Source organism: Bufo gargarizans, chromosome 8 (assembly GCF_014858855.1).
Source record: "Bufo gargarizans isolate SCDJY-AF-19 chromosome 8, ASM1485885v1, whole genome shotgun sequence".
Taxonomy (NCBI): Eukaryota; Metazoa; Chordata; class Amphibia; order Anura; family Bufonidae; genus Bufo; species Bufo gargarizans.
The window spans coordinates 194710327-194780279 of NC_058087.1; the positions used below are offsets into that span (position 1 = coordinate 194710327).

At 44.5% G+C, this 69953-nt stretch overlaps 2 protein-coding genes across 10 annotated transcripts; both read left to right on the forward strand.

Moving 5' to 3' along the window:
* Positions 1 to 1409: 1409 nt before the first annotated feature.
* On the forward strand, positions 1410 to 21494 carry LOC122945592 (sulfotransferase family cytosolic 1B member 1-like). 5 transcript variants are annotated; one of them, XM_044304688.1, is made up of 8 exons: positions 1410 to 1568; positions 19388 to 19547; positions 19630 to 19758; positions 19955 to 20052; positions 20142 to 20268; positions 20342 to 20436; positions 20673 to 20853; positions 21106 to 21494. In XM_044304688.1, the coding sequence occupies exons 2-8, from the start codon at positions 19406 to 19408 to the stop codon at positions 21216 to 21218; spliced, it is 885 nt and encodes a 294-aa protein (XP_044160623.1). In that variant the 5' UTR covers positions 1410 to 1568; positions 19388 to 19405; the 3' UTR covers positions 21219 to 21494. The 5 variants fall into 5 exon arrangements, with proteins under 5 accessions (XP_044160623.1, XP_044160627.1, XP_044160625.1 ...); XM_044304692.1 differs by having other exon boundaries at positions 19391 to 19547; XM_044304690.1 differs by lacking the exon at positions 1410 to 1568 and adding an exon at positions 18840 to 18879.
* A 15285-nt stretch (positions 21495 to 36779) lies between these two features.
* On the forward strand, positions 36780 to 60158 carry LOC122945591 (sulfotransferase family cytosolic 1B member 1-like). Of its 5 annotated transcripts, none has more exons than XM_044304685.1 (8): positions 36780 to 37581; positions 49773 to 49932; positions 50015 to 50143; positions 58443 to 58540; positions 58631 to 58757; positions 58825 to 58919; positions 59446 to 59626; positions 59871 to 60158. In XM_044304685.1, the coding sequence occupies exons 2-8, from the start codon at positions 49791 to 49793 to the stop codon at positions 59981 to 59983; spliced, it is 885 nt and encodes a 294-aa protein (XP_044160620.1). In that variant the 5' UTR covers positions 36780 to 37581; positions 49773 to 49790; the 3' UTR covers positions 59984 to 60158. The 5 variants fall into 5 exon arrangements, with proteins under 5 accessions (XP_044160620.1, XP_044160619.1, XP_044160621.1 ...); XM_044304684.1 differs by having other exon boundaries at positions 36781 to 37581; positions 49776 to 49932; XM_044304686.1 differs by lacking the exon at positions 36780 to 37581 and adding an exon at positions 40880 to 40991 and having other exon boundaries at positions 49776 to 49932.
* The last annotated feature ends 9795 nt before the right edge of the window (positions 60159 to 69953 follow it).

Sequence of the window (69953 nt, forward strand, 5' to 3'; positions counted from 1 at the left end):
CTTTGCGTACGTCGCGCACGGGGACGTCACACGGAGGCACTGCAACGCTAGGGTGAGCCAAACCCCGGTCTCCTTCCTGAACTGCAGAGCGGCGCCCACTTCCAGCCCTGAGCCCAGCTGCCCAGAGCACTGATCCTGAGCCGCTGGAGTCTTCAGAACTGGAAGTATTTACAGTAATTCACTGTAAGCTATAGTATATATATATTACTTGTTTTATGTGAGTAAGCGTGCTGAGTGGTTGGAGAAGGGGGGGTGTTGTGTGTTGTGGTGGAGGGCGTGATTGCCTGCTAAGATGTGGGAAGGCAGGATCCAGGGGGCCCAAGTAAATTCTTGCCCAGGGTTCAATCAATATTAAAGACGGCCCTGCTATGACATTGCTGCCCCCTACAGCTGTACTAGAAAATGACTTATGGCAAACACAACTGACTAGGCAGGAAAGAAAAGTCAAACAGAATGACTCCTCTAGCCCCGAACATATCTATCTAGGCAATCTACATGGCCAGGAATGCAAAAGACGTGGCAGTGTCATACTATCACTTCAATAGGATGGCGCTTGTGTAAGCCGTGTACCGGGGTGGGCTCCCCAGGATACAACCAAGTCACGAACGAGGAAAGCAACTCCAACACCAGCTTTTGCCAAAACAGACTCTTACTAACACCAGATAATAAACACAACCACAAATGCTGAGAACATAAAATAAATTTACATACACTCATCCCAAAAGCTGACACCTCTGTGTTGCTTCAGTGTGACCTCATCAGGCTGCAGATGTTCAAATCTCTTATATTCTTTCTTAAGTTGATTTTTAATAAAGTGTTTTTTTCCCCTCTCACTGGATACTGTGTCACTATAGAACCCAGGGTGGCTAGAGACCCACCTACCCACCAGGCAGAGAAGGGAAGTGCTATGAGACTCAACCTTAGGGATTTCCCCTGGATATGATAGGTAAAGCCCAGGAGAGGCTACAGACCGTGTTCTGTGCAGTAGCACGCAGCCTGTCACAGGCAGTGTCAAACTCCAGTCCACTGCACAGATCGGGAAGGATGATTGATTGGAAGCATTCTAACTTCATCTATAGGAATACATAGGTTTGTGCAAATTTGTGGTTGTGACCCAGAGTAATCCCGGATTACTGCCATACAACAGTTCAGACACAATGTCAGGATTTGAACGCAGTAACTCCTGCATCCCAGGCAGTGGTTCTTCTCACTGAGCTACTGGTATTTCTGGACAGCTCCTTTCCAGAATCTGATGGATTGTTTCTTGCTCCTTGATATTCTTGCCTAATTAGCTCCACCCATGGACTTCCTATTTAAGCCAGGCCTTGCTGCTTCCTCATTGCCAGATTGTGTGTCCTGCCTTTAGGCCATACTGCTCCTGAGCGTCCTGCAAACTGTTCTTATCTGTTCCCTGACTACGCCTCTGCCTCGCACCTATCACAATCACCTGTGTATCAACCTTGGACTATTACTCGACTACCTTGCTTCACTAAACTCCAGTCATTCGAATTGTCAGAGCCACTGGACTCCTTCCTTGTTTTCCAGACCTTGACGATTCCACATATCAGGTGAGAATAATCTGGATCAATATGGAGTCTGCTGTCTCTATCTGAACTACAGGAATTTGGCAAGTAATTTTCTCAACTATAAACTCTGGTACACGGCCAAAAAAAAGATTACCAAATTGCAAAGTCACTGTGTACATACATCACTTATCCTGTTCTGATCCTGAGTTACAACCTGTATTATACCCCAGAGCTGCACTCAATATTCTGCTGGTGCAGTCACTGTGTACATACATCACTCATCCTGTACTGATCCTGAGTTACATCCTGTATTATACTCCAGAGCTGCACTCAATATTCTGCTGGTGCAGTCACTGTGTACATACATTACTTATCCTGTACTGATCCTGGGTTACATCCTGTATTATACTCCAGAGCTGCACTCACTATTCTGCTGGTGCAGTCACTGTGTACATACATTACTTATCCTGTACTGATCCCGAGTTACATCCTATATTATACTCCAGAGCAGCACTCATTATTCTGCTGGTGCAGTCACTGTGTACATACATCACTTATCCTGTTCTGATCCTGAGTTACAACCTGTATTATACCCCAGAGCTGCACTCAATATTCTGCTGGTGCAGTCACTGTGTACATACATCACTTATCCTGTTCTGATCCTGAGTTACATCCTGTATTATACTCCAGAGCTGCACTCACTGTTCTGCTGGTGCAGTCACTGTGTACATACATTACTTATCCTGTACTGATCCTGAGTAACATCCTGTATTATACTCCAGAGCTGCACTCACTATTCTGCTGGTGCAGTCACTGTGTACATACATTACTTATCCTGTACTGATCCTGAGTTACATCCTGTATTATACTCCAGAGCTGCACTCACTATTCTGCTGGTGCAGTCACTGTGTACATACATTACTTATCCAGTACTGATCCTGAGTTACATCCTGTATTATACCCCAGAGCTGCACTCACTATTCTGCTGGTGCAGTCACTGTGTACATACATTACTTATCCTGTACTGATCCTGAGTTACATCCTGTATTATACCCCAGAGCTGCACTCACTATTCTGCTGGTGCAGTCACTGTGTACATACATTACTTATCCAGTACTGATCCTGAGTTACATCCTGTATTATACCCCAGAGCTGCACTCACTATTCTGCTGGTGGAGTCACTGTGTACATACATTACTTATCCTGTACTGATCCTGAGTTACATCCTGTATTATACCCCAGAGCTGCACTCACTATTCTGCTGGTGCAGTCACTGTGCACATACATTACTTATCCAGTACTGATCCTGAGTTACATCCTGTATTATACTCCAGAGCTGCACTCACTATTCTGCTGGTGCAGTCACTGTGCACATACATTACTTATCCTGTACTGATCCTGAGTTACATCCTGTATTATACCCCAGAGCTGCACTCACTATTCTGCTGGTGCAGTCACTGTGTACATACATTACTTATCCAGTACTGATCCTGAGTTACATCCTGTATTATACCCCAGAGCTGCACTCACTATTCTGCTGGTGCAGTCACTGTGTACATACATTACTTATCCTGTACTGATCCTGAGTTACATCCTGTATTATACCCCAGAGCTGCACTCACTATTCTGCTGGTGCAGTCACTGTGTACATACATTACTTATCCAGTACTGATCCTGAGTTACATCCTGTATTATACCCCAGAGCTGCACTCACTATTCTGCTGGTGCAGTCACTGTGTACATACATTACTTATCCAGTACTGATCCTGAGTTACATCCTGTATTATACCCCAGAGCTGCACTCACTATTCTGCTGGTGCAGTCACTGTGTACATACATTACTTATCCAGTACTGATCCTGAGTTACATCCTGTATTATACCCCAGAGCTGCACTCACTATTCTGCTGGTGGAGTCACTGTGTACATACATTACTTATCCTGTACTGATCCTGAGTTACATCCTGTATTATACCCCAGAGCTGCACTCACTATTCTGCTGGTGCAGTCACTGTGTACATACATTACTTATCCAGTACTGATCCTGAGTTACATCCTGTATTATACTCCAGAGCTGCACTCACTATTCTGCTGGTGCAGTCACTGTGTACATACATTACTTTTGCACAATAAAAACCCTTTTCATAAAGAATTTTTATTTTTTTGCATCGCCGCATCCCAAGACCCATTACTTTTTTATCTTTCTTTCTACGGAGCTGTGTGAGGGCTTGCTTTTTGTGGAGTGACTTTTAGTTTTCATTGGTATATTTTTTTTTAAGAGTACATAACACTTTTTTGATTGCTTTTTTTTTTTTTTTTTTTTTCCTCTTTATAATGTTCACCGTATGGGATAAATCACGATAATTGTGTAGTGTGGGTTGTCACGGATGCGGTGATACCAAATATGTGGAGATTTTATTTTTGCAATTTTTCCATCGAAAAGCATTTTTGTGTATTTTTAAATAGGAATTGTTTTAATATATTTCTTTTAAAACTATTTAATATTAGCCAATTTTTCGATCGCTTCTAAAATACATTGCACTATTTCTATAGTGCACGGATCAGCAACCTCCCGCACTCCAGCTGTTCTAAAACTACAACTCCCAGATTCCTCATTTCACTTCTGTGGGAGTTAGAAGAACAGAGTAAGTGTGCATGCTGGGAGTTGTAGTTTCACAGCAGTTGGAGTGCCGAAGGTTGCTGATCCCTGCTATAGTGCAACATATTTTAATGCCAGTGCTATACTGACATTCACCAGCAGGCTGCTCCAGAGAAGTGCAGCCTGCTGGGAAACACTGGAGGCAGGTCTGGGGCCTGCGCTCGGCCCTTGCCTGCCTGCTCTGACAGCTGGTTTTTCCACATCTACCATTATCGCTCTGGTGCACGCTGCCCGGGAGAGGAGGTCACTCCACTATAATGATACGGAAAAGAATCCCAGCAGTAGTGTCTTGATGCAAATAAGGTATTTTTACCTGTTGATGAAGGCACATCGCCGAAACGCGTCCTGGTTATAGGACTATTTCCATTTATGGAATAAAAAATACCTTATTTGCATCAAGACATGACTGCTGGGATTCTTTTCCTGCTCTGACAATGGCACCCCCACAATCTAATTTGTGGGATGCCAATGAGAGACAGAGGGCGTATGTCTCCTCTGTAACCACTTAAATGCGACGAGCCACAGCGTGTTACGGATTACACTGCCTGGATTATTGCTCCTGCACTAATAATGGCTCCTATAGTGGCCCCAGTAGTGTGTATGTAGCCATAGGCAGTGAGTAAGGCTTGGGTGGCCCTGTGGGGCATCGGTCCACCAGGGAAATTCCCTGTAGGGCCAAAGTCCGCCCCTGATGAAATCCCAGTTGACTCGGAGAACGTATGTCACAACTGATCAGAAGAAGGTGAAACCTATGGGTATTGGATTTTAGACCTGCCTATTCTTACCACCCAGCAGCCTGACGGATCCGTCCTAACGCTAGCCCACCTTGCCACCGGAAATCCTGCCACAGCAGGGCAAACAAGCCGAGAGGTGGCCGGACAAAAACCGCAGCATGCTGTAGGTTTTTATCCAGCTGCTTCTCGTCATGTTTGCCATGCTGTGGAGTGAATGTGGCCAAGGCGGACTTCCGGCGGCACGGTGGGCTAACGTTAGGACGGATCAGGCAGGGTATTCCCTGCTGGACCCTGCTCATGCAAGTGTAAAAGTAGCCTTAGCGCTGGGTGATGACAAGATATTAGCACCACGGTCTCATTTTATCGTTCCAATCCACATCTGCACTAAAACTGCTGTGGTAGACTCTGGTGGAAACATCATGGACATAAGCTTCACTCATGAAAATAATACTGCAGTGTTAACAGAGTCGGAAGCTGTAGACATGGAGACAGTTGACGGATCACCGCTATAATCTGGGTCTGTCACTCATGAGACTTTGAAACTGCACAGTCTCATCAATCATGAAATTCTTCATTTTTCATTGATCGCTTCCCCAACGTTCTCAGTGATTTGGGGTATTCCTCGGCGGTCTACTCACAAGTCATCCACAGACTGGGAAACACACTGTACACAGCTTTATTCTAAATTGTTTGCCTAAACCTGTTTCTTCATTGTCTGAGATCTCCTCAATCTCTGAACTTTCCACTAAAGACTTGCTACCCCGGGGGTCTGGCCTAATTGTCATGGAGTGAGGACGCTTCTAGCATCGGCTCCTCCATCATCCTCTGTTTATCCTAGTGTCTCTGTCTATCAGCAGCGCGGCACACTTATACATGCCGTTGCCTCACATTGGAAGGAATTTGTAAGTACTAGGACCAAACTAGAGGAAGAATTAGCTAACAAAGAAAACGTTTATACTCAGAATCCTTGCCTTGAGACTAGAGGGGATTGGGAAGAGGCTCAGAGGAGATATCAACTTCATCTTCTAGATTATACTCAGAAGAAGCTATTGTATCAGAAACAAGTGGTGTTCTCGGAAGGGGATGAAAATGGGAGGGCCTTGGCTTATTTAGCGAAAACAGAAAATCCCCAGACAGTGGTTACTCTTATTACTAATGCGGAGGGAATTCAGTTTTGCCAACCAGAGGATATTTGTACTCAATTTGCGTGTTATTATTCTGACCTATATACCTCTAAGTCGCCTTACACAGCTAGTGATATCCAGGAGTTTCTTAAGAAGGTCCAGATTACTCCTCTTTCCCGCTCAGAGTTATTTTCTGGATGCTCCCATTGAAGTCAGGGGGGGAAGTCAGGGCAACAATAGAAAGCATGATGGTGGGGAAGTCTCCTGGACCGGATGGTTTCCCGGTAGAATGGTACAAGGCAGACATGGACAAACAAAGTGTGCGGTTGATGAAACTCCTTAACTACGCCTTTGAGTCCAATAGTTTGCCCCCCTAATTCTTGGAGGTGACTATTGTGGTAATCCACAAACCAGGGAAACCTCCGGACCAGTGCAGCTCCTATAGACCAATGTCTCTTTTGAATGTTGATGCGAAAATCCTAGCTAAACTTCTCGCTAGATGCCTCAGGGATGTAATCTTGTCAGTGATTAATCCTGATCAATCTGGGTTTATGCCGGGTAAGACCACTGACATTAATCTTAGAAGATTATTTTCCAACTTACAGGTCTCGCATGATAACGCGGGTTCCCGGACGATTGCTTCCTTTGATAATGAGAAGGCATTCGACTCGGTTAAATGGAATTTTATGTGGGAGACACTGCTCTATCTGGGCTTCCTCCAATCCTTCATAAAGTGGGTACAATTACTATACCAGGCCCCTACGGCACGGGTTAGAGTTAATGGGTATCTGTCGCGCCCCTTTGTCCTTTATAGAGGTACTAGACAGGGGTTTCCCTTATCGCCAATGTTGTTCGCCCTGGTTATGGAGCCTCTCACCCAATTAGTTAATGGATCGGGTCTAATTGAGGGATGGTCTATAGCGGGAATACGGGAAAAGATCTCGCTTCACGCCGATGACCTACTGGTACATCTAGCTGATACTGGGCCTTTTTTGGAGGCTCTATTAGGTACCATAGATGGCTTTGGGAAATACTCGGGCCTTAGGGTTAACTAGAGTAAATCTAGTCTCTGCTTAATAGACTAAATGGACCCCCAAGATATAACACCCTTGTCTCGTTTGAGAGTAGTTGAATGTTTTGTCTATTTGGGGATCAGGATACACAGAGATCACAGGCAGTTTTATAGGCTTAATATAGTGCCCACCATGAAGTATATTACACGTAAACTGGAAGCTTGGGAAAATCTGACACTGACATTAATAGGTAGAGCGAATATGATAAAAATGTCAGTTACCGAAACTTCTATATCTTTACAGAGCAGCTCCTATGAAGATCCCTCCCCCCCCCCCCCATATCCACTTTGACACCCTAGATAAGATTCTTTCCCCTTTTTTGGGGTAAAAACCAGGCCCCTCGCATTGCTAGAAAATCTTTGAAAGCCTTATATAATTATGGAGGTTTGAGATTACCAGATATGCATTTGTACTACATTGCGGCCCAATTAGTGTATGCCTCTTGGTGGATTAGGGCGGATGCCAATAATCCTGCAGTGGTATGAGAGGCAGCTCTGGTGGGTTCCTATGAGGCATTGGCCAACCTGTTGTATCGGGAGGGAGTGGCCTCAGCCTTGCATTACACTGAAGCGGACTGCAGTGGCGATTGCTTGGAAGCAGTTTGTGGTGACATACGCTGCGGGTGAGAGGAGTGATACTTGGTCCCTGTATATACCATTGTGGCGCAACAGACAGTTGCAAGAATTGTTCCATCTTTCTGATTATGACTTTTGGCCCCAAAAGGGTGTGAAGTACCTTACTCAATTATATGTGGATGGGATCTTCTGTTCATTTGAGAGCCTTCGTAGGGAATACAATTTGCCCCATACGTGTTTTTATCGGTACCTCCAGCTGAGACACGCCTGTGAGGCCCAATTCAAATCCCTATCATTGTGTTTGAAATGTGGCCCAATTGAATCTGTGGTTAGGTTGAAACAACCATATAAACCTATCTCATCATTCTATGTTGAAATTATGAAAATGCAAGAATCGCCGCTCTGTCGCTCCTTTGAGCGTTGGAAGGTTCTCACCTCGAGGAACTGAGCTCTGTCTGGAAGAACACGGTAATAAGTGCTCGTGACCAGCTCATTCAACTTAAGTGGGTACATGGGGTTTATCTCATTCCAGTGCGTCTGCATCATATGCGTAAGCTCCCAGACCCTTCTTGTTCTAGATGTGGTGAGCAGAGAGGATCTTTATATCACATGGTATGGACTTGTCCTGTTGTGCGGAGGTAGTGGAGTGGGATTTTTTTTTTTTTTTTTTTATCTCCTCGAAGTTGGGGCTTCCGGGGATACTTTTCTCCTATACTTTGTCTGTTGGGTTTGGTGGCAGAAATTGTTCCTACCAAATATGGAAGAAGGTTGCTCAGTTTACTCATGTTCTATGGAAGGAAATTTATCCTTTTGAATTGGAAACCTCCAAAGAACCCTACTCTTGGTTCCTGGATCCAACTGATAAATGCTGATCTACAGATGTACAAACTCACTTATGCAGCGAGGGGAACGCCCGATAGATTCGTTCAGATTTGGGGCATATGGTTAAGTGCGCAGGGCACTATCTTATGGTATGTGTAGGGATCTGGGACTCCAGGATGAATGTGTGTGAATGGTTGTCTGGTCTTGTGCTAGTAAACGCGACATGATGTATTTGTTTTTGTATCCCTTTGGGATTGAAGTTTTGTAAAAAAAAATATATTTTCTTTTTTATGCTTCTATAAATACACTATAAAAAATAAATAAAATAAATAAACTTGCTCCCCCCCCCCCATCATACAGAAAATTTCAAGATGTCTGTGATGAGGAGAACTCAGATGAGCTACCACTAAATCCTACATATTGGCCAACAGAGCTGTTACCTGGTGCTAAAATACCATTCGGTAGTAGCTGCTCTATCTCAACCAGAACAGAAGGCCTTAAAGGAATATCTGGATAAGAATTTAGAAAGGCTTCATTTGGCCATCTAAATCTCCATAAAAAAAGTTTGCATAATGGCTGTACTTCTTTGTACAATCATAATTGCGAGGGAATGGGTCTTTTTGGACTACCCTAAAGTATTTTTTAGCTTATTCTCCTTCAGCTTCCCAGCTAGATGCATTTCTCTCAGAAGCAGGGAACATCTCCCTTCTGTGGAATCTGCCAGAACTGTACTGTTGTGATGTTCCACTATGTTTGGCTCTGGTGCTCACAGAACAGACCACAGGTGGAGGAGGCTCATGTGATCTTCAGTGGCAGTGCAGAAGCAGTTATTTTATCAGGCTCAGGCTCACCCCCACTTCCTATGAACCACCTTCTGTCTCTCTGTTGCTACGGATGGATCTTGCCTGTCAACAGGCAGTAAACTGCAAATAAGGTGGAAGTGAGACCCTTAGTGGCCATGACTTTACAGCTTTATTGTCAGGTGGATGCAGGCACATTTTATTTAAATGAAGTGATTTTATAAAGTTGCTGTTTACACCTTTTCTCTATTAAATGAAATGGTGTGACAGTACAGGGACTCTTTAAGCTTGAGAAATGTGAATTAGAGCAGGCAAACACCCAATGTCTTGGGTGTATCATTTTACCAAAAGATGAAATGGATCCTAGTGAAATCAAGGCTGTTGTTGATTGGCCAATTCCCAAAAATGAAAAAGTTCAAAGATTCATTGGTTTTGCTAACTTCTATAGAAGATTTATCAGAAAATTTTCTACGGTCATTGTGCCAATTACACAACTCACAAAGAAAGCAGTGCACATTGGTTGGACATAAGAGGCTGAGGATGGTTTCATGAAATTACAGCCTCTTTACTTTAGCACGCATATTAATTCATCCAAATCCAGACTTGCCATTTACTGTCAAGGTTGATTAATCGGATTCAGCTATAGGGGCTGTTCTGTCCCAGAAGTTTGGAAACAAGATGTTGTTGCACCCTTGTGTTAGTTTATCTGAAAGAAACAATATTGGGAATAAAGAACTGCTAGCAGTCAAATGTGCATTTTGTGTGGAGACATCTTTTGGAGGAAACTGCTAATCCTGTAACTGTGCTTACTGATCAGAGAATTCTGGAGTTTATCCATGGGACCTGAAGACTATCTTCTAGACAAGTTAGATAGTTTATTCTCTCAATTTAATTTTGTGATTACTCACAGACCTAGATAAAAAAAAATTGTAAAGCTGATGCTTTATCCAGGATGTTCTCAGAGCCTACACAAAAAGAAAGTGAAAGCACAATCTTACCTGAAAATAACTTTGTAGGGTTTACCCATTCAAAGGAGTTCCTGAGTCTACTTCCATATGGATATAAGAATGACTCTTTGCTCAGCCATTCTCCAATAAATGTCAATCTCTCCTTCAAAAAAAGGATTCTGGACAAAACTGCATCAATTTTACCCACCAGAAACAGCAAGACCTACTGTTTTGGGATTAATCCATAATTCTAAGTTGGCTGGACACTTAGGCATCAACAAAAACTCAAGAACTTCTATCCCTTTCCATTTGGTCAAGCTTTAAGAAAGATGTCTAAAAATGTTTCTTCATGTTTAATTTGTGCTCAAAATAAAACTTCTCCTTCAGGTTTGCTGCAGCCGCTTTCCATTCCCTCACCCCTGGGGCTCAAATGAATGCTCACCATCCCGGCTATGGTAAACCTTCTCACAAGGATGACCCATTTCATTCCAACCAAGGTGGAACAAACTGATGTATGAATTTATGAACTATTCAGAATGCATTGAATCTCTGACAATGTGGTTTGAGATTGAGGCGTACAACTTGCTTATAAATTCTAGAAAAGCTTTTGCTTTGCTCTGGGATAGGAATATAGGAATATATGTGTCATCTGATTTTCATCCTCAATCAAATGGACAAACTTAAAGAACTAGGCAAACACCTGAACAGTACCTTCGGTGCTTCTTACGTTATCTTCAGGATGACTGGACTGATCTACCCACAGCTCAGTTTGTATATAATAACTCTGTGCATAGCTGAACATTACAAAGTCCCTTTTTTATGCTAATGAAGGCCTTCGTCCAATCTTCATCCCAGATTTACAAATTTTGACCACACTTCCAGCAGTGACTGAACGTTTTGACAGAATTAAAGAAGGTCCAAGAAAAGACTGTTGAGAATTTGCATGATGCTCCAACACAATTCCAATAGGATGCTGACAATCATCGAAAAGCAAACACTGTTTCTCATTCAGGGAACAAAGTGTGGCTTTCTACAAAGAATCTAAAGCTGCAAGTACCTTGTCCAAAACTAGGCTAGAGATATATTTGGGCCATTTCATATTTTTGCTCAAATTAATGAAGTCACTTTTTGATCAAAACTTCCTGAATCTAAGAAGGCCCATCCTGTTTTCCATTGTTCTCTCTTGAAACCATATAACAAAAATAATTTTTCCAGGCTACAAATTGTCCCCACCACAACCAGTAAATGTGCAGAGTGAAGACAAATCTGTTGAGAAGATCTTAGAGTCCAGAATTAATCACATTAAGCTAAAATACTTAATCAAGTGGAAGGGGTATGGCTATGAAGAAATTAGTGGGAATCAGAAGAAAATGTTAATGCTCCTAGACTTGCCAAAGAATTTTATTGATATCCTGACAAGCCAGCCTCTATGATGCTCAGAGGTCATCCTGGAAGAAGGCAGTACTGTGAGGATTTGAACCCAGAAACTCCTGTAGCTCTTCTCACATGATTCTGAACACCTCCTTACCTGAATCTGAGTACTATGTGAAATATCTTCCCTCGGTTAGTTAGTACCACTAATTAGAGGAAATGACCAGAGAACCTCTACAAGTCTCATACATTATTCTGATCGGCGGTCAATGGAGGTACTGCATGCTGACACTTCATACAGCAATGAACTCTTTGTTTTCTTCTTTTTTTTTTTCAACCGACAAATCTACTTCACATTGAATTCTGAGAAAAGCACATACTTGGAATATTTATTGTGGATTATGTCCAGAATCTTAGAGATTTTGGATGTGGTCTCCAGGTCACAATGACTTTTTGTCAAACTGCTCTCAGATGTTTCTTATGTACTGTTGGCAGCCAATGCCGGTCCACTATTATTATTTTTTTATTATTGGATATTATCACTCTTGTACATAGGAGGCAGTATTATAGTAGTTATAGTCTTGTAATGGACAGTGGATGTGGACCCAGTGTGCAAACTAACCAGTTTGACTATGGATTAAACCTAAGGGTGTTGTCCTGGCAGTTTCCTAATATTCACCCTTAACTCCTGTATACGGATGTAGACTTCTCTGCAGAGAACTAACTAGGCCACTACTTCCTGGAAGCACCAAGGGACTAGGCAAAAGACATAATCTGAATCTAGTCCTTAGTCTGAGTACATGAATAATTCAGAAGCCATTTCAAAGTCAGCATTGGAGGTAGTGGGAGAAGAGATCACACCTTTTCTGGTTACTAGAGATTAGAAAACCCAAAGCTCAGGCCATGAGGTGAAATCACAGACCAGCTAACTAGGAAGGTTGATCACCACCTTAGCCGCTGGAGAGGGGACAAAGATTAACTCTTGCACTGAAAGGAAGTTCACTGAGCATTAGTCCCAATACACACAGGGAGACTGCAGCCTGGGATAGCAGGACAGTGGTGAACACAGGTTGGCAGCCTCATTGTAGTTATATTTGTATACATAAAGGACATTATTGAAATATTTCAGGGAAAGTGTCAAGGTGCAATTGCAAGATCTGCTGCACCCCCAGAATATCTTATTACTGTACTTAATAGGTTCACGAGGTGGTAACCAGTTACGCACAATTTCACATGAAAATAATCTGATTACAACATAAGATACTGCACACCGAGGTTGGGGGAAAAATACCAAAACTGATCTGATTAGTTAGGCTTGATTGACTTAGTGTAAGATACTCTCCTGTTCCGCGATCCATTGAGGCCCCCAGGGGTCCTCGTGGGGCTCAGCCTGCGGGGGACCCCATTGAAATAGCGGGACAGGTCACGCATGTGCCTGGGGGATCTTCGGTTCCGACTCCTTCACGGGCAGACGCGGTAGTGCGTCTGCATGGTCGCCGGAGGGGAAGACCGCCGGGGTCTCGGAGGCAGATTGACCGGACTGGTGGCGGCACGCAGCAGCCGGTCCTGTCTCCGGTATCACCTGCGGGTTCCGTTCTGGCATCTGTGCTGACGCGATCGTGTATTTATGCTAGGCTGCTCGAGCGTCCGCGTGCACGCTCGAAGGTTTGCAAAAAGATACGCAGCCGAACATACGCGCATCTTATTTGCTAAGCCGGCCGCTGATGGGGAAAATACCAGTACGTAAATTCTAGTAGATTAGAGGGCAGGCATGGGTTAAGTGACTAAAGACCAGCCTAGGCTGCACAAGTGTCAGGGATTAGGATCATTATATGACCTATGAGGAATAGACACATGGCACTTTGTGATTGGCTAGTAGGTACTTAAAAGGTGATCTCCCTGGCTGGTCAGTGCCCACTGTTTTGACAACCCGGGTGTATGTTGCGGTTCATATTTTCCCAGACTTACCTGTGCATGACCTCTGCCTTCCTCGATTTATTTCTAGAGACTGCCTCTGGATATCTCATCTTTGCTGAACAGTTTCTCGTGTATGAGATCGGACCCTGGAAATCCTGACGTCTCATCCCTAGGTACCACGTTACACTGGCTAATACTGTGCATATGAACTTTGGCCTAGTCACTGGCTGTCCCCTTGGTGTTTCCCTGCACAGGTTATTATTTGCGTTGGTTACCTGTATATGCCTACTGGTTTGGACTGTACTGACGTTTAATAAATCCACTATTGTTTAACCTCTGTCTGGTTGCTTGGGGTTCTGCACCATTACAGAACAGTGGGCCCAACCTCCGGCTACCATGGATCGTATCCAGCAGCAACTTGTAGAATTGACCGGAGCAGCCAATCTCTTGGTTCAACAGAGGATGAACATCTCTGCTGTGAATCTCAATAAGATCCATGCACAACTGGCAACAGTCAGGGACAAGCTTAAACTCCTCCTTCAGGGAGTTCAGCAGAACAGGTAATTTTGAAGAAAGGTCTCTGATTCAAATTGGATCCATGTTAAAACTGCTTCTTTATTGGAACATCATGTAGACATGACAGACTGCCACTTAGTACAACAGAATTCAGCAGAACACCCAGTGGAACCCAAGATACCTCTACCTGAGTTTTATTTCAGGAAATAGGCAGGAGTTTCTCAACTTCCGTGATTCCTGCCGCTTATATTTTGAACTGCGCCCTACATCTTCGGGTAATACGAAGCAGAAAATCGTCGGTTATGTCTCTTGAGGAAGGACCCGCAACACTGGGCCTTTAACCTCTCGGCGGGAGATCCCGCATTTGGCTCAGTAGAGGCCTTCTTTCATGCCATGAGTGTATTGTATGATGACCCGGACTGCACTCATACTGCTGAGACCCAGCTAGAACACCTCCAACAAGGACGACGCCCAGCGGAAGAATTTGCTACAGAATTCCGTTGCTGGGCCACTTTTACCAACTGGGGGGGTGCCGCTCTCCGGCATCGGTTCAGGTTGGGACTCTGTCAGAGACTTGCTATTATCTCTACCATCCCCACCATCACTAGATGTGGCAATCCAGCAAGCAATCGACGCTGATCGTCGAATTCGGGAACGTCGTCTGGAGCGGGCTTCTTGCCTCGTATCATCCAGCCCATCTCCAAGACCCACGTAACCGAATGAGGAACCCATGGAACTGGGGTCCTCTCGTCTTACCCCTACTGAGAGGGCTCGTCGTCAAAACGAGGATCTTTGTCTATATTGTGGAGGAGTTGGTCACCAGCTAAAGAAATGCCCATTAGTCCTGCCAGGAAACGACAAAGAATCCACTAGGTACTCTGCTGCCTCGTCTTAAAAGAAGTCTGCTTCTCATACTCATTTCTATTGAGTGGCAAGGGAGGGACCATCTAATTTTCGCCCTACTCTACTTGGGAGCTGCCGGAAATTTTAACGACTCTTCCTTGGTGCGACAGCTACAGATTCCAGTCTTCAAGCCGGAAGCAGCCATTTCCGTCACTGCTGTGGACGGGTCTCCCCTTCAAGAAGGCCGGACGTTGTGGATAACATCCAGGTTGCAGGTAAAGGTGGGGGCTGGTCATCGGGAGGTCTTAAACCTTTTAACCCTGGACATGCCATCCACTCCTGTGATTTTGTGTCTCCCCTGGCTGAGACTTCATAATCCAGAAGTGGACTAGCACTCTGGATGAATTTGCAAGTGGAGTTCTGATTGCTTCACTAAGTGCTTTTGTCCGGTGTTGCCACTTGCATTCACGGAAGTGCTAAATGCGTTACCCAAACATTATCACCACTTCCAGGAAGTGTTCAGCCCATAGGGGGCTGATGTGTTACCTCCTCATAGGCCATATGATTGTCCTATTGATTTGTTGCCAGGTACAATGCCACCCAGAGGACATATGTATAATCTCACTGGCCCTGAGATTCAGGCCCAGCAGGATTATATAAAAAAGAACCTCGATAAGAGTTTCATTTGACCGTCCACTTCTCCACCAGGAGCAGGATTTTTCTTCGTGGGGAAGAAAGACGGCGGATTGAGACCCTGTATCGATTTCCGTGCCCTTAATCGAATTACGGTGAAGAATCAGAACCCTCTTCCACTTATTGAGGACTTGTTCTCTCAGGTGGCAGGCGCTCGAGTCTTCACCAAACATGATTTGCGGGGTGCATACAATTTTGTACACATTCGTAAGGGCGACGAATGGAAGACTGCATTTAACACCAGGGACGGGCATTACTAGTATCTCGTAATGCCTTTCGGTCTCTGTAATGCCCACGCGGTCTTCCAGGAGTTCATCAATGATGTCCTCCTGGATTTCTTGGTAGATTCATGGTCGTTTATTTAGACAATATACTAATCTACTCATCGGACCCGCAGACTCACCGGGATCATGTGTGTCAGGTTTTCCAGAAGCTGAGGGAGAATAGCCTATACGCCAAACTCAAGAAGTGGCTGTTTGAGGTGAGAGAATTGCCCTTCCTAGGGTATATTGTCTCTGAACGCGGATTGGCAATGGATCCATCCAATCTCTCAGCTGTTCTGGATTGGCCTCAGTCTAAGGACCTGAAGGGATTACAGCGTTTCTTAGGTTTCGCCAACTTCTACCGCAAAATTATTAAGAACTTTTCTGCAGTGGTAGTGACTCTCACGAACCTCACTAAGAAGGGGGCGAACCCTTCTAAGTGGACGAGAAAGCCTGGCGAAGCCTTTGAGACGCTGAAGCAGGCAGCTCATCCAGACACTTCTCAACCTTTTGTCCTCGGGGTTGGCGCCTCTGAGGTTGGTGTGGGGGCGGTTCTCTCTCAGTATTCTGGAAATCCTGAGAGGTTTTATTCTTGTGCAATTATGACATCGGCAATAGAGAGCTTCTGGGAGTTAAGTTGGTCTTTCAAGAGTGAAGACATTGGCTAGAGGGTGCAGAACATCCCATTACGGTTTACACCGACCACAAAAACCTCAAATACATCGAAGGTGCCAAAAGGTTAAATTCTCGTCAAGCTCGCTGGGCATTATTTTTCACTCGCTTTAATTTCTTGTTAACTTACAAACCGGGACCCCAAAAATGTCAAAGCAGATGCTCTCTCCCGTTGTTTCCCAGAAACCATTTTGGTACATGACTCTGAGCCTGAGCCCATTATTCCTGCGAGGTGCTTCGTAGCCGCTTTGAACACCCCAGGTATAATGGAAGACTTGTCTTCTCTTCTGCCTTTACAGGTGGAAAGCCCTCCTAACAAACCCGAAGGTCGACTGCTCGTGCCTTTAAATTTCAGGCTGAGTCATACAACAGTTACATGAGTCTAAGTTGTCCGGGCATGTGGGGATAAAAGACAATGTCCCTTTTGTAAATGCCATGTCTGGTGGCCTAAGATGTTTCTTTGATATCAAAGCCTACATTCAGGCATGTAGTATTTGTGCTCAGTGTAAATCGGCTCGGTCCGCCCCCTCTGGTACTTTGCCTCCGCTGCCTATTCCTTCGGCCCCATGGACCCATGTGTCTATGGACTTCATAACAGATCTGCCTAGGTCTTCCAGTTGTATGGTAATTTGGGTAGTGGTGGACCGTTTTAGTATGATGGCCCATTTTATACCACTCCCCGGATTGCCATCGGCTGGAGAGCTGGCAGATCTGTTTGTGAAGCATGTCTTCCAATTACACGGGGCGCCGGAGGATATTGTTTCAGATAGAGGAGTCCAGTTTATCTCCCGGTTCTGGCATTCTTTCTGCTCCCGTTTGGGGATTGGGCTGTCATTTTCATCTGGCTTTCACCCAGAGACCAACGGGCAGATGGAGAGAACGAACCAGACTCTGGAACAATATCTCCGGTGTTTCATGTCAGACTGCCAGGAGGAATGGGCAGCTCACCTCCCCTTTGCAGAGGTGGCTTATAATAACTCCAAACATGCCTCTACAAAGATGTCTCTGTTCAGGTGCGTGGGGGGCAACGACCCAAGACTCTCCTCTCTGGCAGGGGCCTCCACTGACTCACCGGTGGTGGACCAATGGTTCCAGGATAAACAACAAAATTACTACTTCTCCCTTAATTATATTGATAGTGTGGGTTTGTATGTATTTATGCAGAGTGTATTTGTGTATAATAAATATATATATACACACACACACACACACACACACACACACCTAAAGAATTATTAGGAACACCATACTAATACGGTGTTGGACCCCCTTTTGCCTTCAGCACTGCCTTAATTCTACGTGGCATTGATTCAACAAGGTGCTGATAGCATTCTTTAGAAATGTTGGCCCATATTGAAAGGATAGCATCTTGCAGTTGATGGAGATTTGAGGGATGCACATCCAGGGCACGAAGCTCACGTTCCACCACATCCCAAAGATGCTCTATTGGGTTGAGATCTGGTGACTGTGGGGGCCATTTTAGTACAGTGAACTCATTGTCATGTTCAAGAAACCAATTTGAAATGATTTGAGCTTTGTGACATGGTGCATTATCCTGCTGGAAGTAGCCATCAGAGGATGGGTACATGGTGGTCATGAAGGGATGGACATGGTCAGGAACAATGTTCAGGTAGCCCATGGCATTTAAACGATGGCCAATTGGCACTAAGGGGCCTAAACTGTGCCCAGAATACATCCCCCACACCATTACACCACCACCAGCCTGCACAGTGGTAACAAGGCATGATGGATACATGTTCTCATTCTGTTTACGCCAAATTCGGACTCTACCATTTGAATGTCTCAACAGAAATCGAGACTCATCAGACCAGGCAACATTTTTCCAGTCTTCAACGGTCCAATTTTGGTGAGCTCGTGCAAATTGTAGCCTCTTTTTCCTATTTGTAGTGGAGATGAGTGGTACCCGGTGGGGTCTTCTGCTGTTGTAGCCCATCCGCCTCAAGGACCTCGGGTGTAACGAGTGGTTATTTCAGTCAACGTTGCTCTATCAGCTTGAATCAGTCGGCCCATTCTCCTCTGACCTCTAGCATCAACAAGGCATTTTCGCCCACAGGACTGCCGCATACTGGAGGTTTTTCCCTTTTCACACCATTCTTTGTAAACCCTAGAAATGGTTGTGCGTGAAAATCCCAGTAACTGAGCAGATTGTGAAATACTCAGACCGGCCCGTCTGGCACCAACAAACATGCACGCTCAAAATTGCTTAAATCGCCTTTCTTTCCCATTCTGACATTCAGTTTGGAGTTCAGGAGATTGTCTTGACCAGGACCACAACCCTACATGCATTGAAGCAACTGCCATTAGGTGTTCCTAATAATTCTTTAGGTGAGTGTGTATATGTGTGTGTGTATATATATATTAGGGTGCACACCCTAATGCAATAGGCTGCGCAGGCCTATGTGCAGAATCATTGTAGAAATAGGTTTTACATGCAGCAACTCAACACTGTTTCATCAACGCAGGATTTTTATCAAAGTAAAATCTGCATTTATGAATTTTATTTTATTTATCCACCGGCCATGGATTAGTATTTCTCCTAGAGAAATCTGATAACTTGCTGTGAATAACTGTGCACAGTTAATGCCTGAGAGGGCGGCAGGGAGAGGGAGGAGGCGTTGTTTTCTGGCTTGAATAAATAGTTTGGTAAAAGGGAGGAATGCAAAGTGCTGGCTACAGTGTGGGAAAGCGTCTGGTGACTGACAAAGCATAGCATATAGGCCTGCAAGACCTGCCACATAAAAAATGTAAGGGAATTGTCTAGAGGCTGCTGTAATATAGACTTTGGCTTGAGGAACTGCATATTCCCTTTCAACTCTCTTTCTATTCTTTCCAGAAGATCACATTAGACATTATGGAGTCAGAATGGCGTCGGAAGGATTGGGTTAAGATCCGCGGTGTCCCAATGATCTGCGCTTGTTCTTCAAACTGGGAGAGGATTGATGAATTCCAGGCCAGAGAAAATGACATTGTTATCGCCACCTACCCCAAATCAGGTCAGTCATGAATCAGGCCAGCTCTCTGACCTGCAGAGCGGCAGGGTAAGAAGTGGACATCTTACTTGACTGTCTCTTTAAGGTACAACATGGATGAGCGAGATTGTGGATGCCGTCCTGAATGACGCGGACACAGAGAAGAGCCGGAGAGATAACATCTTTAACAAGGTTCCAATGCTGGAGTTCTGGGTGCCCGGTGCAATACCCCCAGGTATCTGAAAATTAATATTAACCCTATACCCCCTTTTTAGATGTAATGGCTCCTGTAATTAATTGCACTTAACCATAATTTAAGTATGATAATAATACTGCCCCTATGGAGTAGAATATATTGACTATACATTTTCCCCAGGGACAGTAGTTAATTCGATCTTCCTTGTAGTAAATGTTGGTTTATTATCTTCCAGGATCTGAGGTTCTGGACTCTCTACCTTCTCCTAGAGTGGTAAAAACCCATCTACCAGTCTCACTCTTTCCCAAGTCATTTTGGGAAAAGAACTGTAAGGTACGGGGTGCTCCTCATTCTTCTCTCTCACACTGCAATCATTTGGGTATAATCCATTTGGCAACTTTCTTTGCTTTGTGTCTTATCAGATTATCTATGTAGCGAGGAATCCTAAAGACGTGGTCGTGTCATTTTATCATTTTGATAAAATGAACCAACTACATCCGGAGCCGGGGACCTGGGAGGAATACTTGGAGAAGTTCATTCAAGGAAACAGTGAGGAATAGTTACTTATTCTTTCTGTTGTCATTTTATGGATTGATGTTGACATGTTTTCGGTTTGTTCCAGTGGGATTTGGGCCATGGGGAGCTCACGTCAAAGAGTTTTGGGCCTTAAGACAAGAAAGAAACATCCTTTATGTGTTCTATGAAGATATGTTGGAGGTAAGTCTCCTCCTCCTAGAATTTCTTGAAGAGCTTGGGCAGGATGACAACTGAGTACTTACCATACTGAGCTCCTACCAAGCCTCTAGTATCCTCAGTTTTCCTCTGTCCGGTAGGTGGTGATCGGTCGTACCTCCAGCAATTCTCCAGCATAGCGGGCAGCATGGTAGTTGAGGTATCTTAATGTGCTGTCTAATCTGTTGAGCTGAATATTTATCCTCCTTTTCTCTATACAGGACCCAAAGAGGGAGATTCAGAAAGTATTAAAGTTTCTGGGGAAAGATCTTTCAGACGATGTCATAGAGACGATTTGTCTACAAACCTCCTTCAAGGCCATGAAAGAGAACCCAACAACAAACTACACCGCCATCCCATCTACTATTATGGACCAAACAGTCTCTCCGTTTATGAGGAAAGGTAGAACACTGCCACCTGGCTGCCACAAGATCAACTGCACTATTATTGACTACTTTTTATGAATAAGATCAGATTTTCAATGCAGTGATATTGGGAAAGGCTAACCTCTGACACAGCAGGGATGGACAGAAGATTAGCATCTTTATGAGACCGTTTTAGTTGTCACTCTGACTGTTGTAGGTGAGTAGTAATGACAACACTCAGTTACCAACTAAAATGGTCTAAAAAGGGCTTTGTCTCTCTTTTTCCCAGGAATCTGCGGAGACTGGAAAAATCACTTCACTGTGTCCGAGAGCGAGAGATTCGATGAGTATTATCAGAAAGAAATGTCCGGCACCGATCTATCCTTCCGCTTTCTGGTGTGAATGAGCTCAAGGACACAACCTAGTCTGAGAACGGGTCTAGAGAAACCTTCGAATAGCCTTGGTAGTCACACAGTGTGACGGTATGTTCTGGTGATAAATAATAGCCCAAACCCAAACATCAAATTGCTGATCCTTCAACCAAGTACAGGACAAGTCTGCAAAAAACGCTTCCGTTACAATAATACAACCGCATGCATCCATCATGAATGGATCCGGTTGTATTATGTCTTCTCTATAGAAGATCCGTCATGAACACCGTTGAAAGTCAATAGGGGACGGATCAGTTTTCTATTGTCAGATCCGTGTTGCTCCGCACCACATCGCGGACAGAAAACAACTGCTTGCAGTGTTAGGGTAGTTTCACACTTGCGGCAGAGTGATCCAGCAAGCAGTTCAGTTGCCGGAACTGCCTGCCAGATCGGGCAAGCTGCATGCAACCAGACAGCATTTGTAGACGGCTCCGGATGCAGATCTGTCGGTATTCAGGCAAGTTTTCAGTTTTTTGGAGATAAAACCGTAGCATGCTGCAGTATTATCTCCGTCCTGAACAGTCAAAAAGACTGAGCTGAAGCATTCTGAATGGATTACTCTCCATTCAGAATGCATGGGGAAAAAACTGATCAGTTCTTTTCCAGCATTGAGCCCCTGTGACGGAACTCGGTGCTGGAAAAGAAAAACGCTAGTGTGAAACTACCCTTATGCCGTCTGCGATGGGGACGCAACGGAATGCATTTTAGTGCATTCCGTTTCATTCAGTTTTGTCCCCATTGACAATGAATAGGGACAGAACTGAAGCGTTTTCTTCCGCTATTGAGATCTTATGACTGATCTCAATAGCGGAATTGAAAACGCAGATGTGAAACTAGCCTTAGATAATCCATTTACACCCTGTAATAACCTGCAAGATGAGCGACTCCATATAACTTTGAGAACTTCATTTTAGCCTAGAAATCTTAAGACCATCACACTCACCATAGCCTCATGCGGAATCACGAGAAATGATTGACATATTTCTTCATGACGTAATGACGTACCGATTGTAATGGATATATGAGCAATAGATGTGCATTTTCTAGATTGTCAGATCGATGTAATCAAAACTGATGAGTTTGTCTTGCATTTTTGGGATGTGTCCATGATGACATCTGTGAAGGATCTGTGTTTGGTCTGTGTCTTTTTTTTTTTTTTGGCTCATCCTTTTTCCAGAGACACTTCTAGGCATATTGTAGAAATGATCCCTGAAAACCAAAGACCAAACAAGGATGACATCTGTGTTGTGTCCGTGGTTTTCACAGATTCGTAGACTAAACTGTGCTGAGCGCCATGAGGTTGGTTAATGACCTAAAGGACCCACCAACATGGCTTTCTCATACTCCTGAATGGCAAATATTGCTAATTAAGTGGTGATAAATAAGCATGGTGGAGGAGGCATGACCTGAGCTACCAGACGGGTGTCGGGAGTTTCTGTAAGCAGGTCGTACATATCGATCAGTCAGGAATTTTCTCCAGTACATGCATGTATCTTAAATTTTGGAAGTTGATGAAAAGTAGCTGGGCAGCTACAATGCTGCTTATCTCAAAGTGGAAAACATAGGGATTGGCAGTGAAATACCTCAACTATAATTTCACCCAGAGGGCACTCAATGTCATGTGGAACATGCATTCCCTGAACATAACAGAGGCCGGTGTGGCACCAAAATGGTATAATACAGTGTGGGCTCAGCATGCATGTGGAAACATGCATTCCCTGAATTTTTAATGGAGTCCAGTATGACACCCAGTAAATGTAGTATTTAGTGTTCCTGTCACATAGAGATTACCTTGACACTGGTGGACAGGCAAAAATAATTTTGTACAAAATGTATTTGCCAAGTATCGCACATTTATAATGCAGCATTAGCATTTTACATTTCCTACAGTGAGTACAGCACTATTGTATTTATTTACTTTATTCGTGTTTGCAGAGTGCTATTGCATTGTCTGATGTGCACCTGCGCACTGGGATGTGGTAACTAACCACAATTTTTTTTTTCTTCGCAATGTCGTGTGGAACCTTCCCACAACAAAGAGTATACATGATTCATTACCTGTCCCTAGGAGGCAGTGTTGGCCAAATAAACACCAGAAAAGTCACTCAGCATCTGACTATGGATGTAGTAACATGGTGCAGGCAAAGAGTTTTGTTGTGGCTCTGCAGGGAATAAAACCCGATCTATGCATGCAGCAGAAGTTTACTATGCACGCTGTGTTTGATGTGGCTTTTGGCATCACTGCATCTACAAGTAAAGCAGATGCCTTCAATTGTTTCACCTGTACAAAACAGCATTGCAAAACCACAGAAAGTTAAAACTGCGCAGGACACTACTGCTACATGTAAAGGAACCCGGGAATACCTCCAAAAGTTAGAAAAATTATCAAAGAAAAATATGAAGGAATGGGGGTATCTGTCCATCTATGGTTGTAGATGAATGAGAATATATATAGGCACACACCCCCGGAAGTCACGAGGGGTAAGGTATTTTCGTGAAGTAAGGATTTTTGTTAGAACACCGGTACACAATGAGTTTCTGTCTGTCCCAACGTCTATCTGTTCTTTATGCGCGACCAAACGACTGGACCGAGCTTCACCAAATTTGGCACACAGGTACACCAGGTGTCCGGGAAGGTTTTAGACCGGGTCTCAGCTCTCTAGGATGTACCGTTCCTGAGATATTCCCCAAAAATGTACTGCATTAGTTAATACAAGCCTGCAAGTCTTTTTCGTCATATCTCAACTGCCATACACTGTCACATGTCTCTTATCGGCCAATAGAAGCTTGCAGGCCCTTAGTCGCCACATATACACACAGTTTTACTCCAGTTTCCATAACAACCCAGCCATTTTTCTTCACTGCTGTAGGTCAGCTTTAGGCTAGGGCTACACGATACCAATAAGTCGCGCCACACATAGGGCACAACTACACTGCTATGTGTCCCACGACATGTGACATGCTGCAACTGTGATGCAGAAAATAGACTTTTTCCAAGGTGCGGGTGCGCACAGAGAGGGCTCTGAGGGCCACCTCTGGCACTTGTGCCATAGGTTCACCACCACTGCTCTAGACTTTGGCAGATGGCCTGTTAGGACAGAAAAGATTAGCTAATTGTCATTGCACTGCAGAGCAACAGTTTAAGGTAGGAGATCCAGTGTGGGTCTCCACCCGGAACATTCCCTTGCCGTCTGCCAAGTTGGGGCCTAGATTCATTGGTCCATACTTGGTGACACAGAAGATCAACCGGGTTACTTATAAGGTTGCTCTTCCTCCGTCGATTGAAGGAGTGAACACCTTCCACGTTTCGCTGCTCAAATTGGCAGCCAAGTCAGCTCCCTTCATCCGAACTCCATGGCCGGAGAGGAAGACCGCCGGGGTCTCTGAGGCAGATTGACCGGACTGATGGCAGCACGCAGTGGCCGGTCCTGTCTCCGGTATCACCTGCGGGTTCTGTTCCGGCATCCGTGCCGACAAGATCATGTATTCATGCTGGACCGCTCGCACGCTCGAGAGGAGGTTCGCAAAAGGTGCAATACGTGCATCTTATTCGCTACGCAGGCCGCTGACGGGGGAAATACCTGTACGTAAATTCTAGTAGATTAGAGGGCAGGCATGGGTTAAGTGACTAAGGACCAGCCTAGGCTGCACAAGTGTCAGGGATTAGGATCATTGTATGACCTATGAGGAATAGACGCATGAAACTTTATGATTGGCTAGTAGGTACTTAAAAGGTGATCTCCCTGGCTGGTCAGTCTGTTTTGACAACCCATAGTGTATGTTGCAGTTCATATTCTCCCAGACTTACCTTTGCATGACCTCTGCCTTCCTCGATTTATCTCTAGAGACTGCCTCTGGCAGGACTGGTGCAAGGATTTTTGCCACCCTAGGCAAAAGCTAATTTTGCCGCCCCCCCTGACTCCGCCTATTGACCATGCCCTTTGACCTGCCCCTTTTTTGTCGCCCACCTATTTATACAGACTGTACCCTTCATTGTGGTAAGGCCACGTTTTCTCCCTTCAGGTACATACCATGTCATCCACAGATCCCCACAAGTGTCACCTCCACAGATCCCCTTCCCGCCCAGCACCGCCTCCTAGCTAATTTATTCACTTCACTTGGAGCTGAGGTAAATGCAGAGAAGCGCCGTAATCTCGCACAGACGCACTGAATACAGTAGTCTGCGCCCGGGCCATGCAGACTACTGGCAGAGGCATTGTCGAGCAAGGTGTGCTGGAAGACGGCGCATGCGCACTTCGCTCGGCGATGCCTCTGCCAGTAGTCCGCACAGCCCGGGCGCAGACTACTGTATCCAGTGCGCCTGTGCGAGATTACGGCGCTTCTCTGCATTTACCTCAGCGGCAAGTGAAGTGAATAAATTAGCTAGGAGGCGGCGCTGCGGGCCGGATAAAAAGGTCCTAATGCTAAGCCTGGCCAGAGCGGTGCCGGTGCCCCCAGCAAGAGTGCGCTCTACGCGGTGGTGTACTTTGCTTATGGGTGGCCCCAGCCGTGGCCTCTGGATACCTCATCTTTGCTGAACAGTTTGTCTCGTGTATGACCTTGGATTGGACCCTGGAAATCCTGACGTCTCATCCCTAGGTACCACGTTACACTGACTAATACTGCGTACAATAACTTTGGCCTGGTCACTGGCTGTCCCCTTGGTGTTTCCCTGCACAGGTTATTATTCGGGTTGGTTACCTGTATATGATTACTGGTTTGGACTGTACTGACGTTTTATTTAATAAATACACTATTGTTTAACCTCTGTCCGGTTTCTTGGGGTTCTGCGCCATTATACTTGCTCTGTTCTCATGATCTTTTACTCCTATGTTTGGCATGCACACCGTGAAAGATCCTTCCATACACGCTAAATGTGTCCCTCCACGTATTTGGTGAGCAGCCCTGACCTTGTTACATTCACATTCGGCTGCAGAATCATATGCGTGCACACGGGTGTGCCTGGGCACACCCTAATCAAGCCGACTCGAGGTTCTGTCAGGATCGGGAATCGCTGAAAGCGCTATACTCGCCTCTTCCTTCCTGGTCCTCGGCGCTTCACTGTGAAGGCTGCGCACAGTGTGAGGCCGCGCTGTGACCTCACACTGTGCGTGCCCACACAGCAGACTATACAAGAGGATTACCGAGTGGGGGCAGTGAGGAGCGGGAACATCTGGAGCAGGAACTGTGTTTTTTATTTTGGGGCTTATGGAGGCACTGGGGGCTGAAGAGGGGTATTGGGGGCTAATATAGGCACTGGGGCTTTTATCTGAGGTCTGATTGGGGGTCATTCACACTGGGGTCTGATCTGAGGTCTTATTAACATTGGTGGTCTTATTTGGGCTGTCAACTGAGGTCTGATTGGTGGTCCGACCTCAGGTGCAATAAAAAAAATTTTGTTTCTTATTGTCTTTCCCCCTAAAACCTAGGTGCGTCTTATGGGCCAGAGCATCCTATAGAGTGAAAAATACGTGTACGTTTAAAAATGATTTCTTCTCCCTTTATTATATTGATAGTGCGAGTCTGTATGTATGTAGAGTGTATTTGTGTGTGTATATAATATATACCTACATACATGCACGCGCAGGGTGTGTGTTTGTGCTTTAGGGTGCACACCCTAATGCAATAGGCTGCGCAGGCCTATGTGCAGAATCATTGTAGAAATAGGTTTTACATGCAGCAACGCAACACTGTTTCCTCGAAGCAGGATTTTTATCAAAGTAAAATCTGCATTTATGAAATGTTGTTTTTTTTTTCCACCGGCCATGGATTAGTATTTCTCCTAGAGAAATCAGATAACTTGCTGTGAATAATTGTGCAGTTAATGCCTGAAAGGGCGGCAGGGAGAGGGCGGAGGCGTTGTTTTTTGGCTAGAATAAGTTGCATTCCTCCCTTTTACCAAGCTAAGTGCTGGTTACAGTATGGGAAAGCTTCTGGAGTGATCTGCAGATCTGTGGACAAATCCACCCAGATTGGTACACCACAGACTTTTTCCAAGGTGCGGGTACCCACAGAGAGGGCTCTGAGTGCCGCCTCTGGCACCCGTGCTATAGGTTCGCCACCACTGCCCTAGATTTTGGCAGATGGCCTGTTAGGACAGCTAATGGGTCAGTCAGTCTTGCTCCTCCTGCCAAGACCTTTCTTAGGGTACTTTCACACTTGCAGCAGAGTGATCCGGCAATCTGCATGCAAACGGACAGCATTTGTAAAGAAATACTACATACAGTCAACCCAGCATGGATTAATGCAAAAAATATAAAAAAAATGCACCAAAAAGAAAAAACGCATCAGAAAAGAAAATTCGCACAATAATCGCACCAAAAACCGCATGTACAAAAATATTCGAAAAATAACAAAATCGCATTGACTATAAAGCATACAAGCAAATATGGAGACTCACAGCAGTAAGAAATGTCAGAAAATTGATTAAACAATCACATATGCGAAAAATCCACATTCAAAGAATCTACATCCTTTTTTCCATACGACCATTAAAGGGTATAAAAACCCACAATCCACTTGCAAGGGGTGTTGCCACTGAGTAAGGGGAGAGCTATCCCCGAAACGTGTCTGGTAAATGCTTCACCCCACAAGGACTTGAACCTCGATCGAACAGTGCACTGTCATTCAAAAGGACTTCGAGGATATGAAAATAGACGCTTCGCATAACCTGCCTTAAACCTGCTGGCAAGCTATCACTGGAAACACAATCCACGTGACTTACTTAATATCGAGACGCCGACGTAGCAGAAGCCGGGACGCCGGCCTGCAGCCGGATCCAACAAACAACTCAAAAAACTAGTCGGGTACAAGGGCAGGTAAGCCCACGAATGTGGGTCACCAGTATTGACTCTAAAAACATACCCTGTAAACACCATCAACATTAATTTTTCGGTTTGTCAATGCGATTGTTTCATGCGATTTTTTTATATTTTTTTTTTATGTGGATTTCAAACTATAATCCATATGAAAGTTTGTGCGAAATTTTTGTGAACATTTCTTTAACCGCCTCCGGACCGCCTAACGCAGATGTGCGGTCCGGAGGCGGCAGCGCTGCGCACAACGACGCATATACGCGTCATCTCGCGAGACGCGAGATTACGCGCTATGCTGCCCGCGCATGCGCAGTTCGGGCCGGCATTTCGAATACCATTTCGTCATCAGCTTGCCAGCCAATGATCGCGGCTGGCAAGCTGATGATTTTCAAAAAAAACAATCACAGCGCCAGATAACAGATCATATTTGTAAATATGATCTGTTATATGGCTGCCTGCTCCTCTGCTGGTTCTTTTCGTCGGTTGGATCCAGCAGAGGAGCAGGCTTCACAGTGAGTACACCAACACTACACACTTAGCCCCAGATCACCCCCCTGAACCCCAATTAACCCTTTGATCACCCCTTTGTCAATCACTAGTGAAAGGAAAAAAGTGATCAGTGTAAACTGTCACCTTTTTTTTTCACTGTTATTGACCGTTAGGTTTTAGGTTTTTAGGTATAGTTTAGGTCCCTTGGTTAGGTAGTTAGCGTCGGTTAGCGCCCAGCCCACCGCACCGCAGTCCGTTATTCGCTGATTAGCGTATCGCTAATCAGCATTTGTACTTTTATAGTATCTGGAAGTGATCAAAACTGATCACGGTCAGATCTATAATAGTACTAGTGTCACTTTAGTTCGCCCTCCACCCAAAACGCAGTGTTTGCCCGATCAGGCCTGATCGTTCGCCCACACCCGCCCCACCGCAGTGACAAAAAAAATTTTTTTTTTGATCACTGCACATTCAATTTACACGCACTGCGGCGATAAAAAAATCAGTTTTGATATTTTTTATCAACCGCAGCGGCCTCCGGTACTTCGCTAGCCTCCCCTTTGTAAGACAGGCTTGCTTTTTTTTTTCTTGGGTAGTCTCAGGGAATACCCCTAAATTTAGTTGCCCAAAATGTCAAACAGGGGGTATTCCTCTGAAGAGGCCTACAGGCTTCTGACCCAGTCGGATGAGGAGTGGGAACCCTCATCTGATGAATCCAGCGGGTCAGAATACGAACCTGTAGAAAGCAGTGGCTCTCTGACCCAAAGTTCGGACGAGGAGGCTGAGGTCCCTGATAGCACCAGGCGTACCCGGCCCCGTGTCGCTAGACCGCAGGTTGCGCAGGATCCGCTTCAAGAGCAGCAGAGTGGGGCTGGTGCTGTCGGATTACGTGGTGAGGCATACACCAGCAGCCCAGCCCTTCCTGGACCTAGTACCAGCACTGCCATACAACATGGTGAAGTGGCGAGCACCAGAAGGGCAGTTGAAGTTGGTACGGTGGCACGTGCAGTAGTGACCCCGTCGCAGCCACCGCAAAGACGTGCCCGTAGAGCCCCTAGAATCCCTGAGGTGCTGGCAAACCCTGATTGGCAGTCCCCAACTTCAGCCGCACCTGTAGTTTTCCCTTTCACTGCCCAGTCTGGAGTTCGGGTTGAGACGGCTCAGATCGGTTCGGCCCTGGGATTTTTTGAGCTGTTCTTGACTGCGGAGCTTTTAGACATAGTTGTGGCCGAAACAAACAGGTATGCCACACAATTTATCACCGCTAACCCGGGAAGCTTTTATGCCTAGCCTTTCCGGTGGAAACCAGTCCAAGTTTCCGAACTTAAAACTTTTCTGGGCCTCCTCCTCAACATGGGCCTGACAAAAAAGCATGAATTGCGGTCATATTGGTCCACGAACCCGATTCATCACATGCCCATGTTCTCTGCTGCTATGTCCAGGGCACGTTTTGAGGCCATCCTGCGTTTCCTGCACTTTAGTGACAACACCGCCTCCCGTCCCAGGGGCCACCCTGCTTTTGACCGGCTCCACAAAATTCGGCCCCTCATAGACCATTTCAACCAGAAATTTGCAGATTTGTATACCCCTGAGCAAAACATCTGCGTAGACGAGTCCCTGATACATTTTACCGGGCGCCTTGGCTTCAAACAATACATCCCAAGCAAGCGCGCCCAGTATGGGGTCAAATTGTATAAGCTCTGTGAAAGGGCCACAGGCTATACCCACAAATTTCGGATCTATGAGGGAAAAGATCAGACCCTGGAGCCGGTCGGTTGCCCTGACTACCTGGGGAGCAGTGGGAAGACAGTTTGGGACTTGGTGTCACCCTTATTCGGCAAGGGGTACCATCTTTATGTGGACAATTTTTGCACAAGTGTGGCCCTCTTTAGGCATTTGTTTCTAGAACGGATTGGCGCCTGTGGTACCGCGCGAACTAGTCGCGCGGGCTTCCCCCAACGGCTCGTTACCACCCGTCTTGCAAGATGGCAGAGGGCCGTACTGTGTAACGAAGAACTGCTCGCGGTGAAATGGAGAGACAAGCGTGACGTTTACATGCTCTCCTCCATTCACGCAGACACGACAATCCAAATTGAGCGAGCAACCCGTGTCATTGAAAAGCCCCTCTCAGTCCACGACTATAATTTGCTCATGGGAGGGGTGGACTTCAATGACCAGATGTTGTCTCCGTATTTAGTTTCCCGCAGAACCAGACGCTGGTATAAGAAGGTGTCTGTATATTTAATTCAATTGGCTCTGTATAATAGTTTTGTTCTCTACAGTAAGGCTGGGAGAACTGGATCCTTCCTCAAATTTCAGGAAGAGATCATCGAGAACCTCCTGTACCCAGGAGGTTCCGTGGCCCCATCCACCAGTGTAGTTAGCCGTCTACACGAGCGACATTTCCCCAATGTCGTTCCTGGTACCTCAACCCAACCGTCACCCCGAAAAAGATGTCGTGTCTGTAGCAGGAGTGGAATAAGGCGTGACACCCGCTATTTCTGTCCTGACTGTCCTGACCACCCTGCCCTATGCTTTGGAGAGTGTTTCCGGAAGTACCACTCACAGGTACACTATTAGCATAGGGATCATCTCACCAGGACAGGCACACAGGGCTATTAGGGCCCATTCACTCACTGCTGCTGCAAACGTCTCCTTTCACATGGGACAAAGTGCATAACGCACTTCGCCACATCTTTGGGCGATTTGCGCTTTGCACATTGACCCATGGGGAAGGAGAGGTTTGTTCTATAAAGGTAAAAAAACAAAAAAATAAAAAAAACACCAGTAAGCAAAAAAGTTAATGTTCAGTTAAAAAAGTTAAAGTTTATATGTTCTGTTGCAAAGTTAATAAAATTATTGCGTTGCGGCCTGGTTTTTTCTTTTTTTTTTTTTTTTTTCTTTTTTTACCTTCCAGGTGGACCAACCGATCGACTAGCTGCAGCACCGATGTGCATTCTGACAGAAGCATTGCGCTGCTGTCAGATTACACGCAAGTCGGTGTATGCGGCGCTGCAAGACGGGATTTTCTCCTCTGCAGTAACAGATATGTTTGCCGAGGCATACGAGCTGATGAGGAGGCGGCGTTCCTATGCTTTGGCAAACACTTTGTATATATATATAAAAAAATAAAAATAAATCCCGGCAATGATTTATTCATCCACATCGATTGATGTAGGGCGGAGCTCCTATGTCCTGGCAGACGCCTTTCCCCTCCATTTTTTTTTTTTTTGGGCAGAGATTTTTTCATCCACATTGATCGATGCGAATGAAGAAATCTGTGCCGTTCATTTTTTTCTTTCAGCCCAGAGGCTGAACGGAAAAAAAAATCTCATTACCTGTATGCTCAATATAAGGAGAATAGCAGAAACTCCTAATGCTGGCCATACATGTAATGATTGCGGAGACCCTCAAATGCCAGGGCAGTACAAACACCCCACAACTGACCCCATTTTGGAAAGAAGACACCCCAAGGTATTTGCTGAGGGGCATATTGAGTCCATGAAAGATTTAAATTTTTGTCCTAAGTTAGCGGAAAGTGAGACTTTGTGAGAAAAAAACAAAAAAAAAACAACAATTTCCGCTAACTTATGCGAAAAAAAAAAATTTCTATGAACTTGCCAGGCCCCTCATTGGATACCTTGGGGTGTCTTCTTTCCAAAGTGGGGTCACATGTGGGGTATTTATACTGCCCTCGCTTTTTAGGGGCCCTAAAGCGTGAGAAGAAGCCTGGGATCCAAATGTCTAAAAATGCCCTCCTAAAAGGAATTTGGGCCCCTTTGCGCATCTAGGCTGCAAAAAAGTGTGACACATCTGGTATCGCCGTACTCAGGAGAAGTTGGGGAATGTGTTTTGGGGTGTCATTTTACATATACCCATGCTGGGTGAGAAAAATATCTTGGTCAAATGCCAACTTTGTATAAAAAAATGGGCAAAGTTGTCTTTTGCCAAGATATTTCTCTCACCCAGCATGGGTATATGTAAAATGACACCCCAAAACACATTCCCCAACTTCTCCTGAGTACGGCGATACCAGATGTGTGACACTTTTTTGCTGCCAAGGTGGGCAAAGGGGCACATATTCCAAAGTGCACCTTTCGGATTTCACCGGTAATTTTTTACACATTTTGATTGCAAAGTTCTTCTCACACATTTGGGCCCCTAAATTGCCAGGGCAGTATAACTACGCCACAAGTGACCCCATTTTGGAAAGAAGACACCCCAAGGTATTCCGTGAGGGGCATGGCGAGTTCCTAGAATTTTTTATTTTTTGTCGCAAGTTAGTGGAATATGAGACTTTGTAAGGAAAAAAAAGAGATGAAAAAAAAATCATCATTTTCCGCTAACTTGTGACAAAAATAAATAAATTCTAGGAACTCGCCGTGCCCCTCACGGAATACCTTGGGGTGTCTTCTTTCCAAAATGGGGTCACTTGTGGCGTAGTTATACTGCCCTGGCAATTTAGGGGCCCAAATGTGTGAGAAGTACCTTGCAATCAAAATGTGTAAAAAATGGCCTGCAAAATCCGAAAGGTGCACTTTGGAATATGTGCCCCTTTGCCCACCTTGGCAGCAAAAAAGTGTGACACATCTGGTATCGCCGTACTCAGGAGAAGTTGGGGAATGTGTTTTGGGGTGTCATTTTACATATACCCATGCTGGGTGAGAAAAATATCTTGGTCAAATGCCAACTTTGTATAAAAAAATGGGCAAAGTTGTCTTTTGCCAAGATATTTCTCTCACCCAGCATGGGTATATGTAAAATGACACCCCAAAACACATTCCCCAACTTCTCCTGAGTACGGCGATACCAGATGTGTGACACTTTTTTGCTGCCAAGGTGGGCAAAGGGGCACATATTCCAAAGTGCACCTTTCGGATTTCACCGGTCATTTTTTACACATTTTGATTGCAAAGTTCTTCTCACACATTTGGGCCCCTAAATTGCCAGGGCAGTATAACTACGCCACAAGTGACCCCATTTTGGAAAGAAGACACCCCAAGGTATTCCGTGAGGGGCATGGCGAGTTCCTCGAATTTTTTATTTTTTGTCGCAAGTTAGTGGAATATGAAACTTTGTAAGAAAAAAAAAAAAATCATCATCATTTTCCGCTAACTTGTGACAAAAAATAAAAAGTTCTATGAACTCACTATGCCCATCAGCGAATACCTTAGGGTGTCTACTTTCCGAAATGGGGTCATTTGTGGGGTGTTTCTACTGTTTGGGCATTGTAGAACCTCAGGAAACATGACAGGTGCTCAGAAAGTCAGAGCTGTTTCAAAAAGCGGAAATTCACATTTTTGTACCATAGTTTGTAAACGCTATAACTTTTACCCAAACCATTTTTTTTTTGCCTTTTTGCCCAAACATTTTTTTTTTATCAGACATGTAGAACAATAAATTTGGCGAAAAATGTATATATGGATGTCGTTTTTTTTTGCAAAATTTTACAGCTGAAAGTGAAAAATTTCATTTTTTTGCAAACAAATCGTTACATTTTGATTAATAACAAAAAAAAGTAAAAATGACAGCAGCAATAAAATACCACCAAATGAAAGCTCCATTAGTGAGAAGAAAAGGAGGTAAAATTCATTTGGGTGGTAAGTTGCATGACCGAGCGATAAACGGTGAAAGTAGTGTAGTGCCGAAGTGTAAAAAGTGCTCTGGTCATGAAGGGGGTTTCAGCTAGCGGGGCTGAAGTGGTTAATAACCAACTACAGAGTGTTTGAAAAGCACATGGACTGTATTGACAAGTGGAGGAATACATCCATATGTTGCCTGTTTGCTGTTGAGACACACCAGTGATTACTCATACCGTGTGATACCCACAAACTGGGTGCATTGCTTACTATTGTGATATGTGTGAATTAGAAACAGGAGCAATATAGTATTTATCAAGATAGGAGCTACAACTTATGTGCAATAGCAGTTTTCTATATACCAGCAGAGCAGGCTATATATTAAAGATACACTTTGGATATCTGTAACCCCCTGTGAACATTCACCAGTGGCAATATCCACACTAACAGAACCTAACCAAGGTGATGGGGAATTGACTGTATTGCATTTTTATTTGTTATTTTATACCACAAGTGCATTTTATTGTATTATTTTAAAAAATTGCAAGAACGAATCTGTCTGTCCGTTTGTCATACAGACAAACTGATCCGTTTCTATTTTTTTTTCACATTTTTAAAGGTCTGCGCATGTGCAGACCTGAAGGACGGATCCGGCACTGCGGTATTTTTAATGCCGGATCAGGCACTCATACATTCCAATGTAAATTAATACTGGATCCGGCATTCCGGCAAGTGTTCCAGAATTTTGGACGGATATAAAACCGCAGCATGCTGCGGTATTATCTCTGTCCTGAACAGTCAAAAAGACTGAACTGAAGACATCCTGATGCATCCTGAACGGATTGCTCTACATTCACAATGCATGGGGATAAAACTGATCAGTTATTTTCCGGTATAGAGCCCCTAGGACGGAACTATATGCCGGAAAAGAAAAACGCTAGTGTTAAAGTACTCTTAACAGCACCTTTCTAAGGTATCTGCCCTGATATCAGTAAAGAGAACCTCCACTTAGTCCGTTACGTATTTCACGTTGCTCTTTTCTATCATTTCTAGGCTGTTGATTCTATTTTGAGACTTTTTTGAGTTTCACTTATTAACAACCTCCTAAGTTTCTTCTTCCTCTCAGAAGCATGTTGAAGTGGCTCCACGGACGTCCCTTATGGCCTCCAAGGAGAAAGCAGAAGGGGAAACGACGGGCTCCTCTTTAGAGCAGTAGTACTCTAGAACATGTTGGACTCCATTAACATGTGATCTGGTAACGTATTGTGGATAGTCAGGTGTTTCTCACAAAGAGAAGCTTCATGTATAAGGCAAGTCTTCACAGCAAGCACAGGGAGCTGCACACAGTAGGTACACAAACCTCATGCCTCATGTTTGTTCATTTTCTTGAGGGCAATCGGCTTTCTTCACAAAATCTTCACACATAACATGTCCTCGTGTCAGAGCAGCAAGACTGGAACGATAGGACAGGCAGGTAAAACAGGTCTGATCTTCAGTGATCTGTGCAGATGCCATCCTGGAGGAGAACAATGGTCATTTACAGAGCAGACCGATATTCCGTCCTCCTGCTACAGATACACTGGGGCTTGTTTTACCGGATTCCACAGAAAACTAGTAAGACAGTCAAACCTTCCTTAAATGATAAAGGATTTCAGAAATACTTTTCTGGGTGACTCTGTTCGTTATTGGTCTGTGAAGGTTGTCATCTTGGAAACCAATGCCATGGGCTAAAGCGACCATTTAAATTTAAACCAACCGCTGACTGATCCCTGCCCTGATCTGTGTCCTGGTCCGGCCTTTCATCCATTGATGCCTTTGTCGTTCAACATACACAAATTCACCATCTGACAATTGCCCAAAAAAGTCCAACACACATATGAACCTTTGGATGGGTCTGCCACCAGTCAGCATTGGTCACAGAAAATTGTCTACATCAGCCTTTTAGGTCGCCTTCAATCTCTACTACTGTACATGGTCAGCCATTTGTGTGAAAGGGCCTTTACTTGCAGAAGACACAAGTGTAATTTACAGACATGTCTACACCAAGCAGTAGAAGCCCCTCCCGGGCATCACTCTATACTCAAAGACAGGTCACTGAGATCAGAGGAGCCTCCTGACCATAGAGATTGTAGATGTTTTCTTCTCCAACCACTCATTTACCATGAATCACCTCATAACCACTCCTGTGCAGTCCTATCAGGAATTCCTTTATCACAGCCGATCTTGCACAGTCCTATCAAGGTTTCCTTCGTCACAGTGGTCCTTCATAGAGTCCTATCAGGGATTTCTTAATCGAAAACTGTCCTGAACAGTCCTATTAGGGTGTTCTTCATCACAGTGGTCCTTTATAGAGTCCTATCAGGGTTTCCTTCATCACAAATGTTCCTGCACAGAGTCCTATCAGGGTGTTCTTCATCACAGTGGTCCTTCGTAGAGTCCTATCAGGGTTGCATTCATCACAGCTGATCCTGCAGAGAGACCTATCAGGGATTCATTCAGCACAGCTTGTCCTGTGCAGTGTTATCTGGGTTCCTTCATCATAGCTGATCCTGCACAGAGACCTATCAGGGTGTTCTTACTCACAGTGGTCCTGTGGATTTCCTTCATCATAGCTGATCCTGTGCAGAGACCTATCAGGGATACCTTCAGCACAGCCACTTCTGTGCAGAGTCCTATCAGGGTGTTCTTACTCACAGTGGTCCTGTGGATTTCCTTCATCATAGCTGATCCTGTGCAGAGACCTATCAGGGATACCTTCAGCACAGCCACTTCTGTGCAGAGTCCTATCAGGGTTTCTTTTATCACAGCTGATCCTGCGCAGAGACCTATCAGGGTTTCCTTCATTGTAACAGATCCTGCGCAGAGACCTATCAGGGTTTTCTTCATCACAGCTGATCCTGCGCAGAGACCGATGTTTCAGCACATTTTGAAGAAAAACATAATAAAAATCCTAAGGGTCTAAAAGCATGGGGAACAGCACAATGTGAATTACAGTGGAGGGGAGGAGATATAATAAAACCAATATCACAGAAGAAAACCAAATGTATTTATTAAACACATCAACCCCCAATGTTTTAAATGTAGAATTAGACCTGAATTGTTTTATATAAGCGTCACATTTAACTGCTGATATCATGTGATGTCAGTCACTACGTGTGGGGTGTAACCTTTTAAAACCTCTGGGGGAGGAACAGCCCTATATGCATAACCACATGATTTTTATTCTGTAAGTACACAAACTACATCAGATCTCACCCAGAGGTGCGCATGTTTGTTTTTCGATTCTGTGCAATAAATTCCCAGACTCCATGAAGCGAAGGAACAGCCACAGAGTCTGCGACTAAACCAACTCGGAGGAAGAAAGAGGGACGCTCGCGCACCTAACAGCCGACTGCCTTGGCTACAATCCAGATTACTGGCAACATCTAACAGCGCCACCCTGACTGGTCTGGTGAGATCTGGACTTTGCCCGAATCTTACTTTTTAACTGCTAACAAATCTACTGTGCTATTTAATCAAAGAAAACTGATCCAGTTCCAGACTTTAAAGTTTTAATTGTGTTCAGTATCTGGTCCGTTTCACAAGGACTGATTTGGACTTGCTTTTGAGCCACATATAAGATTTTATGCTATCATTGTTTATTCATTGTCTCTTGTGAATTGTGATATTGGCATATTGAGTCTGATATTGATATCTTTGATTATAGACAAATAAAGGTCAGGGACTATGATTCAATATTTGATAATTTGCATGATCGAGGGAAACATAAATTAGAGAGTACATGGATAGAGAAATTGGGGTCCATTGGGACATTGTATTATTGAAGAAATATTTATCTGAGAGCGTAGTCCCACAAGGTCTCAGATGGCCATTGCCATTCAATGGAGATAAGGGAGAGTTCACTGAATTGGGCAGATGGAAAGACTATTAGGAAGTGTGGGCTAGAGATTATACAGTTCATTTTAGACGTACTAAAGAATAAATTCATTACATTAAATAATGAACCTGAGAAAAGTACACTGCAATATCAGAACTGCTCAAAAAGGTAGATGAAGAGGTTACCATAAAAAAAGATAAAAATATTTAAGAGATAAGAATGATTATAATAAAAAAGCGGTGTATAAGTGGCAACCTAACTACAAACGTAAAAAAAAAAAACTGACCTGAATATAAGTGAGCCCAATCCACAACACAAAAGAAATATAGACCAATGTGGGCCAATACCAAGAAGTCACCCACCTACAATCATTACCCCTTGACCGTGCAGAAAAATAAAACAGAGTACAGGGATATGGGAAATATGGATATTTTTCTACTCCTAATAAGTCAACTAACACAAAAGGTCTGGAGGTAACTAGACAACATCTCCAATCTGATGCAGAAATAGAAGAAGAACAAAAGGAATTTCTCAGAAAAGCCATTTTGTTCATGTTGAACCACCATTTCTTCTGGTGGGATGAACATTTTTTTCTACAAAAAAGGGACGCGGAGATGGGAGCGAAATTCTCTCCCAGTTACGAGAACCTTTATATGGCTGCTTGGAAAAATGGATATGTATTTGCAGTACCACCATCCAACCTAGTTTGAAGGTGGCGCTATATCGATGACTATATGATCTTATGGAGGGGCTCTATGGACAGTTTAATGTCCTTCCTAGAGAAAACTAACACAAACGATTAGGGGATTAAACTTGTGTGGGAAGCAGATAGCAATAAAGTCAACTTGTTAGGTCTAAAATAGAAAATTATGCACAAGGACATATTTTAAAAACATATAGAAAGAGACAGCTGCCATTATGAAGCCTGGATCTCCCATATACCTAAGGGACAGCTTATGAGAATAAAAAGGAACTACACAAAAAAAGAAGATTATGACAACCAATCAGAAACTGTAAAAAGGCGTTTAAAAAGAAAAAAATATGTGGAAACACATTTGGATAGAGCCATTCTGGAGGTGACTAACTTAATTAGGGATGATATATAAAATAAAAAGAAAGAAGAAGAAAATACATCACTGAAGGAGCAGATAACAGTACCCTTCTGTACAAAATATTCGAGGGATGCTGGATGGATGAGAAAAACACTGAAGAACTGGCATGTTTTAAAGTCGGACCCGATTTTATCAAAATTTTTACCTCTACAGCCCCAAGTGATATTTAAGCGTGCCACCACTATCAAAGACAGAACAGTACATAGCCACATAGGTAATAAAAGAAAGTCCAAACAAAACATGAACGGCTTCTTTCTGCGTCGCAAGTGCATTGTGTGCAAAATAATCAAATCAAAATCAACATCAAGTTTTATTTCCAAGTTAAGAAAAATCTATGAAATAGAACAAAACATAACATGTGATAGTAGAAATACTATTTATTTATTGGAGAACCCATGTGGGGACCAATATGTTGGCTTTACAGCAAGCCAATTAAACACTCGCGGGAGAACATCTGAGAAACATTAGAAAGGGTTTCAGCACATTTTGCAGAAAAACGTAATAAAAATCCTAATGGTTTAACCACCTGTTTTGCCCCAGTCCAGCAGTGGGAAAAGTAGCTAACTGGAGGAGGGAGGCCGCTGCTTTAGATGCTGCTATCTCCTGAATGGTAGCAGCTAGAAACATGCAACTGTCTTGTTTGAAAGCTGACAATACCAGAATGACTGCAATATGTTCAGTACAGGGGAAGATATCACTGATAGAAATCGGTATGCAGTGAATGCAGCTGAAAGTGAAAGTAAAAGCAGGTTTTACAAGTGATTATTCCCGACTTGATTTCTAACAGTGATTTCTCCTCTGTTGCTTGGACTTTAGCTGTCATTTTGGTCTTGCCTGATGGCAGCTTTCAAACAAGACCAGTTGCACGTTTCTAGCTGCTACCATTCAGGAGATAGCAGCATCTAAAGCAGCCCTCCCCCTCCAGTTAGCTACTTTTCCCACTGGGCAAAACAGTTAGGTAGTTAAAAGTATGGGGAATAGCACAATGTGAATAGTGTGAAGAAGATATAATAAAACCAATATCGCAGAAAGAAACCAAATTAATTTATTTATTAAACACATTAACCCCCAATGTTTTAAATGCAGAATTAGACCTGAATTGTTTTATATAAGCGTCACATTAAGTCTTAACTGCTGATATCATGTGATGTCAGTCACTATGTGTGAGGTGTAACTTTTTAAAACCTCTGGGGGAGGAATTGCCCCATATGCCCTTGAAAAGGACGTGATGGCAAAACCGGTTGAGTTTTAAGATGTTTAATATGCATAACCACATGATTTTTAAGTATAATTTTAAGTGTGTTAAACAAACTACATCAGATCTCACCCAGAGGTGCAGGCGTTTGTTTTCCAATTCTGTGCAGTAAATTCCCAGACTCCATGAAGCGAAGGAACAGCCACGGCGTCTGCGACTAAACCAACTCAGAGAAAGAAGGAGGGACGCTCGCGCACCTAATAGCCTTCTGCACCGGGTTGAGGGTTGCTATGTCCTGACAGACACGTGACTTCCCGGGGAAAGGCTAGAGGGGCTGGTGAGAGGAAGTGGCAGAAAGGAGGGCAGTGAGTCGGGTTCAGATATGTCTGCTAAGTCTACTTTCACACTGGCGTTTTGGCTTTCTGTTTGTGAGATCCATTCAGGGCTCTCACAAGCGGTTCCAAATTCCCGGATGACCTCCAACAGTTCTCCAGAACAAAAAGTGGATATCAATTGTTGCTTGTCAGTTTCAGATAAGACCGGAAGATCTAGGAAGGAACTGGCGGGAGGATAGTCTCCCCCCCCCCCCCCCCTCAGGAGTCTGTTGTGAGGAGTCCAGGTTGTAAAGAGTTTCATACAAATCTCTAAATTGAGAGGCAATTTGCTCGGATTCGAAGGTAAATGAGCCAGCAGGGTTTTTTAGTTTGTGGACATAATTGTTCAATTTCCTTCTCTTAAGCTTTTGGATTACAAATGTGAATGCTTTATTACCATGAGCAAATATGAGCAAGTATTTTGCATACGCTGTATTTAGAAGATTTTTAAGGGTTGCTCTCTATGCGTTTAATTAAGTGAGTTTGGAGTGTAGAACGCTTATGAGCCCCTTCCAAGCGTTGTATTTTATCGTGTTTAGCCCTTCTTTTTTAAGGTAGGTATGAAGAATATGGATTATTATTTCATGTCAGCCATATTCCCACACCAGCCATCAGTTGTCAGATAGCAGAGGTAGTGAACTCCACAGGAGGGCCCTGCTTTAAAGCCCCAGCCATATGGCAGAGAACTTCTTGCAGGCCACCTTTATTTACAATTTCACACTCCATTCAGACAGCATGGATCCTGCAGGAAAACCTCCCTGCAGGGGGTCTAAGCCACTACCCAGTTCAATCAATGCTAGCAGACAGCATGGAACTGGCGATTTATAAGGAATTATGAATCACCCACCCATCGCAGGCGCAAACCGGATACATATTTGTATCCCGATGGCCATGATGAACATGCCCATGGTCTTAGTGTGGTGGTGGGAGGCCAGGGAAGGGAGATATATATATCTCCCTAAAGAAACCAAATAACGGTACCATGTTTAGACTCTACTTGTAGCCGGAACCCAGGCGGATCTGTTGGTCCCAGAACCATCCCCCTGTGACGTTCTGGTCTGGAACTATGAACCCTAACGGGTTTTGTGGGTCATTTAATGCCAGCCCAGAAGAGGGGGAGTTGACCCTTCCCAGAGGAGGGTCCGGCTACAGTTTAAAAGGCTTGTGCCAGCAAGCGGGCGTGTCTTTTCTCTGAAGGAAGGGCACATCGTGCCATGTGTTTAGAGGGACCTGCAACCAGCTGACATCACTGCCCTCCATGTGAATACAGCAGAGGACTAATCATAACCCAAAGGAACGTTTATCTACCCAGTAACTGACTTGTGCTCTGTGTAATCCTGTTTGTACCATACTACCTGTATTCATAACCTCAGACCACTGTATATATTCTTTTTGTATAGTGTGTTATCTAGTGTGCCCTTAAGGCAATTAAATATATAATTTAATCTTGTACTGTCTTGTATCTCGATCACGAGTCCCCACTTCCGTGTTTTGGCCTAGTTATAAGCTACCGTGGGTTGGTTTCTCACCCTATATAATCCCGTAAGCGGACCGGGCTTATATCAAACGAGAAGCTGGTGGCAGTATACCCGGGCTGAGAAAGTGCTGTTTCACTGTGGCAGTGAAAAGGCTCTCTCAGGGGGTGTCTGTGTAAACTGTACCAAGCTGACCTTTACATGCTCCTCTGGGAGGGCGTAACTTCACGTCTTGGTACCCAGTGACCATACTGCATCTCATGAGCGTAGTTGACGTCAAGCGGGCACAAGGGGTGGTATCCCTCACAGTGGGCACCTAGGCTAATACAATGGCCTCTAATGAAGGAATTGTGAGCATCCCAAATAGTTTGTGGAGAGACATCAGGGGTGCAATTGGTTGAAAAGTAATCTTCTAATAGATGTTGTAAACGAAATAAGGGGTCTGGATTACCTAATAGTTGTTCATTCAAGCGCCACTTCATGGTAGAGCGGCATTTGTCTGGGAGCTAAAATGGTAATGTAAACCGGGGCACGGTCTGACAGGATAATAAAACCCATGTCAGCCTCCGAACACAGCTGGAGATGGTATTTAGATATAAACAGGTGATCCAGGCGTTGGTATGAACCATGTACCGGAGAATAAAAAGTGTAGTCCCTAGATTCAGGGTGTAGAATCCGCCAAGCGTCTACAAGGTGACGCTCGGCAAGCTTTAATAAAAGAGAGCGTAAGGCTTTCTGAGATTGAGCAGATTTGTGTGAGAAAGAGTCTAAAAGTGGGTTTAGGACTACATTAAAAATCCCCTCCAAAAATTGAAATACCTTCTCTGAAGGAATCTGCTACTTGTAGGGTTTCTTTTAACCACTGTATTTGATTGCTGTTAGGGGAGTATACATTTATAAATGTATAGAGATGTTGTCCTATAGTACCTTTGATCATTATGTATCTCCCATCAGTGTCACTAATTTGATCCATTAAAAGAAAAGGAACTTTCTTTTGGAAGCCTATACTAACTCCTCTAGAGTTGGAGGAGGGTGAACCGCAATGAAACCACTTAGAGAAACAAGAATATGTGAGGTTGGGGTAATGGTTGAGCTTGAAGTGTGTCTCTTGTAGAAAAACGACAGTGGCCTTATCTCTCTCCAGAACCCCAAATATTTGGCTTCTTTTGGAAGGTGAATTGCAGCCCCGTACATTATATGAGGCAAATCTAAGAGTCATCATTGGGTTTATCAAGAGAGACCATCAGCACTGACATGGATTGAAAGTGTTGTGATATGTGCATTATCCAAAAGAGGCACTCATCCTTCAGAGGATCTTGTTGGATCAATTTGATCTGATGTTTGAAAAGTCCGACCCGCTTCAGAAGATATTCCAATGGCCTGTTAAATAACAAGAAGATAAAACAAACATGGATATAGAAGCGACAAAAGAGCGCCAACATGACAACAACTCTACAGTTGAAGACAACTATGGAAGGGCCCGGGGTGAGAGGGCACAGGTATTATCTCAGGGGCCTAGTTGACATAAATTAGCTTTTTAAGCTTGAATTCTGGGGAGGGAGGGGTGTAGTATAAGAGAGGAGGGGGGAACGGGAAAAGGAGAGGGTTGTAGTATGAAAGTGGAGAGGGGGGAGAAACGGAGGGGGGGGCTCGCTACTATTAAGTGGTCAATTAAATGTTTGGAGGATGACAGAGATGAAAGACATCCAGTGGTCGCCTCAGAAGACCTCTGAGGCGATGCTACTTGGGATCAAAAGTTAGTTCTTTTTCTTCTGGCGTTGAGCTTTTGGAGTGGAGCGGGTTTCAAAGGGAGTAATCCTGGGAACTTCTGGAAGAAGGGTTAAGTCTTGAATGAGGTCCCAGTCCTCGATTTCCAGAGGGGAGATATCCAGCATATCAAACATTGGACCCAGGTCTGTGTGGTTCCGGATGGAAACACGTCTACCCTTGAAAGAAAAGGCCAAATGGGAAAGTCCATCGGTACAATATCTTGTGATTCCTGAGCCAGTCTGTTAGTGGTTTTAGGGCCCTTCTCTTTCTAAGAGTGATCGGAGCCAAATCTTGGAAGATGCTGATCTCAGTCCCTTTGTATTTCACCACTTGTGAGTTACGGGACTTAATCAAGATGGCTTCCTTGTCTTGGTAATTAAGGAAGCGGCAAATAATATCTCTGGGGGGATCAGAGGCACTTGGTTTCGGACGGAGCGCCCGGTGTGCTCTTTCTAAGATTATTGGGCTATAGAGTTCTGGACCCATTAGATCCGCACAGGTAGCCTTAACAATTTCAGGTACTTCCTGTGTTGTCTGTCTCCGGAACACCTCAGAACCACAGGTTATTTCTTCTGCTGCGGTTTTCTTGGTCCTCCAGTGCTGTATAGACTGCGTTTAAGTGCGCCTGTCATTTCTGCAAGCTGGTAGTTGCCGCGGTGTGGAAATCCAGTATGGCGGCTTGTATGTTTTCCAGAGCTTCCACTCACACGTGCCGAATATCTTGTCTCAGGGATGATATTTCTCCTACAAGCGGATCCAGGGCTTTTAGGAGAGCTGTGTCAAGGTATTTCCTTGGAAGGTTTTTGTGGCTCCTAGAGCCTTCAGTGTCGCTGGTGTCCTCCTGCAGATCAGGATCACTGTCCTCCGTCTCCTTGTGAGAGCCATCTTAATTCTTTTGCGCCATATATGGCTTCCGCTTTCTTTATAAATTTGTCCATATCTCCACCGCCCGCGGGGGTTTTCGGATGATGAGAAAGGTCCCCAGACCGTTGTTGGCCGATCTTGCCCATTTTTGACCACCTCGGTCAAAAATGGGCAAGATCGGCCAACAACGGTCTGGGGACCTTTCTCATCATCCGTTAGCTATAGTAGAGACGTGCATTATATCACAGTGTATATAGTTTTCTCCTCTAGAGTCAGTAAAGTTACTTTGGTTTACACAGCTCACTGTCCGTGCAGTCACTGTATCTTAGAAAACTCCCTCGGGCACAGAAGTCCCCTACTATGCCACAGCTTAAGCCTGCGCTCTCATAACTACAGAGCAGTGCTGTCCTGATACAGTATATAACATGTACTCTGACAGACACCCACAATGTGACAATGATGACTACCCCCCTGCAGGAGAGCAGTTATAGTGGGGTTTGGATAAAGTTAAGATGTAAAATTACCTCAGGTTTATGTCTCTCAGGCTCCATGACACATGGTTTCTGTCAGTTTTACATTTTCATCTCTGTGAGAGAAGCTTAGCTGTGTGCACCTCCCATTGATATGAATGGGCTGAAGGTTAATTGGTATACAATTCAGTTTCGGTCTGCAGCACTATCATAACTCCTGGGCAGCACCCCTGCTGTCTTGGGGTCATGTTTGACTCAGATCTTTCCTTTGTTCCCCATATCCAATCACTTACACGCTCTTGTCGTTTGTACCTCAAGAATATCTCCAGTATCCGCCCTTTTCTTACGGTGGAAATGGCCAAAACTCTTGTTGTTGCTTTGATCCACTCTTGTCTTGACTGCTGCATCTCATTACTAATTGTTCTTCCTCTCACTTAACTCTCCCCCCTTCAGTCTGTCCTATATGCAGCAGCCAGGCTCATCTATCTATCTGCCCACCCGCTATTCTTCTAGCCTGTGCCAGTCACGTCACTGGTTGCCCTTCCACTGCAGAATACAGTTCAAACTTCTCACCCACAAAGCTCTCCCCAGTGCTGCACCTCCATCCATCTCCTCATCTCCGTCTACCACCCTATTCGTGCTCTCCCCAGTGCTGCACCTCCATCCATCTCCTCCTCATCTCCGTCTACCACCCTACTCGTGCTCTCCCCAGTGCTGCACCTCCATACATCTCCTCCTCATCTCCGTCTACCACCCTACTCGTGCTCTCCACAGTGCTGCACCTCCATACATCTCCTCATCTCCATCTACTCCCCTACTCATGCTCGCTGCAGTGCTGCCCCTCCATACATCTCCTCCTCATCTCCATCTACCACCCTACTCATGCTCTCCGCAGTGCTGCACCTCCATACATCTCCTCATCTCCATCTACCACCCTACTCATGCTCTTCGCAGTGCTGCACCTCCATATATCTCCTCTCTCATCTCCATCTACCACCCTACTCGTGCTCTCCGCAGTGCTGCACCTCCATACATCTCCGTCTACCACCCTACTCGTGCTCTCCACAGTGCTGAACCTCCATACATCTCCTCATCATCTCCGTCTACCACTCTACTCGTGCTCTCCATTCTGTTAGTGACCTAAGATTAATGACCTCCATAATTCGTACCTATCACTCCCGTCTTCAAGACTTTTCTCAAGCTGTACCTGCAATCTGGAATCAGGGGCGTAGCTATAGGCTCATGGGCCCTGGTGCAAGAGTTCAGTTTGGGCCCCCCCTACACTCAATACCGTTTCCTAACACCACCAGACCCCTGTACGCCCACAATGCCCAATGGCAGAAATAAAATCTCACGAGAAAATACATTTTAATCCAATAAGTGCATAATAATAATAAGGATGCCATCTAAAAGTAGTAAAGTATTTTATTTTTTATTGAAAATAAAAAATATGAATGAGATAATAAAATGTAGTGGCCCAGTTACGCACAGTGGCAGATCTAGGAGCAGGTAAGTATGAATCCTTAGCTTAGTAAAATGTCATTATTACTGGAGAACCCCTTTAAGTTCCTATACCTCTCAGGAGATGCAATTTCATGAGTCTGTAATAGTAATAATTTTACCGCGAATAAAGAAAATTCAGTAAAATAAAAGGTAATGTCAAATATACTAACCTGGAAATCCGTATAGTACGTGAGATAGTGCAGCATAAACGTGAGCACAGACAGCCACTCAGATATCACCGCAGACGTATAACAGATCTACATAAGAGAAGTAGAAGACATTACTGGGTATTTGTCGGCACACCATTCTCTGCCCAGTATAAAACTGAAATGTAGCGTCAGGAGAGTCGCATGCTATATAAATTAAGTCTTCCATCATTTACCCTAACGTATGAACTTTTACCGCTGTTTAGCTTTACCCAATTATACCCAAACTGCCCAAAAATTTTCTTTTTTACTTGCAATACCACTTTCGGCCACATGCTGTGCTATTAAGAGGGTCTATAAGCAAACAAGAGCCTAAAGCACCTTTATACAGACAAATTCTCTTATTGCACCACCTAGTGGTATAAATATTAACTGCACTAATTTACATTTTGTGGCACATACTGTATAAGACGAAAATGAGTGAAAGGCACTGTCTGCAATATAGGACAATTTGGGACATGCAGCATCGGCACTCTAGTTCTGTCATTGAATCCTTACCTCCTCACAGTGGCGCTCGTTACACAGCTCGTATATAAGGGTTATCTTAAAAAGAAGAACTTTTTACATCATGTCCCCCAGCCAGCGCCAGGGCCATCAGCCCCATGCCATTGCCATTATCAGGTCTCCCAGCCAGCGCCATCAGCCCCATGCCATTGCCATTTGCCAGCATCATCATGTCCCATGCCATTATTTGCCACCATCATCAGCCCCATGCCATAGCCATCCACCCCCGATAGATTCGGGCCCCTGCTGCTACTTACCTTTCCTGCACGGCTGGCTGATGGAGTCCGCAGGAGACGAGATGGGCCGCGTCTTCTTTTCAGCATGCATTGGGAGGGACCTGATGTCACACACAGCGTCAGCCAATGCACTGACGATGTGTGAACATAAGGCCCTGCAGCGCGGTGCAGAGTCCGGGAGGCCACAGAGCGGCGAGTGAGAAGCTTCTTCAATTCACTACCGCTCTGTGGTCATCTATCGCGGCCGAATCTATATCGCCAGCCGAATTGATGACTATAATATCGTATATCGTTTATATCGCCCACCCGTAACTGGAGTAAAGGAAAACTGTCTTAGTTGTCCATACCAACCAATCAAAATCCACCTTTAATTAAAGGTAAAACAAACAGTCCAGCAAGAGTACCCTGTTAAATCATTAGATAACTAAATTTAATAAGAAATATGAGAATATACATATACAAAAGAATCCTATACAGGACCTCAGACCCACTTCTCCACACTGTTGGCGGCACTATGTATCCTTTTGGCGGTTAGCCCTGCACCTTAGGAGGTATGAACCGTGGCACCTTTATCTTTTGGGTGCATTTCAGCTAGGTAGGCCCGGTGTTCTCATTCACGAGCCTCCTCACTAATGATCTGTACGTGATCTTTTGCTATTGCCAACCTCAGATCTGCAGTGTGTATTTAGGCGGTCGAGTTTACTAAGCATGCCGCCGAGTAACCGTATGTAATTTTCCATTTGGCAATCATTTATCTATTCCGGGTCTGTTGTTGTGTCATAAATGATTATTTATTCTTGTATCTATTTACGCACGTATCATTGGACTGGGACGGCCATAACCACTGGCATGGGCTCCAGGACCTCAGTATACCTACTACATATAACCCCCTGATGATCCCACTGGTATGGGTGAAACGCGTCGGGGTTGTAGGTTATCTATTTCAATATATCTGTGCTTAATTGTGCGTGTGTCTGTTCGTAATAATAATTTTATCCTCTTGGTGTGCCCTGTACCTCCTGGTTACGCCACGAGGGCAGTATACAGTGGACACCTCTTTAACTAACTCTCTCATTCTGTGCTAGTCATCCATTAGGGCACCACGAATTACCTGTCTCCCTCCACCGTTCACCTCACCAGGGACAGTTAGGAATTGGAGATTAGGTACGTGGACAGGGCGCCCCCACCACCAGGAGACGTCCCTGGGCAGAGGACCAGTTTAGGGTATCAGTGCTAGGGATTTCTTCCCCCGCCCCCCGCTTCTATCCACCATTTACCTTGTGTATTTGATCATACCCTGGCCTCTCCTTGGATTAACTGTATAGGATTCTTTTGTATATGTATATTCTCATATTTCTTATTAAATTTAGTTATCTAATGATTTAACAGGGTACTCTTGCTGGACTGTTTGTTTCACACACTAATACCCCGTTTTAGTATAACCTCGGTATCTGTATTGCTGGACCTTTAATTAAAGGTAGGCAACTAATCCAGTTTTCTTTATACCACTTTTGGCGAATCTAACCCAATGTGTCCGTAGTCTTCCACCTACATGTATTTACTCAGCAGCCCTGTGCTTTTCACCACCAGCAGAAACAAATTCACAATCAGCTACATAATCATTCCAGACATGGGTTTTACATGCAGCACAGCCACACCGATTTCTCAAAAAGCAGTACTTGGAATATCTATCGACATACATGCAGATTTTATGTAGAGTTGAAATGATTTTTTCCACCGGCCATGGATTAGTATTACATAACTTGCCGTGAATAATTGTGCACAGTTAATGCCTGAGAGGACCGCAGGGAGAGGGAGGAGGCGTTCTTTTTTGGCTAGAATAAATAGTTTGGTTGAAGATAGGAATGCAATGTGCTGCCAACAGCATGAGACAGCTTTTGGAGAGATCTGCAGACTGGCGACTGACAGCGCATGGCGTATCGGTCCACAAGATCTGCCACATAGAAAATGTTAGGGAATTGTCCAGAGGATGCTGCAATATAGACACTCATTCAAGTAACCGTATATTACCTTTCAACTCTTGCATTGTTTCCAGCAGATCACATTAGACATTATGGATTCAAAATGGCGTCGGAAAGATTGGGTTAAGATCCGCGGTGTCCCAATGATCTGCGCTTGTTCTTCAAACTGGGAGAGGATTGATAAATTCCAGGCCAGAGAAAATGACATTGTTATCGCCACCTACCCCAAATCAGGTCAGTCATGAATCAGGTCAGCTCTCTAACCTGCAGAGCGGCGGGGTAAGAAGTGGACATCTTACTTGACTGTCTCTTCAAGGTACAACATGGATGAGCGAGATTGTGGATGCCGTCCTGAATGACGGGGACACAGAGAAGAGCCGGAGAGATAACATCCTTAACAAGGTTCCAATGCTGGAGTTCTGGGTGCCCGGTGCAATACCCCCAGGTATCTGAAAACTTACCTTCATTATTGTCAATTTCACTTACAAATAATAGTGTATTCCAACAAAAAAGCAAGTATTACCAATCCAGCCCTATGGATAAAAATAAAGTTATTGTAATACTGCCCCTATGTACAAGAAAATAACTACTATAATACTGCTCCTATGGACAAGAATATAACTACTATAATACTGTTACTATGTACAAGAATATAACTACTATAATACTGCTCCTATGTACAAGAATGTAACTACTATAATACTGCCTCCTATGTACAAGAATATAACTACTATAATACTGCTCCTATGTACAGGAATATAACTACTATAATACTGCCTCCTATGTACAAGAATACAACTACTATAATACTGCTCCTATGTACAAGAATATAACTACTATAATACTGCCTCCTATGTACAAGAATATAACTGCTATAATACTGCTCTTATATACAAGAATATAACTACTATAATACTGCTCCTATGTACAGGAATATAACTACTATAATACTGCTCCTATGTACAAGAATATAACTGCTATAATACTGCTCCTATGTACAAGAATATAACTACTATAATGCTGCCTCCTATATACAAGAATATAATTACTATAATACTGCTCCTATGTACAAGAATATAACTGCTATAATACTGCTCCTATGTACAAGAATATAACTACTATAATACTGCTCCTATATACAAGAATATAATTACTATCATACTGCTCCTATGTACAAGAATATAACTGCTATAATACTGCTCCTATGTACAAGAATATAACTACTATAATGCTGCCTCCTATATACAAGAATATAACTACTATAATACTGCTCCTATGTGCAAGAATATAACTACTATAATACTGCTCCTATGTACAAGAATACAACTACTATAATACTGCCTCCTATGTACAAGAATATAACTACTATAATACTGATCCTATGTACAAGGATATAACTGCTATAATACTGCTCCTATGTACAAGAATATAACTACTATAATGCTGCCTCCTATATACAAGAATATAACTACTATAATACTGCTCCTATGTGCAAGAATATAACTACTATAATACTGCCTCCTATGTACAGGAATATAACTACTATAATACTGCTCCTATGTACAAGAATATAACTACTATAATGCTGCTCCTATGTACAGGAATATAACTACTATAATACTGATCCTATGTACAAGAATATAACTACTATAATACTGCCTCCTATGTACAAGAATATAACTACTATAATACTGCTCCTATGTACAAGAATATAACTACTATAATACTGCCTCCTATGTACAAGAATATAACTACTATAATACTGCTCCTATGTACAAGAATATAACTACTATAATACTGCTCCTATGTACAAGAATATAACTACTATAATGCTGCCTCCTATGTACAAGAATATAACTACTATAATACTGCTCATATGTACAAGAATATAACTACTATAATACTGCTCCTATGTACAAGAATATAACTACTATAATACTGCTCCTATGTACAAGAATATAACTACTATAATACTGCCTCCTATGTACAAGAATATAACTACTATAATACTGCTCCTATGTACAAGAATATAACTACTATAATACTGCTCCTATGTACAAGAATATAACTACTATAATACTGCTCCTATGTACAAGAATATAACTACTATAATACTGCTCCTATGTACAAGAATATAACTACTATAATACTGCTCCTATGTACAAGAATATAACTGCTATAATACTGCCCTCTATGTACAAGAATATAACTACTATAATACTGCCTCCTATGTACAAGAATATAACTACTATAATACTGCTCCTATGTACAACAATATAACTACTATAATACTGCTCCCATGTACAAGAATATAACTACTATAATGCTGCCTCCTATGTACAAGAATATAACTACTATAATACTGCTCCTATGTACAAGAATATAACTACTATAATACTGCTCCTATGTACAAGAATATAACTACTATAATACTGCCTCCTATGTACAAGAATATAACTACTATAATACTGCTCCTATGTACAAGAATATAACTACTATAATACTGCTCCTATGTACAAGAATATAACTACTATAATGCTGCTCCTATGTACAAGAATATAACTACTAGGCTGGCTGTGTAGCTGAATGGCTGCTAGTTTTTGAGCTCCTCAACCTTGCCGGTGATTTAGCCCCTATAATCAGCCTATAACATCGCACAGATGGGCAAAGTGGGAAGGGAAAGATCCAAAGAACAAGCAGAACCCACTCCAGTTCGGTCCAGACAGCCAGATATGGACCAGTTTCTGAAGAAACAGCCGAAGCTCCGATCGGCTGAAACCCCTAAGATGGCGCCGGCTCCAGCTCAGCTATCTGACATGGAGGAGGACTCCGACGCTGGCAGCGCTTTGGACACAAATCCTTCACCAAAGCAGCGCTCCTTGAAGTGCTCAACTCTGCCCTGGCCCCTATAAAGAAGGACTTATCCGATATTAAAGAGGACCTCCGCAATATTGGGCACCGGGTGTCGGACCTCGAAAATTCACGTGAGGCGGCCATCAAACGGGAAGAAAGATTATACAATGCGATTTGTTCCCACTCCGATTTATTGACTGACGCGCTTCTCCGAATAGAAGATAAGGAGAATCGTAGCCGCAGGAAGAACCTGAGAATTCGCGGCATGCCAGATTCGGTTGCAAATGAAGCGCTTAATAAGGTTGCGCATGAAATATTTGCGAGTCTTCTTGGACCCGAAAGATCAGAGCAGATTATAATCGAACAAATCCATTGCGCACTAAGGCTCAAGCCTAAAGCCACAGACCCACCTCATGACGTGGTATGCGGCCTCCTTAGCTACGTCGATACAGCAGCGCTTATGAGAGCCAGCAGGGAAGCAGACGAACTTCAGTACGAAGGTACGCCTGTCATGTTTTTTCAGGACTTAGCCCCGTCCACACTGGCTAAAAGGCGCATCCTTTGCCCACTCCTGGAGGCCCTCAAAGCAACAGCCACTCTATTTAGGTGGCTGTATCCCTTTGGCATTGCGGTCCTAAAAAACGGGCGCCAGATCACAATTCGTTCCCCAGCAGACCTACAAGCAAGTTGGTCCCAGCTGGCATTGACCCCTATCGAGATCCCCTCGTGGATGCCAGCTGATCTAGAAGACCCACCTCTCCTGCCACCCCAGGCGGCTGACTGGCGCCCCGTTCTCACAAGAAAAGGGCCCAAAATCAGGGCTGAAAAATCTGCACACGCTCCAACCTGAACACAGGGACGTCGCCGAGACCTTTACGTTTTTGCCTACTTCATTTTTATTGTCCGGGACTCTATGCCTTATTGCTGAAAGATCCGAGGCCTTTCCGCATCCAGCGGACTCCTGCCCAACCTTGGGCTGATTCTACCCGGCAGATATGGAGTCTAATGTTCAAAGTTCACTGTTTAGTTATGGATCCCTTCTTTCCAGATTTAGATGATTAATTCCAAGTTCTGGACCTCTCCTACTCCCTACTTCCACCTCATTTTGCAGGGGTTAACCCGGCTTTACCTCCGGATTGACCTTCCCTTTATTTGATGGCCAGTCAATGGCCCTCTTTAGCTCTGCGGGACCCCCCACCTGACAGACCCCGGCTGGTTGCCGTGCTGAGAAAGGGTCGCCTTAGTCAGGTGCTCAGTTGAGCTTCTATTGCAAGCTTTGTTTGCACTTTTGTCATGTTACCTACCTGTGTGTCTCCCCTCTTTCCCTCTTGTGTCTAATCCCCTCCATTACCAACAGATGTCGTATGCAGTCTATTCAGAAGCAAAATATTTTCTCTCTATTTTAGAATGTCATCCATCATGATATCCTCCCTTAATGCCCGGGGAATGAACGAGCCTTGCAAGCGGTCCCAAGTCTTTGCTCTTTTACAAAGAGACAAAGTGTCTATAGCATTCTTTCAGGAAACCCATTTTGAGAGGGTAAGATCCCCAAATTGGCCCCCAAAAGGTTTTCCCAATGGTTTCATAGCACTTTGGCTTGTTCAGACCCTTGGCTTACTATCCTCCTTCAAAGAGGGAATGGTGATTTTAGGAGGTGACTTTAATGTCACCCTTGAACCTACATTAGATTCCTCAAACGGGAAATCTGCCATTACACATGTGCGATTACAACGCCTCAAACTCGCCTTGCAGAGGCTCGGAGTAATAGATATTTGGCGCACCACAAACCCCTCTAGTAAGGATTACACCTTCTACTCAGCTTCCTACCATAGATTAGATCTATTTCTGTCTAAAACTCATGCTAATAGAGCTATCTGATCCCACATAGGGAACATCACCCTGTCTGACCATGCCCCGGTCTTCCTGAGCGTTTCTCTGCAGGATGTCCCAAAGAGGGAATGGAATTGGCGTATTAATGACACTATTATTTCAGACCCCTCCCATGCCGCTAAACTGTCTTCTATAAAAACTGAATTTTTCACATGTAACACCCTTGGCCCTGACGCACCCTCCCCTTCTATAACTTGGGAGACCCACAAAGCGGTCCTGAGAGGTGAGTTGATAGCCTTAGGTGCCCACGTTAAAAAGAAACAAAACCAAGCTGTAGCGGCGCTCCTTTCCCAGATACAAGCACTAGAATTATCACACAAAAGCTCCCAGGCCCTTAGATGTGCCTCAGAACTCACAGAGGCCCGTACAAAGCCTAAAAACTTGCTGAATGTCACGCCAGCCAAATTTCGATCCTATGCCCATGGGGACAAGGGGAATAGGCTAACGTCCGCCCTAGTCAAGAAACAAAAAGCTGATTCATTTATTGCAGCCATCAAGGATGGCAAAGGTGCGTTACATAAAAGCACTCCAGACATAGCGACACCTTCTGTGCCTTCTATAGGGACCTCTATAACCTAGCGCCACCTAACCAACTTTCACCAATACAAATAGGAGAAGCAACAGAGAAATTCCTCTCCTCCCTCCAACTACCCACCATCACCCCATCACAGTCGGCCCAGCTTTTGTCCCCCATCACAGACTCAGAAATAAGCAGGGTCCTCTCCTCCATACCCTCAGGGAAAAGCCCAGGCCCCGATGGCTTCACTATCTCCTACTACAAAGCCTTTAAGCATATTTTAATCCCCCAGTTTAACACCCTCTGTAATTACTTACTTAAAGGGGGCTCGCTTCCCCCCCAATCGCTTTCGGTCCATATCACGGTTATTCACAAAGAAAACAAGGACCCACTGCACTGCGGGAGCTACCGCCCTATTTCGTTTTTGAACACAGATGTAAAATGGTGGGCCAAGATTTTGGCTCACCGTATCCAGTCGGTTCTCCCTGACATTATCAATAGGGAACAGGTGGGATTCGTCGCTGGCAGGCAGGGGAGTGAAAACACGGTCCGCGTCATACACTTAATCCCACATGCCCGGCAGAATTCTATGCCATTAGCACTTCTCAGTACAGATGCAGAAAAGGCCTTTGACAGGATTAACTGGCACTTTATGTCTCGGGCACTGTCGAGATTTGGCCTTCCGGCCCAGTTCATCTCATCAATCTTTTCACCCTATTCGCTCCCCTCTGCAAGGGTCCGGATTAATGGTACACTTTCTCCAGCCTTTCCCATTACTAATGGAACAAGGCAAGGTTGCCCATTGTCGCCAGCACTTTTTGTTATTGTCATGGAGACGCTGTTAGCCAAAATTAGACAGGACCCGGATATCCAAGGGATCACTGTGGGGTCACACACACACTTAACAGCTGCCTTCGCAGATGACCTCTTGGTCATCACGTCCAACCCCCTGACCTCCTTTCCTAGATTCCAAGCCCTTTTTGAGGATTACGGATTGGTCTCCAATTTTAAAATTAATTATAGTAAGTCACAAGCCCTGAATATTTCCTGCCCAGCCGCTTCTGTAGAAATACGCAAACGCTCTACCGCCTTTACGTGGGCCCCCAAATCGATCCCACTCCTAGGTACCCATATATCAGCGAAACTGGAGAACCTTTTGAGCTTAACCAAGCCCCCTTACTTAGGTCCATCAGATCACACTTACACTCCCTAAAACTCCCGTTCATTTCGTGGATAGGTAGGAAAAACTACATCAAAGCCTTTATTGTCCCCAGACTACTTTACTACATTCAAACACTACCTATCTGGCTACCCCATTCCTTCTTTGTGGAGGTCCGCAGAATCTTCTCAGCCTTTGTATGGTCCGGCGGGTCCCCTAGATTAGCGTATGCCACCCTCACTCGGGAGAAGAGATTGGGAGGCTTTGGCCTACCCGACATATACCTTTATTATAAAGCATCAATGCTAAATAGAGCTCTGAGCCTCCTTTCCTGGCGCCCTCTCAATCTTGTCTCCCAACTGGAGTGTGATATGCTCACCTACAAGGATAAGCTGGCTCTATGGGGCCTGCGCAAGTGCACAGCTAATAACAAATTTATCTCACCTTTGTGGAAAGGTTTGTCATTAGAATGGACTAAATTATATCGGGCCTCGGTTCTTACATTCCCTAGTCCAAGTCTTCCCGTGCACCTTCTTCAGTTCCACATACATCCTACCACCTCTACAGCGTCAGGAATCTGGGCCCTGTTAACCAGCCCTAAACTACAGGACATCATTTCTGAGTCCGGTGCTTTAGATTGGAGCGAGATTTTCGCTCTTCCGAGGGTCCAGATGACCCATTTCTTGGCGGTAATGGCATTCAGGAAGGATCTAGCGCTTCTTGAGAATATACCCCGACCCACAACCGAACCCTCCTGGATAGAAGGGAAAATTTCACAAACCCGTCGCCCACAGAAACCTCTCTCCACATTCTATAAGGGACTACTCTCCTCCGCCCCTCCAGATCTGTGGTTCCTCTCAGCCTGGGAGAAAGAGTTATCCACCACTCTGTCTGAACCTGAGAAAGCTTTTATCCTCACACATTCACACGGATTAAATCGCTGCATCAAGATACAAGCCAACTCCTATAAATTGCTTACGAGATGGTACAAAACACCAGAATACCTCCATAGGCTCAACCCTGATATCCCAGATCGTTGCTGGAGGTGCGGAGGAGAACTAGGCTCTCTTTCTCATATTTGGTGGAGCTGTAAGAAAATCCAGCCTTTTTGGTTGGAAGTGGAAAGTTATAAATAAAGTTATAAATAAAGCCTGTTGTACCCAGATTAGAATAGATGCAAAACTCCTATTACTATGGTGCCCTAATAGCACGCTCGCCCCTTCAAAGTCAAACCTCCCGACCATGCTTATAACAGTAGTCAAAAATCGTCTATTGATCCCACTGTTATGGAGAAACGACTCTCCTCCATCCCTATTAATGTGGATCGAGAAAGCTGACCAGCTATACCGGTTTGAAGAGCTTGCACACTGGGAAACCCATTCTAGAGCATTGTTTGTTAAAATATGGTCCCCCGGAAGCACTATCGCAATTTCTAGACTTCTATGTGATCGACATCAATCGCCCCCCCCCCCCCCCACTCTCCTTCCCCTCCCCTTATGTCTCGTCTTCCCTCTCCTATTGAACCTTTGTATACACGTATTATTGTGTTTTCTGAGTTGTGTGGCAGCTACCTTTGACCCGAATTGATCATTATTTGATGCATTTTTCCAGCTGCGCCTGGTACACAAGTTGTTTGTATTGCCATACGACTATTTGCTTCTACATCAATAAAAAGAGATTTGATTAAGAATATAACTACTATAATACTGCTCCTATGTACAAAAATATAACCACTATAATACTGCCCCTATGTACAAGAATATAACTACTATAATACTGCCTCCTATGTACAAGAATATAACTACTATAATACTGCTCCTATGTATAAGAATATAACTACTATAATACTGCCTCCTATGTACAAGAATATAACTACTATAATACTGCCTCCTATGTACAAGAATATAACTACTATAATACTGCCTCCTATGTACAAGAATATAACTACTATAATACTGCTCCTATGTACAAGAATATAACTACTATAATACTGCCTCCTATGTACAAGAATATAACTACTATAATACAGCCTCTCATGGAGAAGGATACATAGAGAGTAGATTGCAATCCCTAGTGGCCGGGATCCTCTACCCTTCTGTACCAGTCTGCTTATTGCACTTGTGTTGTATTTTATTATGCATGTATACCCCCTTTTTAGATGCACACCTCCCTAGAATTAATGGTGCTTGAAAATAAACAATAATAATATAAGTATGATAATAATACTGCCCCTATGGAGTAGAATATATTGACTATACATTTTCCCCAGGGACAGTAGTTACTTTTGATCTTCCTTGTAGTAAATGTTGGTTTATTATCTTCCAGGATCTGAGGTTTTGGACTCTCTACCTTCTCCTAGAGTGGCGATAACCCATCTACCAGTCTCACTCTTTCCCAAGTCATTTTGGGAAAAAAACTGTAAGGTACGGGGTGCTCCTCATTCTTCTCTCTTACATTTACGATCATTTGGGTATAATCCATCTGGCAATTTATTTTGCTTTGTGTCTTATCAGATTATCTATGTAGCGAGGAATCCTAAAGACGTGGTCGTGTCATTTTATTATTTCGATAAGATGAACCAACTACATCCGGAGCCGGGGACCTGGGAGGAATACTTGGAGAAGTTCATTCAAGGAAACAGTGAGGAATAGTCACTTATTCTTTCTGTTGTCATTTTATGGATTGACATGTTTTCGGTTTGTTCTAGTGGGATTTGGGCCATGGGGAGCTCACGTCAAAGAGTTTTGGGCCTTAAGACAAGAAAGAAACATCCTTTATATGTTCTATGAAGATATGTTGGAGGTAAGTCTCCTCCTAGAATTTCTTGAAGGCCTTGTGCAGGATGACAACTACAGGGGTCATTTACTATTCTGAAATATGCATAAATTAGGTGCATTTCAGGCGCAGATGGCGGCACACCGGTTAACCGTTATCTGCAACTTCTCCCCGCTCACGCCAGGCCTCTTTTCGTCGTATAAAATGGTCTATGTATAAGACAGCTCAGAAGCTTCTTACATTTAGAACTGGTGCAGAATGCGCCAAAGTTATGGACAGGCCGGTGCCTCTTTATAACTTCGGTGGATCCACCTCCAGCGATGGGGCTTTATTAAGACCGCCGTCTAAAACGCTGATCTTAACAAATGTGCCCCTAAGTACTTACTATACTGAGCCCCTACCAACCATCTCGTATCTAGTAGAGTTTTCCTCTGTCCGGTAAGTGGTGATTGGTCGTACCTCCAGCATAGCGGGCAGCATGGCAGTTGAGGAATCTTAATATCCTGTCTAACCTGTTGAGCTAAATATCTATCCTTCTCTTCTCTATAAACAGGACCCAAAGAGGGAGATCCGGAAAGTAATAACATTTCTGGGGAAAGATCTTTCAGACGATGTCCTAGAGAAGATTTGTCTACAAACCTCCTTCAAGGCCATGAAAGAGAACCCAACAACAAACTACACCGATATCCCATCTACTATTATGGACCAAACTGTCTCTCCGTTTATGAGGAAAGGTACAATACCGCCATCTGGTTGCCACAAGATCAACTGCACTCTTATTGACTGCTGTCATGGTCAATTTTGATGTATAACATTTTCTGACATCAGATTTTCAATCTTCTGGGTGGACAGAAGATTGTCATCTTTACAAGACCGTTTTAGGAGTCACTCTGACTGTTGTAGGGGGTCTATCAATGACAACGCCCTTAGTTATTAACTAAAATGGTCTAAAAAGGGCTTTGTCTCTCTTTTTCCCAGGAATCTGCGGAGACTGGAAAAATCACTTCACTGTGTCCCAGAGCGAGAGATTCGATGAGTATTATCAGAAAGAAATGTCCAGCACTGATCTATCCTTCCGCTTCCTGGTGTGAATGAGTTCAAGGACACAACCTAGTCTGACAACGGGTCTACAGAAACCTTTGGACAGTCTTGGTATTCTCAAGCTGTAATGGTGTACTCCGACCATTTTTGAGGAGTATTTTTACCCGAGGAGGAGTATGAAATTTGCAGTAATTCAAATACATAATATATCTGCCTACACTTGTTCACATCTGCGTTTGGAGCCTCTGTTGTAGATTCTGTCTAAAGACCGGACAAAAAAGCTTTGTATGCAGCAATTTTTTTGGTCTGGTAAAAAGACAGGTTTGTGAATGGAAACTGAACGGACTCCATCATAGTAAGCGGGGTCTGTTCAGCTTCTTCTTCGTCAGTTAGCCCATATATTTAATGTACACACAAAAAATGTATATACATTAAAGGGGTTGTCCAGGTTCAGAGCTGAACCCGGACATACCCTTATTTTCACCCCGGCAGCCCCCCTGAGCCTAGCATCGGAGCATCTCATGCTCCGATGCGCTCCAGTGCCCTGCGCTAGATCGCGCAGGGCACGGGCTCTTGTCTTTTCAATAACACACTGCCGGGCGGTAACTTCCGCCCAGCAGTGTGTTCGGTGACGTCACCGGCTCTGAGGGGTGGGCTTTAGCTCTGCCCTAGCCGTTTTACTGGCTAGGGCAGAGCCAAATCCCGCCCATCAGTGCCGGTGACGTCACCGGGGTTCCTGTCAGCCCCATAGAGAGCCCGGTACGTCACCGGAACTCAGAAAAATGCCTTTGCCCTGTGCAATTTAGCGCAGGGCAAAGGAGAGCATCGGAGCATGAACTGCTCCGATGCTCATGTGAGGGGGGCTGCCTGGGTGAAAATGGAGGGCTGTCCAGGTTCAGCTCTGAACGTGGACAACCCCTTTAACAGACGCCATACTGTGGCATCTGTCAGCATAGAATTCCATTGTAAAAAATAAATAAAAAAGATACGTTAGCCTACATGTTTTTTGCTGGACTTTGCAGGATGGAAAAACATGGTACACTGCACTTTCCCATCCTGCCAAGTACTTTTTTTTTTTTTTTCACTATGGCACTCCATGGTGATGGATGTCACAGTACGGCGTCTGTTGTGTATGTTGATCGTATGACAAAAACCCAGCCCTACGTGCCCGATCCAGCACTTCCGTTATTTTCATTGTTCTGCTCCATTAGATGAGCAGAACAATAGGAATAAATAGTGGTGCTGTGAACGGGGGCCTAAGAGGTGGGTGTGGAGGAAACCATTACTGGTCTAAATAACATCAAGTTATTATAGCGACGTAATAAAGTCCAGTCCAATATGGCGGATCTTCCCTGTACTTTAAGACTTGGCTATAATAACCTGTCTGCATTCACTACATACTGCAGCACATACATGCGTGTGATGTATGTAGTGCAGCGTGTGATGTGTGTGTGGGGCAGCCTCTGATGTATACATGTGTGTGATGTATATAGTGCAGCGTGTGATGTATACATGTGTATGATGTATGTAGTGCAGCGTGTGATGAATACATGTTTGATGTATGTAGTGTGATGATCTCACACTGCACTACATACATCACACACATTGTTACGTTACACGCTGCGGTCACCTTGTTCTGCGTCCATCTTCATGTCTGGGCCCAGTAACTAGCTCCACTGCCGCCAGGGTCCTTGTGCAGCGCGCCCGACACTCCATATTCAAACATCCCCCGGGAGCCAGCCCCTCCTCCTTCCAGCGCCCGCCGGCTTCCCCTGATGCAGGACCTGTATCGCTCCTGTGCCTGCCCAAACTAACCAATAGCAAAGCTCCTTGCTGTACGGGGAAAAGTCTGAGGCGTATTGGTACGCCTTAGACTTTTTCCAGGGAAGAAAATGGCTGAAACAGACATCGATGACGCTTGTACATGCGTTATTGCGACCGCTGCTCTGGTGATAACATTCAGAACCCTAGCATCCAGCTGCTGTTCTTCAACAGGGTACAGGACAAGTCCTATGGTGGATTTACACAAGCAGAGGAGCAGCCTATTATCGGGAACTGGCTGCTCATTCAGTGGTGGTTAAGCCTTGCATTTACATGCAGCGATCATCTAGGACGAGCAGGCACTATTGCAATTGCTCATACTAGTACAGCTGCATTGATTCTGGACAGCAGATCACTGTTTAGACGGCACGATTTACTGCCTAGAAACCATAATTTACTTGCCTGCACGAACAAAAGTTTCGCTCCTTCATCAGGTGGTCGGTTGCACCTTTAGATGGACAGATTGTCAGGAACGAGTGTTCGCAGGAACGTTTGTTCCCGAAAATCTGCCTATCGGGATGTGTCGACCCACCATTAGACAGTACAGTTACAGTGGCTCCAGTACAGTTACAGTGGCTCCAAATAACTTTGAGAACTTCATTTTAGCTCAGACAAGTGGAATCCTACGTGAATAAGAGATACAATGCTTCATGATGTGCCGATTGTAATGAATATTTGATCAATACACATGAAGCTTCTAGATCATGTCACGTCAATATATTTAACTCAGGAATCATAACTGATGAGTTCATCTTGGATTCTTAGGACGTGCAGGCTTCAGAGTTAGGCCTTTTTCACACATCAGTGTCTGTGATGACATCCGTGAGGATGTCTGTGAAGGATCTGTGTTTGGTCCATGTGTTCATTTTTTGCCATCCGAGTGTCATCCATTTTGAGGATGAAAAATAATTTTCAGAGCATATTGTGGCAATGATCCCTAAAAACCAGAGACCAAACATGGATGGCATCTGTGTTGTGTCTAAGGTTTTCACAGACCCGTAGACAAGAGTGCTGAAACAAGATGCATGAAAGGACGGAGTGCTGTAGATGACCCACCAGAAAGGACCGGTTCAGCGCTCTCCCATACTCCCGAATGGCAAATCTTGCTAATTAAGTGGTGATAAATAAGCATAGCGAAGGAGGCAGCGCCTACCAGACATGTGTCAGGAGCTTCCGTTCGCAGGTCGTACATATGCATCAGTCAGCATTTGTCCAGAGTAACATGCATGTATCTGACATTTGGGGGCAGGTGAGAAGTAGCTGGGCAGCTCCGATGCGGCTTATCTCAGGATGGGAAACAAAGGGCTCGGCAGTGAAATACCTCAACTGTAATTTCACCCAGAGGGCACTCAATGTCAGGTGGTACCTCCTACAACAAAGAGTATCAATGACTCATCACCTGTCCATCGGAGGCAGTGTTGGCCAAATTAACACCAGAAAAGTCACTTAGCATCTGACTACGGCTGTAGTAACACGGTGCAGGCAAAGAGAGTTTTGTTGCAGCTTTGCAGAGAACATAACCCGACCGTACATGCAGCAGAAGTTTACTGCGCACGCTGTGTTTGAGTCATTGTAACTTGTTGATGTGGCTTTTGGCATCACGGCGTGTACAAGTAAAGCAGGTGCCTTCAATTGTTTCACCTGTACAAAACAGCCTCACAAAACCACAGAAAGTTAAAACTGCACAGTACACTACTGCTACGTGTAAAGGAACCCCGGAATAGCTCCAAAAGTTAGAAAAATTATCAAAGAAATGTATGTTTGTAGATGAATGAGAATATATATATATAAAAATAAAAAGAAGGACGTATATATGTGTGTATGTTCCGCGATCACAAAAACACACAACCATCAATTTCAACTAAACTTGGTATACACATCCCTTTCTACCTGGAAAAAAATCTTGTGGGGGTCATTCGCCCCTAAACAGCAGCTGCATGGACTTTGTATGCTTCAGCTGTTTTTGCTGCACACATATTGCTCTGTAACTCAAAAACTCATCAATCAATTTCTACTAAACTTGGTAACATACAGTTGCAAGAAAAAGTATGTGAACCCTTTGGAATGATATGGATTTCTGCAGAAATTTTTTATAAAATGTGATCTGATCTTCATCTAAGTCACAGCAATAGACAATCACAGTCGGCTTAACCTAATAACACACAAAGAGTTAACTGTTACCATGTTTTTATTGAACACACCATGTAAACATTCACAGTGCAGGTGGAAAAGTATGTGAACCCTTGGATTTAATAACTGGTTGACCCTCCTTTGGCAGCAATAACTTCAACCAAACGTTTCCTGTACTTGCAGATCAGACGCGCACAACGGTCAGGAGTAATTCTTCACCATTCCTCTTTAGCTCTTTCACACCTGCGTTCTTGTCTTCCGGCATAGAGTTCCGTCGTCGGGGCTCTATGCCGGAAGAATCCTGATCAGGATTATCCCCATGCATTCTGAATGGAGTGAAATCCGTTCAGGATGCATCAGGATGACTTCAGTTCCGGAACGGAACGTTTTTTGGGCGGAGAAAATACAGAGAAAAAGGCATTGATCCGGATCCGGCCTTAAGCTAAACGTCGTTTCGGCGCATTGCCGGATCCGACGTTTGGCTTTTTTAGAGTGGTTACCATGGCTGCCGGGACGCTAAAGTCCTGGCAGCCATGGTAAAGTGTAGCGGGGAGCGGGGGAGCAGCATACTTACCGTCCGTGCGGCTCCCGGGGCGCTCCAGAGTGACGTCAGGGCGCCCCAAGCGCATGGATCACGTGATCGTATGACACGTCATCCATGCGCATGGGGCGCTCTGACGTCACTCTGGAGCACCCCGGGAGCCGCGCAGACTGTAAGTATGCCGCTCCCCCGCTACTACTATGGCAACCAGGACTTTATTAGCGTCCTGGGTGCCATAGTAACACTGAACGCATTTTGAAGACGGATCCGTCTTCAAATGCTTTCAGTACACTTGCGTCTTTCCGGATGCGGCGTGTAATTCCGGCAAGTGGAGTACACGCCGGATCCGGACAACGCAAGTGTGAAAGAGGCCTTACAGAACTGTTTCAGTTCAGCAATATTCTTGGGATGTCTGGTGTGAATCGCTTTCTTGAGGTCATGCCAGCTAAGAGTCTCGTAGCTGGCGCATGCGCAATGCGATGCCCGGTCCTGGCAGGGCATCGCAATACCTACTGCGCATGCGCCGGCTACGAATTTGTCCGCGCAGCCGCAATGGAAAAGGCGAGGGGGGGGGGAGTAAACGGGCGGGCACAGGCACAAGGAGGGCAGGGTTATGAGCCGTTAGGGAGGTCCGGTCTTGGGCTCGGAAGATTGAGACACCGCCCTGGGCACTTGAGAGGGCTCGTTTACACAATCTTCAAAGTTCATTTTTGGCAGAAAGAAGACTCGGTTATATGCAACAAAGGTACCGTTTTTAACTGCTGGGTGGCACATATAACGCTATAGGATCTGTCTAATATGGTCAAATGTGGTGACAGACTCCCTTTAAGCCATTCTGTTGTTGATTTACTTTTATGCTTTGGGTCGTTGTCCTGTTGCAACACTCATCTCCTGTTGAGCTTCAGCTGGTGGACAGATGGCCTTAAGTTCTCCTGCAAAATGTCTTGATAAAATTGGGAATTATTTTTTCCTTCAATGATAGCAATCCGTCCAGGCTCTGATGCAGTAAAGCAGCCCAAACCATGATGCCCCCACCACCATACTTCACCGTAGGGATGAGGTTTTGATGTTGGTGTGCTGTGCCTCTTTTTCTCCACACATAGTGTTGTGTGTTTCTTCCAAAGAACTCAACTTTGGTTTCATCTGTCCACAGAATATTTTGCCAGTGCTGCTGTGGAACATCCAGGTGCTCTTGTGCAAACTGTAAACGTGCAGCAATGTTTTTTTTGGACAGTAGTGGCTTCCTCTGTGGTGTCCTCCCATGAAATCCATTCTTGTTTAGTGTTTTACGTATCGTAGATTCGCTAACAGGGATGTTAGCATATGCCAGAGACTTTTGTTAGTCTTTAGCTGACACTCTAGGATTCTTCTTCACCTCATTGAGCAGTCTGCGCTGTGCTCTTGCAGTCATCTTTACAGGACGGCCGCTCCTAGGGAGAGTAGCAGCAGTGCTGAACTTTCTCCATTTATAGACAATTTGTCTTCCCGTGGACTGATGAACAGCAAGGCTTTTGGAGATACTTTTATAACCCTTTCCAGCTTTATGCAAGTCAACAATTCTTAATCGTACGTCTTCTGAGAGCTCTTTTGTGCGAGGCATCAGTCACATCAGGCAATGCTTCTTGTGAAAAGCAAACCCAGAACTGGTGTGTGTTTTTTATAGGGCAGCTGTAACCAACACCTCCAATCTCATCTCATTGATTGGACTCCAATTGGCTGACATCTCACTCAAATTTGCTCTTGGAGATGTCATTAGTCTAGGGGTTCATATACTTTTTCCACCTGCACTGTGAACGTTTACATGGTGTGTTCAATAAAAACATGGTAACATTTAATTCTTTGTGTGTTATTAGTTTAAGCAGACTGTGATTGTCTATTGTTGTGACTTAGATGAAGATCAGATCACATTTTATGACCAATTTGTGCAAAAATCCATATCATTCCAAAGGGTTCACATACTTTTTCTTGCAACTGTATCACTTACTATCTGAGAAAGAATACTGTGGAGGTAACATGCCGGTACACAATGAGTTTCTGTCTGTCCCGACGTCTGTCTGTCTGTTCTTTATGCGCGACCAAACGACTGGACCGATCTTCACCAAATGTGGCACACAGGTACACCAGGTGTCTGGGAAGGTTTTAGACCAGGTCTCAGCTCTCTAGGACGTACTGTTCCCAAAAAATCACCTGCATTAGCCAATACAAGCCTGCAGGTCTTTCTCTTCATATCTCAACTGCAATACACACGGTCACATGTCCCTTATCAGCCAATAGAAGTTTGCAGGCCCTTAGTCTCCACATACACACAGTTTTACTCCAGGTTTCCATAACAACCCAGCCATTTTTCTGGCTACACAATGACAATAAGTCGCGCAACACATAGGGCACAACTACACTGCTATATGTGTCGCACGACATGTGACATGCTGCAACTGCGACGCGACAGTCACAGAAAAATCCTTCCAGATTGGTACATGTAAAGCATCCATCCAGCGTGTACAAGTAAAGCAGGTGCCTTCAATTATTTCACCTGTACAAACAGCCTTACAAAACCACAGAAAGTTAAAACTGCGCAGTACACTACTGCTACATGTAAAGGAACTACAAAGTTAGAAAAATTATCAAAGAAAAGTGAAAAATATGAAGGTTCGGGGGATCTGTCCATCTATGTTTGTACTGTAGATGAATGAGAATATCACTATAAAGGTAAGGACACGGCAGCCGTGGGGCACCCTGAGAATCACGGCATCACCCACATGTGGTTTTCCTGTAAGAGTTTAGGAAGCCGCTATCGCCTGGGAAATCTTCAAACTGCACTGGATGTATTATATTGAAAATGCACTGAAATCCAGACGTGACCGTCATATGTTCATAAGCCCAGAACAATACTACAGCTAGACTGCAGGTTAGATAGAGTGCAGGGCGGCAAAGCTTCAATCCTTTGCACTATAGAAGGACAGTAATAAATCACATCACTCCAAATGCAAAAACTAATGAGAAACAAAAAGAGAAACAAAGCTCTCGATGCCGTCAGGACTACAAAATGGTATTGCTTTTGATCGCCGTTGTGTTGATATTCACTTTCTGAACCACATTACTGAATGTCTCATCTGCCAGCTACTTATCTTAACCTAGGCATGAAGACCTCCACCCTGGACAGGGCATGAAGACCTCCACCCAGAACAGGGCATGAAGACCTCCACCCAGAACAGGGCATGAAGACCACCACTCAGAACAGGGCATTAAGACCTCCACTCAGAACAGGGAATTAAGACCTCCACTCAGAACAGGGCATGAAGACCTCCACCCAGAACAGGGCATGAAGACCTCCACTCAGAACAGGGCATGAAGACCTCCACCCAGAACAGGGCATGAAGACCTCCACCCAGAACAGGGCATGAAGACCTCCACTCAGAACAGGGCATTAAGACCTCCACTCAGAACAGGGCATTAAGACCTCCACCCAGAACAGGGCATGAAGACCTCCACCCAGAACAGGGCATGAAGACCTCCACCCAGAACAGGGCATGTAGACCTCCACCCAGAACAGGGCATGAAGACCTCCACCCAGAACAGGGCATGAAGACCTCCACCCAGAACAGGGCATGAAGACCACCACTCAGAACAGGGCATTAAGACCTCCACTCAGAACAGGGAATTAAGACCTCCAGCCAGGACAGGGCATAAGGACCTCCACTCAGAACAGGGCATGAAGACCTCCACTCAGAACAGGGCATGAAGACCTCCACCCAGAACAGGGCATGAAGACCTCCACCCAGAACAGGGCATAAAGACCTCCACTCAGAACAGGGCATATAAAGACCTCCACTCAGAACAGGGCATATAATGACCTCCACTCAGAACAGGGCAGTAAGACATCCACTCAGAACATAGCATTAAGACCTCCACTCAGAAAAGGGCATGAAGACCTCCACCCAGAACAGGGCATGAAGACACCCAATCAGAACAGGGCATGAAGACACCCAATCTGAACAGGGCATTAAGACCTCCACCCAGAACAGGGCATTAAGATCTCCACCCAGAACAGGGCATTAAGACCTCCACTCAGAACAGGGCATGAAGACCTCCACCCAGAACAGGGCATGAAGACCTCCACCCAGAACAGGGCATGAAGACCTCCACCCAGAACAGGGCATGAAGACCTCCACCCAGAACAGGGCATGAAGACCTCCACCCAGAACAGGGCATGAAGACCTCCACCCAGAACAGGGCATGAAGACCTCCACCCAGAACAGGGCATGAAGACCTCCACCCAGAACAGGGCATGAAGACCTCCACTCAGAACAGGTCATGAAGAGGGGCAGTAAAGGTGCTCATTAGGTGTACAGGTAGCAGAAGTGCACCACTGACCGGCTCTATGGTCCAGGAATAATAATATCTCACTGGAATCTCTACAGCAGGATTATATTTCACTGAATACATATTGTTGGATTTCTGTAGACCCTAGGACTGAAAACCTTTCCTTTCTATAGTGGGACAAGCCACCCCATCATCCAGTTCTCACAGTGATTTGCCTCCACCTTCTATAAATGACGGCCTACAGGAAAACGGTTGACCTGAGGATTTGAAAGCAATATGTTTCTGACTGGGGAAGTTTTATCTTTGAAAGGCAAATACTTTTAAGGTCTCCTGAGATAAACATGTAGGGGGCATTTCTTAAGAACGGCGCTTTAGACATCGGTCTTAATACCCCTGCTTATGTAGAGGCACCAGGAGGCCTCCAGCACGTGGAATACAGCCACTGAATGCTCACAATTTGGGCAATCTCGAGGAATTTTTATGTGGTAGCCACGTCCATTGCTTCTACTTCCACCACTGCCCTAGACTTTAGTAGACGGCCTGTTAGGACAGCTAATGCGTTCGACAGTCTTGCTCTTCCTGCCAAGACCTTTCTTAAAATCATCTTTCTTAGGTATCTGCCCTGATAGCAGTAAAGAGAACCTCCACTTAGTCTGTTACGTCTTTCACGTTGCTCTTTTCTATCAGTTCTAGGCTATTGATTCTATTTTAAGTCTTTCTTGAGTTTCGCTTTTCAACAATCTCCTAAGTTTCTTCTTCCTCTCAGAAGCACGTTGAAGTGGCTCAACGGACGTCCCTTATGGCCTCCAAGGAGAAAGCAGAAGGGGAAACGACGGGCTCCTCTTTAGAGCAGTAGTACTTTACAACATGTTGTGCTTCGTCAGCGTGTGATCTGCTAACGTATTGTGGACATTCAGGTGTTTATTATAGTAACATAGGGGTTATTTATTAAAGTAGAACGGGCTTAGGAGTCCATAGCAACCAATCAAATTCCATCTTTCATTTTTTACAGCTACTTTGGAAATTAAAGGAAGAATCAGATTGGTTGTTATGGGCGACTAAGACAGTTCTGCTTTACACCAGTTTCATAAATGACCCCAATCGTTTCTAAGGTTCAAAAAAGGCACATGTCCATCTACGTCAGCCGGTTATCCTGCAAACCTGGCCTAGAAGACGGTAACCCCTCCCCCATGAGGTAGAAGCCAATT

What these genes read in the sequence shown, in the direction of transcription:
- LOC122945592 (XM_044304688.1), top strand. Translation starts at nt 19,406, where the DNA reads ATGGAGTCAGAATGGCGTCGGAAGGATTGGGTTAAGATCCGCGGTGTC. An exon ending in TTTGGGAAAAGAACTGTAAG is followed by an intron (nt 20,053 to 20,141) that starts GTACGGGGTGCT and finishes GTGTCTTATCAG; the next exon opens with ATTATCTATGTAGCGAGGAA. An exon ending in TCTATGAAGATATGTTGGAG is followed by an intron (nt 20,437 to 20,672) that starts GTAAGTCTCCTC and finishes TTCTCTATACAG; the next exon opens with GACCCAAAGAGGGAGATTCA.
- LOC122945591 (XM_044304682.1), top strand. Translation starts at nt 49,582, where the DNA reads ATGCAATGTGCTGCCAACAGCATGAGACAGCTTTTGGAGAGATCTGCA. An exon ending in CGCCACCTACCCCAAATCAG is followed by an intron (nt 49,933 to 50,014) that starts GTCAGTCATGAA and finishes TGTCTCTTCAAG; the next exon opens with GTACAACATGGATGAGCGAG. An exon ending in CTCTCCGTTTATGAGGAAAG is followed by an intron (nt 59,627 to 59,870) that starts GTACAATACCGC and finishes TCTTTTTCCCAG; the next exon opens with GAATCTGCGGAGACTGGAAA.